The sequence below is a fragment of the Melospiza melodia genome, chromosome 1 (genome assembly GCF_035770615.1).
Source record: "Melospiza melodia melodia isolate bMelMel2 chromosome 1, bMelMel2.pri, whole genome shotgun sequence".
NCBI classification, from domain to species: Eukaryota; Metazoa; Chordata; class Aves; order Passeriformes; family Passerellidae; genus Melospiza; species Melospiza melodia.
This window is the reverse complement of record NC_086194.1, coordinates 70,421,259-70,492,906: the sequence shown is the minus strand read 5'-3', so window position 1 is coordinate 70,492,906 and position 71,648 is coordinate 70,421,259.

Genomic DNA, 71,648 nt, shown 5'->3' with positions numbered 1-71,648 from the left:
TCTGGCACAAGTGTCTCTTCCCTAACTGAATCCCTTTCATGGGAAAATTCCCAGCTCTAGAAAGATCTTCTGATACGCATGCTTAAGACTGACACTGGCTGAGCAAATTTCTCCCTATGTATATCTAAGACCAGTTAGGATCTTCACCCAAAGTGCTGTCAACATAGTCACAGAATGCCTATTGTTAAGAAGTGACAGCTTCCATCAGAATGGCAGCTATTGGTCCACAAAATGGATTAATGGATGGGAATTATCTACGTGGGTTAAAAACAAAAATAAAGAGTTGGTCTTTATTTATCAATTTCATGGCAATATTGATAAGGGAAGAAAAAGATCTAAGTCCTTGACTTTCTGGACTCGAGGAAAGATTTTAAAAATTCCTTGTAAAAATGTATGATCACAATCAGACTATTGAAACCATTTTAGTTGGGAACAAAGTTCCAAAATTGTCTAGATAGTGGCAAAGAAGCCAAGAAAATAGGAAAGAAACAAAAAGAGAGCAAAAGAGTCAGCTTCAGTGTACAAGCTCGTTCTAGAAGTAGTCTGCTGGGAAAAGGAACCCCCAGCTAAATTTCCAATGTATTCCTGCGCTTGATTCAGTAACTGGTCAATGTAAAAACCAATCCTTTTGTACAACTTCTTCCAGCAACAAAAACTCCAACAGGTTGACACTACCATCATGCCTGTTCCAGACATATTTAAAAGAGAAATGATGATTTTCTTGAAAACCTACTTACATAAAAGTTGCAAGATGGTGGAGGGATTCCCACATCCTCCTTCCTCCATCTGGCTTGAAAGTATATTTGATAAAATATGCAACAAAGCACATGATTTATAAGGGAGAGTCAAATGGATGATTTGGGAATCGATCTCTTGTTGATAGTAAACTTCATATCCACTCGGTGTGACCTTTTTAAAACAAAATGTGGAGCTGAGGCATGAATCTGCCACAACAATTGTAAAGCAAACATACACACTCCCCTTCATATGCCCCCCCCTCCACACACACCTAGGCACACACAGAGATCAGCATAGCAGATCATGAACACCTTGGAAAAGACTGAAATGCTAAATGCCTCTCTTGATGGGCAAAAGAGCTGGTGCAGTAATTCAAATGCCTGGTACAAAAATTCTGTTTAATATTTAGCTCCTATTTAAAACACAGCTTTTCATTTCATTCTATTTACAGAATATTTTCATTTCATTTGTTTCTTTAAAATTACTTAGTTCTCACCTGTTGTATGTCTAGGAATATTTTCTTCCAAAAATAGAAAAAAATAGATGATATCTTTTCAGCAGAAAACATTGGTTGATACAATTTTAAACCATCATGATATGGAAGAATTCTTCTGTCCCTCTCGAAGGTGGAAGAAGCATTTGGATCACAGATCATCTACAATGAAATACTTGACATGTTTAAGATGCTTTCAATCAATTTTGATTGTCAATTGCTTATTTGTTGTAAACAGTAATTTTTCAGTGAAGGGAAAGTGTGTGTGGTATATCTACATGATATGTTCAAAGGCAGTTCCTACTAATGGCCAGGCTGAATTCCAGTAAATAATGTCCCGAATGATATTTTGCCGCCTTCTTTGGCACTTCATGAAATCTTACCCCGATGAAGTGCTGAAACACAGAGATTTTCTCTTAGAGAGTGTCTCATGTTGTAACCTATCCCATGGATTTTATGCTGTAATTCTTATCTCTTTTAAAATTTACTATCTTCTGTACAGTTTTCATGAAACTTTCTGTTACAGTAGTGAATAGCACAGATAAATGTCATTTTGTACAACTTTGAATTTACCCCAAGAGCTGAGAGAAAACTTGATCCTATACTTCAATCCGAGTTTCTTCTATAGTCCAACTTTGTTTCTCTACCATCAAGCTTCTCCTTTGTTGCTGCTCCAAGCCCCGTCCAGGGTGACCTTGAATACTTTCAGGGATGGGACACCCACAACTTCTCTGGGCAACCTGTTCCAGTGTTCCAGCACTCCCACAGTAAAAAAGGCCTTCCTTTCATCTAATATGTGTAGGAAATCATAAATCTAGGCATAGAAGCTTGGAGTGCAAATTTGAAATTCTTTGGATTTGAAGCACATTTTATATGAATACTGACTTACAGATGACTAAAAGATGTTGATGGGCATTTGAGCTGACAAGTTTTGAAAAAGTGCACGGAAATTAAAATTGAAACCACTAAAATTAAAAACTCCTTGCCATTTTCTTTTTCCTCTCCTATTCAAAATTGCATATGTCAGATATCAGTGCTTCATGCAAACCTCTCAGATGCTCTCAGAGAAAAAGCTTTTCTTTCAGACTAAGTTGCGGTTGACGTAGAACACTAGCAGGAGTGAAAGATTTTCTGGGCATCGGGGCAGCCCGTTCTCCTTGGATTTGTGTGCAGAATGCATTTTATCCAAACTGGAAAATAGATCCCAGCTCTGTTCTATTCATCATCCTTACTTCATCAGGCCAGAAGATTCTGTGAAAAGTAGCCTGTGGACCTTGAAGACAGCGCATGTGAACCAGATGAGAGGTGATAGAGAAGTTGAGGGAGAGAAGAAAGAGCATGAGGCTGAAACCAGAAAGTATTTCTCCACGTGATCATGGAAGATTGCAGGAGCCACTTGGTACTATCAAACCAGCCCAACTTGGCACTTGTGCCACCTTGGGTCTGGGAGCCATGTTGCATATCGTGCATTTTAAGGAGCCAGCTGGCCACACCCAGCCATATGCCCCCAAACACAAACCAAGGCCCTTTTCTCTGGCAAACAAAACTCAGCTGCCCTGCTTCTGGATGGCAGATTGCAGGAACCACTTGGTACTATCAAACCAGCCCAACTTGGCACTGGTGCCACCATGGGTCTGGTCACCATCCTGCCTATTGTAGCTTTTCAGGAGCCAGCCGGTCACTCCCAGCCATAGGGCCCCAAACACAAACCTCGGCCCGTTTCCCTGGCAAACAAAAGTAAGCTGCCCCGCTTCTGCATGGCAGATTGCAGGAGCTACTTAGTACTATCAAATCAGCCCGACTTGGCACAGGTGCCACCTTGGATCTGGGAACCATCCTGTGTATTGTGGATTTTCAGGGGCCAGCCGGCCACTCTCAGCCATATGCCCCCAAAAACAAACCACGGACCTTTTCTCTGGCAAACAAAAATCAGCTGCCCCACTTCTGGATGGCAGATTGCAGGAGCCACTTGGGACTATCACACCAGCACAACATGGCACTGCTGCCACCTTGGATCTGGGAACAATCCTGCGTATCGTACATATTCAGGAACCAGCCGAACACTCCCAGCCACAGGCCCCCAAACACAAACAACGGCCCTTTTCTCTGGCAAACAAAACTCAACTGCCCCTCTTCTGGATGGCAAATTGCAGGACGCACTTGGTACTACAAAAAGAGCCCGACTTGGCAGTGGTGCCACCTTGGCTCTGGGAACCATCCTGCGTATCGAGCATTTTAAGGAGCCAGCCGGCAATTCCCAGCCGTATGCCCCAAAAAGAAACCATGGACCTTTTCTCTGGCAAAAAAAACTCAGCTGTCCCGCTTCTGGATGGCAGATTGCAGGAGTTACTTTGAACCATACAACCAGCCTTACTTGGCACTGGTGCCACCTTGGATCTGGGAACCATCCTGCCTATCGTTGATTTTCAGGGGCCAGCCGGCCACTCTCAGCCATAGGCCCCCAAACACAAACCACAGCCCTTTTCTCTAGCAAACAAAATTCAACTGCCCCGCTTCTGGATGGCAAATTGCAGGAGCCACTGGGTACTACAAAAACAGCCTGACTTGGCACTGGTGCCACCTTGCGTCTGGTTACCATGCGGCGTATCGTGCATTTTAAGGAGCCAGGTGGCCACTCCCAGCCATATGCCCCCAAACACAACCCACGGCCCTTTTCTCTGGCAAACAAAACTCAGCTGCCCCGCTTCTGGATGGCAGATTGCAGGAGACACTTGGTACTATCAAACCAGCCCGACTTGGCACTGGTGCCACCTTGGGTCTGGGAACCATCCTGCGTATTGTGGATTGTCAGGAGACAGCCGACCACTCTCGGCCACAGAGCCCAATCAAAAACAAAGGTCCGTTTCCCTGGCAAAAAAAACTCAGCTGCCCCGCTTCTGGATGGGAGATTGCAGGAGGCACTTGACACTGTCAAACGAGCCCCACTTGGCACTGGTGCCACCTTGGGTCTGGGAACCATGCTGCGTATCGTGGATTTTCAGGAGCCAGCCGGCCACTGCCAGCCACAGGCCCCCAAACACAAACCACAGCCTTTTTCTCTGGCAAACAAAACTCAGCTGCCCCGCTTCTGGATGGCAGATTGCAGGAGCCACTTGGTACTATCAAACCAGCCCGACTTGGCACTGGTGCCACCTTGGGTCTGGGAACCATCCTGCCTATCGTGGATTTTAAGGAGCCAGCCGGCTACTCCCAGCCACAGGCCCCCAACAAAAACCACGGCCCTTTTTTCTCGCAAACAAAACTTAGCTGCCTCACTTCTGGATGGCAGATTGCAGGAGCCACTTGGTGTAATCAAACCAGCCCGACTTGGCACTGGTGCCACCTTGGGTCTGGGAACCATCCTGCGTATCGTGGATTCTAAGGAGCCACCCGGCCACTCCCAGCCACAGGCCCCCAAACAAAATCAACGGCGCTGTTCCCTGGAAAACAAAACACGCCTGCCAACTTTTTGATGGAGTTTGCAGGAGCCACTTGGTACTATCAAACCAGCCCGACTTGGCACTGGTGCCACTTTGGGTCTGGGAAACATCCTGCGTATCGTGGATTCTTAGGAGCCAGCCGGCCACTCCTAGCCACAGGCCCCCAAACAAAAACCTAGGCCTATTTCTCTGGCAAACAAAAGTAAGCTGCCCTGCTTCTGGATGGCAGATTGCAGGAGACACTTGGTACTATCAAACCAGCCCAACTTGGCACTGGTGCCACCTTGGGTCTGGGAACCATCCTGCGTATCGTGGATTCTAAGGAGCCAGCTGGCCACTCCCAACCACAGGCCCCCAAACACAAACAACGGCGCTTTTCCCTGGAAAACAAAACTCGCCTGCCAACTTTTTGATGGCAGATTGCAGGAGCCACTTGGTACTATCAAATCAGCCCAACTTGGCACTGGTGCCACCATGGGTCTGGTCACCATCCTGCCTATCGTAGCTTTTCAGGAGCCAGCCGGTCACTCCCAGCCATAGGCCCCCAGACAAAAACCTCGGCCCGTTTCCCTGGCAAACAAAAGTAAGCTGCCCCGCTTCTGGATGGCAGATTGCAGGACGCACTTGGTACTATCAAACCAGACCAACTTGGAAATGGTGCCACCTTGGGTCTGGGAACCATCCTGCGTATCGTGGATTCTAAGGAGCCAGCGGGCCACTCCCAGCCACAGGCCCCCAAATACAAACAACGGCGCTTTTCCCTGGAAAACAAAACTCGCCTGCCAAATTTTTGATGGCAGATTGCAGGAGCCACTTGGTACTATCAAATCAGCCCAACTTGGCACTGGTGCCACCATGGATCTGGTCACCATCCTGCCTATCGTAGCTGTTCAGGTGCCAGCCGGTCACTCCCAGCCATAGGAACCAAGACACAAACCTCGGCCCGTTTCCCTGGCAAACAAAAGTAAGCTGCCCCGCTTCTGGATGGCAGATTGCAGGAGCCACTTTGCACCATCAAACTGGCCCGACTTGTCACTGGTGCCACCTCAGGTCTGGGAACCCTCCTGCGTATCGTGGATTCCAATTAGCAAGACGGCCACTCCCAGCCACAGGCCCCCAAACACAAACAACGGCACTTTTCCCTGGAAAACAAAACTCGCCTGCCAACTTTTTGATGGCAGATTGCAGGAGCCACTTGGTACTATCAAACCAGCCCAACTTGGCACTGCTGACACCATGGGTCTGGTCACCTTCCTGCCTATCGTAGCTTTTCAGGAGCCAGCCGGTCACTCCCAGCCATAGGCCCCCAGACACAAACCTCGGCCCGTTTCCCTGGCAAACAAAAGTAAGCTGCCCCGCTTCTGGATGGCAGATTTCAGGATCCACTTGTTATTATCAAACCAGCCCGACTTGGTACTGGTGCCACCTCTGGTCTGGGAACCATCCTGCGTATCGTGGATTCTAAGGAGCCAGCCGGCCACTCCCAGCCACAGGCCCCCAAAAAAAAACATCGGCGCTTTTCCCTGGAAAACAAAAGTCGCCTGCCAACATTTTGATGGCAGATTGCAGGAACCACTTGGTACTATCAAACCAGCCCAACTTGGCACTGGTGCCACCTTGGGTCTGGGAACCATCCGGCGTATCGTGTGTTTAAAGGAGCCAGCCGGCCACTCCAGCCACAGGCCCGCAGACACAAACAACGGCGCTTTTCCCTGGAAAACAAAGCTTGCCTGCTGACTTTTGATGGCAGATTGCAGGAGCCACTTTGTACTTTGAAATCAGCCGAACATGGCTCTGGTGCCACCATGGGTCTGGTCACCATCCTGCCTATCGTAGCTTTTCAGGAGCCAGCCGGTCACTCCCAGCCATAGGCCCCCAGACACAAAGCTCGGCCCGTTTCCCTGGCAAACAAAAGTAAGCTACCCCGCTTCTGGATGGCAGATTGCAGGACGCACTTGGTACTATCAAACCAGCCCAACTTATCACTGGTGCCACCTCAGGTCAGGGAACCATCCTGCGTATTGTGGATTCTAAGGAGCCAGCCGGCCACTCCCAGCCACATGCCCCCAAACACAAACAACGGCGCTTTTCCCTGGAAAACAAAACTCGCCTGCCAACTTTTTGATGGCAGATTGCAGGAGCCACTTGGTACTATCAAACCAGCCCAACTTGGCACTGGTGCCACCATGGGTCTGGTCACCATCCTGCCTATCGTAGCTTTTCAGGAGCCAGCCGGTCACTCCCTGCCATAGGCCCCCAAACACAAACCTCGGCCCGTTTCCCTGGCAAACAAAAGTAAGCTGCCCCGCTTCTGGATGGCAGATTGCAGGACGCACTTGGTACTATCAAACCAGCCCGACTTGGCACTGGTGCTACCTCAGGTCTGGGAACCATCCTGCGTATCGTGGAGTCTAAGGAGCCAGCCGGCCACTCCCAGCCTCAGGCCCCCAAACACAAACATCGGCGCTTTTCCCTGGAAAACAAAACTCGCCTGCCAACTTTTTGATGGCAGATTGCCGGAGCCACTTGGTACTATCAAACCAGCCCAACTTGGCACTGGTGCCACCATGGGTCTGGTCACCATCCTGCCTATCGTAGCTTTTCAGGAGCCAGCCGGTCACTCCCAGCCATAGACCCCAGACACAAACCTCGGCCCGTTTCCCTGGCAAAAAAAAGTAAGCTGCCCCGCTTCTGGATGGCAGATTGCAGGAGCCACTTTGCACCATCAAACTAGCCCGACTTGGCACTGGTGCCACCTCAGGTCTGGGAACCATCCTGCGTATCGTGGATTCTAAGGAGCCAGCCGGACACTCCCAGCCACAGGCCCTCAAACACAAACAGCGGCGCTTTTCCCTGGAAAACAAAACTCGCCTGCCAAATTTTGATGGCAGATTGCCGGAGCCACTTGGTACTATCAAACCAGCCCAACTTGACAGTGGTGCCACCATGGGTCTGGTCACCATCCTGCCTATCGTAGCTTTTCAGGAGCCAGCCGGTCACTCCAAGCCATAGGCCCCCAGACAAAACCTCGGCCATTTTCCCTGGCAAACAAAAGTAAGCCACCCCGCTTCTGCATGGCTGATTGCAGGAGCCACTTTGCAGCATCCAACTAGCCCGACTTGGCACTGGTGCCACGTCAGGTCTGGGAACCATCCTGCGTATCGTGGATTCCAATTATAAAGCCGGCCACTCCCAGCCACAGGCCCCCAAACACAAACAACGGCGCTTTCCCCTGGAAATCAAAACTCGCCTGCCAAATTTTTGATGGCAGATTGCAGGAGCCACTTGGTACTATCAAACCAGCCCAACTTGGCACTGGTGCCACCATGGGTCTGGTCACCATCCTGCCTATCGTAGCTTTTCAGGACCTAGACGGTCACTCGCAGCCATAGGCCCCCAGACACAAAGCTCGGCCCGTTTCCCTGGCAAACGAGTAAGCTGCCCCGCTTCTGGATGGCAGATTGCAGGAACCACTTGGTACTATCAAACCAGCCCAACTTGGCACTGGTGCCACCTCAGGTCTGGGAACCATCCTGCCTATCGTGGATTCTAAGGAGCCATCCGGCCACTCCCACCCACAGGCACCCAAACACAAACAACGGCGCTTTTCCCTGGAAAACAAAACTCGCCTGCCAACTTTTTGATGGCGGATTGCAGGAGCCACTTGGTACTATCAAACCAGTCCAACTTGGCACTGGTGCCACCATGGATATGGTCACCATCCTGCCTATCGTAGCTTTTCAGGACCTAGCAGGTCACTCCCAGCCATAGGCCCCCAGACACAAAGATCTGCCCGTTTCCCTGGCAAACAAAAGTAAGCTACCCCGCTTCTGGATGGCAGATTGCAGGATCCACTAGGTATTATCAAACCTGCCCGACTTGGCACTGGTGCCACCTCTGGTCTGGGAACCATGCTGCGTATCGTGGATTCTAATTAGCCAGCCGGCCACTCCCACCCACAGGCGCCCAAACACAAACAACGGCGCTTTCCCCTGGAAAACAAAACTCGCCTGCCAACTTTTTGATGGCAGATTGCAGGAGCCACTTGGTACTATCAAACCAGCCCAACTTGGCACTGGTGCCACCATGGGTCTGGTCACCATCCTGCCTATCGTAGCTTTTCAGGAGCCAGCCTGTCACTCCAAGCCATAGGCCCCCAGACAAAAACCTCGGCCCGTTTCCCTGGCAAACAAAAGTAAGCTGCCCCGCTTCTGGATGGAAGATTGCAGGAGCCACTTGGTACTATAAAACCAGCCCTACTTGGCACTGGTGCCACCTCTGGTCTGGGAACCATGCTGCGTATCGTGGATTCTAAGGAGCCAGCCGGCCACTCCCAGCCACAGGCCCCCAAACACAAACAACGGCGCTTTTCCCTGGAAAACAAAACTGGCCTGCCAATATTTTGATGGCAGATTGCAGGAGCCACTTGGTACTATCAAATCAGCCCAACATGCCACTGGTGCCACCATGGGTCTGGTCACCATCCTGCCTATCGTAGCTTTTCAGGAGCCAGCCGGTCACTCGCAGCCATAGGCCCCCAGACACAAAGTTCGGCCCGTTTCCCTGGCAAACAAAAGTAAGCTACCCCGCTTCTGGATGGCAGATTGCAGGAGCCACTTTGCACCATCAAACTAGCCCGACTTGGCACTGGTGCCACCTCAGGTCTGGGAATGAGCCTGGGTATGGTGGATTCTAAGGAGCCAGCCGGCCACTCCCAGCCACAGGCCCTCAAACACAAACAACGGCGCTTTCCCCTGGAAAACAAAACTCGCCTGCCAACTTTTTGATGGCAGATTGCAGGAGCCACTTGGTACTATCCAACCAGCCCAACTTGGCACTGGTGCCACCATGGGTCTGGTCACCATCCTGCCTATCGTAGCTTTTCAGGAGCCAGCCGGTCACTCCCAGCCATAGGCCCCCAGACACAAACCTCGGCCCGTTTCCCTGGCCAACAAATGTAAGCTGCCCCGCTTCTGGATGGCAGATTGCAGGAACCACTTGGTACTATCAAACCAGCCCAACTTGGCACTGGTGCCACCTTTGGTCTGGGAACCATGCTGAGTATCGTGGATTCTAAGGAGCCAGCAGGCCACTCCCAGCCACAGGCCCCCAAACACAAACAACGGCGCTTTTCCCTGGAAAACAAAACTCGCCTGCCAAGTTTTTGATGGCAGATTGCAGGAGCCACTTGGTACTATCAAACCAGCCCAACTTGGCACTGGTGCCGTCATGGGTCTGGTCACCATCCTGCCTATCGTAGCTTTTCACGAGCCAGCCGGTCACTTCCAGGCTTAGGCCCCCAGACACAATCCTCGGACCGTTTCCCTGGCAAACAAAAGTAAGCTGCCCCGCTTCTGGATGGCAGATTGCAGGAACCACTTGGTACTATCAAACCAGCCCAACTTGGCACTGGTGCCACCATGGGTCTGGGAACCATCCTGTGTATCGTGGATTCTAATTAGCCATCCGTCCACTCCAGGCGATAGGGCCCCAGGCACAAACAACGGCGCTTTTCCCTGGATAACAAACTCGCCTGCCAACTTTTTGATGGCAGATTGCAGGAGCCACTTGGTACTATCAAACCAGCCCAACTTGGCACTGGTGCCACCATGGGTCTGGTCACCATCCTGCCTATCGTAGCTTTTCAGGAGCCAGCCGGTCACTCCCAGCCATATGCCCCGAGACACAAACCTCGGCCCGTTTCCCTGGCAAACAAAAGTAAGCTACCCCACTTCTGGATGGCAGATTGCAGGACGCACTTGGTACTATCAAACCAGCCCAACTTGGCACTGGTGCCACGTCAAGTCTAGGAACCATCCTGCGTATCGTGGATTCTAAGGAGCCAGCCGGCCACTCCCAGCCATAGGCCCCCAAACAAAAACAACGGCGCTTTTCCCTGGTAAAGAAAACTTGCCTGCCAACTTTTTGATGGCAGATTGCAGGAGCCACTTGGTACTATCAAACCAGCCCAACTTGGCACTGGTGCCACCATGGGTCTGGTCACCATCCTGCCTATCGTAGCTTTTCAGGAGCCAGCCGGTCACTCCCAGCCATAGGCCCCCAGACACAAAGCTCGGCCCGTTTCCCTGGCAAACAAAAGTAAGCTGCCCCGATTCTGGATGGCAGATTGCAGGAGCCACTTGGTACTATCAAACCAGCCCGACTTGGCACTGGTGCCACCTCTGGTCTGGGAACCATCCTGCGTATCGTGGATTCTAAGGAGCCAGCCGACCACTCCCAGCCACAGGCCGCCAAACACAAACAACGGCGCTTTTCCCTGGAAAACAAAACTCGCCTGCCAACTTTTTGATGGCAGATTGCAGGAGCCACTTGCTACTATCAAACCAGCCCAACTTGGCACTGGTGCCGCCATGGGTCTGGTCACCATCCTGCCTATCGTAGCTTTTCACGAGCCAGCCGGTCACTCCCAGCCATAGGCCCCCAGACAAAAACCTCGGCCCGTTTCCCTGGCAAACAAAAGTAAGCTGCCCCGCTTCTGGATGGCAGATTGTAGGACGCACTTGTTACTATCTAACCCGCCCGACTTGGCACTGGTGCCACCACTGGTCTGGGAACCATCCTGCGTATCGTGGATTCTAAAGAGCCAGCCGGCCACTCCCAGCCACAGGCACCCAAACACAAACAACGGCGCTTTTCCCTGGAAAACAAAACTCGCCTGCCAACTTTTTGATGGCAGATTGCAGGAGCCACTTGGTACTATCAAACCAGTCCAACTTGGCACTGCTGCCACCATGGGTCTGGTCACCATCCTGCCTATCGTAGCTTTTCAGGAGCCAGCCGGTCACTCCCAGCCATAGGCCCCCAGACAAAAACCTCGGCCCGTTTCCCTGGCAAACAAAAGTAAGCTGCCCCGCTTCTGGATGGCAGATTGCAGGATCCACTTGGTACTATCAAACCAGACCAACTTGGCACTGGTGGCACCTCTTGTCTGGGAACCATGCTGCGTATCGTGGTTTCTAAGGAGCCAGCCGGCCACTCCCAACCATAGACCCCCAGACACAAACCTCGGCCCGTTTCCCTGGAAAACAAAAGTAAGCTACCCCGATTCTGGATGGCAGATTGCAGGAGCCACTTGGTACTATCAAATCAGCCCAACTTGGCACTGGTGCCACCATGGGTCTGGTAAACATCCTGCCTATCGTAGCTTTTCAGGAGCCAGCCGGCCACTCTCAGCCATATGCCCCCAAAAACAAACCACGGCCCTTTTCTCTGGCAAACAAAACTCAACTGCCCCTCTTCTGGATGGCAAATTTTAGGACGCACTTTGTACTACGAAAACCGCCCGACGTGGCACTGGTGCCACCTTGTGTCAGGGAACCATCCTGCATATCGAGCTTTTTAAGGAGCCAGCCGGCCACACCCAGCCATAAACCCCCAAAAACAAACCACGGACCATTTCTCTTGGAAACAAAAATCCGCTGCCCCGCGTCTGTATGGCAGATTGCAGGAGCCACTTTGCACCATCAAACCAGCCCGACTTGGCACTGGTGCCACCTTGGGTCTGGGAACAATCCTGCATATCGTGGATTCTAAGGAGCCAGCCGGCCACTCCCAGCCACAGGCCCCCAAACACAAACAACGGCGCTTTTCCCTGGAAAACAAAATTCGCCTGCCAAATTTTGATGGCAGATTGCAGGAGCCACTTGGTACTATCAAATCATCCCAACTTGGCACTGGTGCCACTCTGGGTCTGGGAACCATCCTGCCTATTGTAGCATTTCAGGAGCCAGCCGGTCACTCCCAGCCATAGGCCCCCAGACACAAACCTCGGACCGTTTCCCTGGCAAACAAAATTAAGCTGCCCTGATTCTGGATGGCAGATTGCAGGAGCCACTTGGTTGTGTCAAACCAGCCCGACTTGGCACTGGTGCCACCTTGGGTCTGGGAACCATCCTGCGTATCGTGGATTCTAAGCAGCCACCCGGCCACTCTGAGCCACAGGCCCCCAAACAAAAACTACGGCGCTTTTCCCTGGAAAACAAAACTCGCCTGCCAACTTTTTGATGGCAGATTGCAGGAGCCACTTGGTACTATCAAACCAGCCCAACATTGGCACTGGTGCCACCACTGGTCTGGGAACCATCCTGCCTATCGTAGCTTTTCAGGAGCCAGCCGGTCACTCCCAGCCATAGACCCCCAGACACAAACCTCGGCCCGTTTCCCTGGCAAACAAAAGTAAGCTGCCCCGCTTTTGGATGGCAGATTGCAGGAGCCACGTTGCACCATCAAACCAGCCCCACTTGGCACTGGTGCCACCTTGGGTCTGGGAACAAGTTGGGCTGGTTTGATAGTACCAAGTGGCTCCTGCAATCTGCCATCCAGAAGCGGGACAGCTTACTTTTGTTTCCCAGGGAAACGGGCCGAGGTATTTGTCTGGGGGCCTATGGCTGGGAGTGACCGGCTGACTACTGAAAAGCTACGATAGGCAGGATGGTTACCAGACTCATGGTGCCACCAGTGCCAAGTCGGGCTGGTTTGATAATACTAAATAGCTCCTGCAATCTGCCATCCAGACGCGGGGCAGCGGATTTTTGTTTGCTGGAGGAAAGTTCCGTGGTTTTTTTTTTGGGGGTATATGACTGGACGTGGCCGGCTGGCTCCATAAAAAGCTCTATACACAGGATTGTTCCCTGACCCAAGGTGGCATCAGTGCCAAGTCGGGCTGTTTTCGTAGTACGAAGTGCGTCCTGCAATTTGCCATCCAGAAGCAGGGCAGCCTACTTTTGTTTGCCAGGGAAACGTGCTGAGGTATTTGTCTGGGGGCCTATGGCTGGGAGTGAGCGGCTGGCTCCTGAAAAGCTACGATAGGCAGGATGGTGACCAGACCCATGGTGGCACCAGTGCCAAGTTGGGCTGGTTTGATAGTACCAAGTGGCTCCTGCAATCTGCCATCAAGAAGTTGGCAGGCGAGTTTTGTTTTCCAGGGAAAAGCGCCGTTGTTTTTGTTTAGAGGCCTGTGGCTGGGAGTGGCCGCCTGTCCTCGTAGAATCTACGTTACGCAGCATGGTTTCCAGACCAGAGGTGGCACCAGGGCCAAGTCGGGCTGGTTTGTAAGTACCAACTGCATCCTGCAATCTGCCATCCAAAAGCGGGGCAGCTTACTTTTGTTTGCCAGGGAAACGGGCCGAGGTTTGTGTCCGGGGGCCTATGGCAGGGAGTGACCGGCTGGCTCCTGAAAAGCTACGATAGGCAGGATGTTTACCAGACCCATGGTGGCACCAGTGCCAAGTTGGGCTGATTTGATAGTACCAAGTGGCTCCTGCAATCTGCCATCCAGAATCGGGGTAACTTACTTTTGTTTTCCAGGGAAACGGGCCGAGGTTTGTGTCTGGGGGTCTATGGCTGGGAGTGACCGGCTGGCTCCTGAAAAGCTACGATAGGCAGGATGGTTCCCAGACCAGAGGTGGCACCAGTGCCAAGTTGGGTGGTTTGATAGTACCAAGTGGCTCCTGCAATCTGCCATCAAAAAGTTGGCAGGCGAGTTTTGTTTTCCAGGGAAAAGCGCCGTTGTTTGTGTTTGGGGGCCTGTGGCTCAGAGAGGCCGGGTGGCTGCTTAGAATCCACGTTACGCAGGATGGTTCCCAGACCTGAGTTGGCACCAGTGCCAAGTTGGGCTGGTTTGATGGTGCAAAGTGGCTCCTGCAATCTGCCATCCAGAAGCGGGGCAGCTTACTTTTTTTTGCCAGGGAAACGGGCCGAAATATTTGTCTGGGGGCCTCTGGCTGGGGGTGGCTGGCTGGCTCCTGAAAAGCTACGATAGGCAGGATGGTGACCAGACCCATGGTGGCACCAGTGCCAAGTTGGGCTGGTTTGATAATACCAAGTGGCTCCTGCAATCTGCCATCAAAAGTTTGGCAGGCGAGTTTTGTTTTCCAGGGAAAAGCACCGTTGTGTGTGTTTTGGGGCCTGTGGCTGGGAGTGGCCAGCTTGCTAATTGGAATCCACGATACGCCGGATGGTTCCCAGACCTGAGGTGGCACCAGTGCCAAGTCGGGCTGGTTTGTTAGTACCAAGTGGTTCCTGCAATCTGCCATCCAGAAGCGGGGCAGCTGAATTTTGTTTGCCAGAGAAAAAGGCTGTTGTTTGTGTTTCGGGGCCTGTGGCTGGCAGTGCCCGGCTGGCTTCTGAAAATCCATGATACGCAGCATGGTTCCCAGACCTGAGGTGGCATCAGTGCCAAGTTGGGCTGGTTTGATAGTACCAAGTGGTTCCTGCAATCTGCCATCCAGAAGCGGGGCAGCTTACTTTTGTTTGCCAGGGAAACGGTCCGAGGTTTGTGTCTGGGGGCCTAAGCCTGGAAGTGACCGGCTGGCTCGTGAAAAGCTACGATAGGCAGGATGGTGACCAGACCCATGACGGCACCACTGCCAAGTTGGGCTGGTTTGATAGTACCAAGTGGCTCCTGCAATCTGCCATCAAAAAGTTGGCAGGCGAGTTTTGTTTTCCAGGGAAAAGCGCCGTTGTTTGTGTTTGGGGGCCTGTGGCTGGGAGTGGCCGGCTGGCTCCTTAGAATCCACGATACTCAGCATGGTTCCCAGACCAGAGGTGGCACGAGTGCCAAGTTGGGCTGGTTTGATAGTACCAAGTGGCTCCTGCAATCTGCCATCAAAAAGTTGGCAGGCAAGTTTTGTTTTCCAGGGAAAAGTGCCGTTGTTTTTGTTTGGGGGCCTATGGCTGGGAGTGGCCGGCTGGCTCCTTAGAATCCACGATACGCAGGATGGTTCCCAGACCTGAGGTGGCACCAGTGCCAAGTTGGGCTGGTTTGATACTCCCAAGTGCGTCCTGCAATCTGCCATCCAGAAGCGGGGTAGCTTACTTTTTTTTGCCAGGGAAACGGGCCGAGCTTTTTGTCTCGGGGTATATGGCTGGGGGTGACCGGCTGGCTCCTGAAAAGCTACGATAGGCAGGATGGTGACCAGACCCATGGTGGCACCAGTGCCAAGTTGGGCTGGTTTGATAGTACCAAGTGGCTCCTGCAATCTGCCATCAAAAATTTTGCAGGTGAGTTTTGTTTTCCAGGGAAAAGCGCCGTTGTTTGTGTTTGGGGGCCTGTGGCTGGGAGTGGCCGGCTGGCTGCTTAGAATCCACGATACGCAGGATGGTTCCCAGACCAGAGGTGACACCAGTGACAAGTCGGGCTGGTTTGATACTACCAAGTGCGTCCTGCAATCTGCCATCCAGAAGCGGGGTAGCTTACTTTTGTTTGCCAGGGAAACGGGCCGAGGTTTGTGTCTGGGGGCCTATGGCTGGGAGTGACCGGCTGGCTCCTGAAAAGCTACGATAGGCAGGATGGTGACCAGACCCATGGTGGCACCAGTGCCAAGTTGGGCTGGTTTGATAGTACCAAGTGGCTCCTGCAATCTGCCCTCAAAATTTGGCAGGCGAGTTTTGTTTTCCAGGGAAAAGCGCCGTTGTTTGTGTTTGGGTGCCTGTGGCAGGGAGTGGCCGGCTGGCTCCTTAGAATCCACGATACGCAGGATGGTTCCCAGACCTGACGTGGCACCAGTGCCAAGTCGGGCTGGTTTTATAGTACCAAGTGGTTCCTGCAATCTGCCATCCAGAAGCGGGGCAGCTTACTTTTGTTTGCCAGGGAAACGGGCCGAAATATTTGTCTGGGGGCCTCTGGCTGGGGGTGGCTGGCTGGCTCCTGAAAAGCTACGATAGGCAGGATGGTGACCATATCCATGGTGGCACCAGTGCCAAGTTGGGCTGGTTTGATAGTACCAAGTGGCTCCTGCAATCCGCCATCAAAAAGTTGGCAGGCGAGTTTTGTTTTCCAGGGAAAAGCGCCGTTGTCTGTGTTTGGGTGCCTGTGGCACGGAGTGGCCGGCTGGCTGCTTAGAATCCACGATACGCAGGATGGTTCCCAGACGTGAGGTGGCACCAGTGCCAAGTTGGGCTGGTTTGATACTACCAAGTGCGTCCTGCAATCTGCCATCCAGAAGCTGGGTAGCTTACTTTTTTTTGCCAGGGAAACGGGCCGAGGTTTTTGTCTCGGGGCCTGTGGCTGGGGGTGACCGGCTGGCTCCTGAAAAGCTACGATAGGCAGGATGGTGACCAGACCCATGGTGGCACCAGTGCCAAGTTGGGCTGATTTGATAGTACCAAGTGGCTCCTGCAATCTGCCATCAAAAATTTGGCAGGCGAGTTTTGTTTTCCAGGGAAAAGCGCCCTTGTTTGTGTTTGGGGGCCTGTGGATGGGAGTGGCCGGCTGGCTAATTAGAATCAACGATACGCAGGATGGTTCCCAGACCAGAGGTGGCACCAGTGACAAGTCGGTCTGGTTTGATACTACCAAGTGCGTCCTGCAATCTGCCATCCAGAAGCGGGGCAGCTTACTTTTGTTTGCTAGGGAAACGGGCCGAGGTTTGTGTCTGGGGGCCTATGGCTGGGAGTGACCGGCAGGCTCCTGAAAATCTACGATAGGCAGGATGGTGACCAGACCCATGGTGGCACCAGTGCCAAGTTGGGCTGGTTTGATAGTACCAAGTGGCTCCTGTAATCTGCCATCAAAAAGTTGGCAGGCGAGTTTTGTTTTCCAGGGAAAAGCGCCGTTGTTTTTGTTTGGGGGCCTGTGGCTGGGAGTGGCCGGCTGGCTCCTTAGAATCCACGATACGCAGGATGGTTCCCAGACCAGACGTTGCACCAGTGCCAAGTCGGGCTAGTTTGATGGTGCAAAGTGACTCCTGCAATCTGCCATCCAGAAGCGGGGTAGCTTAATTTTGTTTGCCAGGGAAACGGGCCGAGCTTTGTGTCTGGGGGCCTATGGCTGGGAGTGACCGGCTGGCTCCTGAAAAGCTATGATAGGCAGGATGGTGACCAGACCCAAGGTGGCACCAGTGCCAAGTTGGGCTGATTTGATAGTACCAAGTGGCTCCTGCAATCTGCCATCAAAAAGTTGGCAGGCGAGTTTGTTATCCAGGGAAAAGCGCCGTTGTTTTTGTTTGGGGGCCTGTGGCTGGGAGTGGCCGGCTGGCTCCTTAGAATCCACGATACGGAGGATGGTTCCCAGACCAGAGGTGGCACCAGTGCCAAGTTTTGCTGGTTTGATGGTGCTAAGTGGCTCCTGCAATCTGCCATCCACATGCGGGATAACTTAGTTTTGTTTGCCAGGGAAACGGGCCGAGGTTTGTGTCTGGGGGCCTATGGCTGGGAGTGACCGGCTGGCTCCTGAAAAGCTACGATAGGCAGGATGGTGACCAGACCCATGGTGGCACCAGTGCCAAGTTGGGCTGATTTGATAGTACCAAGTGGCTCCTGCAATCTGCCATCAAAAAGCTTGCAGGCGAGTTTTGTTTTCCAGGGAAAAGCGCCGTTGTTTGTATTTGGGGGCCTGTGGCTGGGAGTGGCCGCCTGGCGCCTTAGAATCTACGTTACGCAGCATGGTTCCCAGACCCAAAGTGGCACCAGTGTCAAGTTGGGCTGGTTTGATAGTACCAAGTGGCTCCTGCAATCTGCCATCCAGAAGCGGGGTAGCTTACTTTTGTTTGCCAGGGAAACGGGCAGAGCTTTCTGTCTGGGGGCCTATGGTTGGGAGTAACCGGCTGGCTCCTGAAAAGCTACGATAGGCAGGATGGTTCCCAGATCCAAGATGGCACCAGTGCCAAGTCGGGGTGGTTTGATGGTGCAAAGTGGCTCCTGCAATCTGCCATCCTGACGCGGGGCAGCGGATTTTTGTTTCCAAGAGAAATGGTCCGTGGTTTGTTTTTGGGGGTATATGGCTGGGCGTGGCCTGCTGGCTCCTTAAAAAGCTACGATAGGCAGGATGGTTCCCTGACCCAAGGTGGCACCAGTGCCAAGTCGGGCGGTTTTCGTAGTACAAAGTGCGTCCTAAAATTTGCCATCCAGAAGAGGGGCAGTTGAGTTTTGTTTACCAGAGAAAAGGGCCGTGGTTTGTTTTTGGGGGCATATGGCTGATAGTGGCCGTCTGGCCCCTGAAAATCCACGATGGGCAGGATGGTTCCCAGACCTGAGGTGGCACCAGTGCCAGGTCGGGCTGGTTTGATAGTACTAAATAGCACCTGCAATGTGCCATGCAGAAGCGGGGCAGCTTACTTTTGTTTGCCAGGGAAACGGGCCGAGGTTTGTGTCTGGGGGCCTATGGCTGGGAGTGACCGCCTGGCTCCTGAAAAGCTACGATAGGCAGGATGGTGACCAGACCCATGGTGGCACCAGTGCCAAGTTGGGCTGGTTTGATAGTACCAAGTGGCTCCTGCAATCTGCCATCAAAAAGTTGGCAGGCGAGTTTTGTTTTCCAGGGAAAAGCGCCGTTGTTTGTGTTTGGGGGACTGTGGCTGGGAGTGGCCGGCTGGCTCCTTAGAACACACGATACGCAGGATGGTTCCCAGACCCAAGGTGGCACCAGTGCCACGTCGGGCTGGTTTGATGGTGCCAAGTGGTTCCTGCAATCTGCCATCCTGAAGCGGGGTAGCTTACCTTTGTGTGCCAGGGAAACGGGCCGAGGTTTATGACTGGGGGCCTAGGGCTAGGAGTGACCGGCTGGCTCCTGAAAAGCTACGATAGGCAGGATGGTGACCAGACCCATGGTGGCACCAGTGCCAAGTTGGGCTGGTTTGATAGTACCAAGTGGCTCCTGCAATCTGCCATCAAAAAGTTGGCAGGCGAGTTTTGTTTTCCAGGGAAAAGCGCCGTTGTTTGTGTTTGGGGGACTGTGGGTGGGAGTGGCCGGCTGGCTCCTTAGAACACACGATACGCAGGATGGTTCCCAGACCCAAGGTGGCACTAGTGCCAAGTCGGGCTGGTTTGATAGCACCAAGTGGCTCCTGCAATCTGCCATCCAGAAGCGGGGAAGCTTACTTTTGTTTGCCAGGGAAACGGACCGAGGTTTTTTTCTGGGGGCCTATGGCTGGGAGTGACCGGCTGGCTCCTTAGAATCCACGATACGCAGCATGGTTCCCAGACCAGAGGTGGCACCAGTGCCAAGTCGGGCTGGTTTGATGGTGCAAAGTGGCTCCTGCAATCTGCCATCCAGAAGTGCGGTAGCTTACTTTTGTGTGCCAGGGAAACAGGCCGAGGTTTGTGTCTGGGGGCCTATGGCTGGGAGTGACCGGCTGGCTCCTGAAAAGCTACGATAGGCAGGATGGTGACCAGACCCATGGTGGCACCAGTGCCAAGTTGGGCTGGTTTGATAGTACCAAGTGGCTCCTGCAATCTGCCATCAAAATGTTGGCAGGCGAGTTTTGTTTTCCAGGGAAAAGCGCCGTTGTGTGTGTTTTGGGGCCTGTGGCTGGGAGTGGCCAGCTGGCTCCTTAGAATCCACGATACGCAGGATGGTTCCCAGACCCAAGGTGGCACCAGTGCCAAGTCGGGCTGGTTTGTTAGTACCAAGTGGTTCCTGCAATCTGCCATCCAGAAGCGGGGCAGCTGAATTTTGTTTGCCAGACAAAAAGGCTGTTGTTTGTGTTTCGGGGCCTGTGGCTGGCAGTGGCCGGCTGGCTCCTGAAAATCCATGATACACAGCATGGTTCCCAGACCCAAGGTGGCATCAGTGCCAAGTAGGGCTGGTTTTATAGTACCCAGTGGCTCCTGCAATCTCCCATCCAGAAGCGGGGCAGCTGAGTTTTGTTTGCCTGTGAAACGGGCCGTTGTTTTTAATTGGGGTCTGTGGCCGAGAGTGTTCGGCTGGCTCCTGACAACCTACAATACGCAGGATGGTTCCCAGACCCAAGGTGGCACCAGTGCCAAGTCGGGCTGGTTTGATAGTACCAAGTGGCTCCTGCAATCTGCCATCCAGAAGCGGTGCAGTTGAGTTTTGTTTGCCAGAGAAAAGGGCCGTGGGTTGTGTTTGGGGGCATATGGCTGGGAGTGGCCGGCTGTCTCATTAAAAAGATCGATACGCAGGATGGTTCCCAGACCCAAGGGGGCACCAGTGCCAAGTCGGGCTGTTTTTATAATACCAAGTGCGTCCTGCAATTTGCCATCCAGAAGAGGGGCAGTTGAGTTTTGTTTGCCAGAGAATAGCGCCGTTGTTTGTGTTTGGGGGCTTGTGGCTCGTAGTGGCCGACTGGCGCCTTAGAATCTGTGTTACGCAGCATGGTTCCCAGACCCAAGGTGGCACCAGTGCCAAGTTGGGCTGGTTTGATAGTACCAAGTGGCTCCTGCAATCTGCCATCCAGAAGCGGGGTAGCTTACTTTTGTTTGCCAGGGAAACGGGCCGAGGTTTGTGACTGGGGACCTATGGCTGGGAGTGACCGGCTGGCTCCTGGAAAGCTACGATAGGCAGGATGGTTACCAGACCCATGGTGGCACCAGTGCCAAGTTGGGCTGGTTTGATAGTACCAAGTGGGTCCTGCAATCTGCCATCAAAAAGTTGGCAGGCGAGTTTTGTTTTCCAGGGAAAAGCGATATTGTTTGTATTTGGGGGCCTGTGGCTGGGAGTGACCGGCTGGCTCCTTTGAACCCACGATACGCAGGATGGTTCCCAGACCCAAGGTGGCACCAGTGCCAAGTTTTGCTGGTTTGATACTACCAAGTGCGTCCTGCAATCTGCCATCCAGAAGCGGGGCAGCTTAATTTTGTTTGCCAGGGAAACGGGCCGTGGGTTTTGTTTGGGGGCATATAGCTGAGAGTGGCCGGCTGGCTCCTGAAAATCCACGCTAGGCAGCATGGTTCCCAGATGCAATGTGGCACCAGTGCCAAGTCGGGCTGGTTTGATGGTGCAAAGTGGCTCCTGCAATCTGCCATCCAGAAGCGAGGCAGCTGATTTTTGTTTGCCAGAGGAAAATTCCGTGGATTGTTTTTGGGGGCATATTGCTGGGAGTGGCCGGCTGGCTCCTTAAAATGCTCGATACGCATGATGGTTCCCAGGCCCAAGGTGTCACCACTACCAAGTCGGCCTGCGGTTTTAGTATCAAGTTCATCCTGCAATTTGCCATCCAGAAGAGGGGCAGTTGAGTTTTGTTTGCCAGAGAAACGGGCCGAGGTTTCTGTTTGGGGACATATGGCTGAGAGTGGCCGGCTGGCCCCTGAATATCCACGATACAGAGCATGGTTCCCAGATCCAAGGTGGCACCAGTGCCAAGTTGGGCTGGTTTGATAGTACCAAGTGTCTCCTGCAATCTGCCATCCAGAAGCAGGGCAGCTTACTTTTGTTTGCCAGAGAAATAGGCCTAGGTTTTTGTTTGGGGGCCTGTGGCTAGGAGTGGCCGGCTGGCTCCTAAGAATCCACGATACGCAGGATGTTTCCCAGACCCAAGGTGGCACCAGTGCCAAGTCGGGCTGGTTTGATAGTACCAAGTGGCTCCTGCAATCTGCCATCCAGAAGCGGGGCAGCTGAGTTTTGTTTGCCAGAGAAAAAGGCTGTGGTTTGTGTTTGGGGGCCTATGGCTGGCAGTGGCCGGCTGGCTCCTGAAAATCCACGATACGCAGCATGGTTCCCAGACCCAAGGTGGCACCAGTGCCAAGTGGGGCTCGTTTGACAGTGTCAAGTGCCTCCTGCAATCTCCCATCCAGAAGCGGGGCAGCTGAGTTTTTTTTGCCAGGGAAACGGACCTTTGTTTTTGATTGGGCTCTGTGGCCGAGAGTGGTTGGCTGTCTCCTGACAATCCACAATACGCAGGATGGTTCCCAGACCCAAGGTGGCACCAGTGCCAAGTCGGGCTGGTTTGATAGTACCAAGTGTCTCCTGCAATCTGCCATCCAGAAGCGGGGCAGCTGAGTTTTGTTTGCCAGAGAAAAGGGCCGTGGGTTGTGTTTGGGGGCATATGGCTGGGAGTGGCCACCTGGCTCCTTAAAATGCACGATACGCCGCATGGTTCCCAGATCCAAGGTGGCACCAGTGCCAAGTCAGGCTGTTTTTGTAGTACCCAGTGGCTCCTGCAATTTGCCATCCAGAAGCGGGGCAGTTGAATTTTGTTTGCTAGAGAAAAGGGCTGTGGTTTGTGTTTGGGGGCCTATGGCTGAGAGTGGCCGGCTGGCCCCTGAAAATCAACGATAGGCAGGATGGTTCCCAGATCCAAGGTGGCACCAGTGCCAAGTAAGGCTGGTTGTATGGTTCAAAGTAACTCCTGCAATCTGCCATCCAGAAGCGGGACAGCTGAGTTTTTTTTGCCAGAGAAAAGGTCCATGGTTTCTTTTTGGGGCATACGGCTGGGAATTGCCGGCTGGCTCCTTAAAATGCTCGATACGCAGGATGGTTCCCAGAGCCAAGGTGGCACCACTGCCAAGTCGGGCTCTTTTTGTAGTACCAAGTGCGTCCTGCAATTTGCCATCCAGAAGAGGGGCAGTTGAGTTTTGTTTGCCAGAGAAAAGGGCCGTTGTTTGTGTTTGGGGGCCTGTGGCTGGGAGTGTTCGGCTGGTTCCTGAATATGTACGATACGCAGGATTGTTCCCAGATCCAAGGTGGCAGCAGTGCCATGTTGTGCTGGTGTGATAGTCCCAAGTGGCTCCTGCAATCTGCCATCCAGAAGTGGGGCAGCTGATTTTTGTTTGCCAGAGAAAAGGTCCGTGGTTTGTTTTTGGGGGCATATGGCTGAGAGTGGCCGGCTGGCCCCTGAAAATCCACGATACACAGGATGGTTCCCAGATCCAAGGTGGCACCTGTGCCAAGTCGGGCTGATTTGATAGTACTAAGTAGCTCCTGCAATCTGCCATGCAGAAGCGGGGCAGCTTACTTTTGTTTGCCAGGGAAACGGGCCGAGGTTTGTGTTTGGGGGCCTATGGCTGAGAGTGACCGGCTGGCTCCTGAAAAGCTACAATAGGCAGGATGGTGACCAGACCCATGGTGGCACCAGTGCCAAGTTGGGCTGGTTTGATAGTACCAAGTGGTTCCTGCAATCTGCCATCCAGAAGCAGGGCAGCTGAGTTTTGTTTGCCAGAGAAAAGGGCCTTGGTTTGTGTTTGGGGGCATATGGCTGGGTGTGGCCAGCTGGCTCCTTAAAATGCACGATATGCAACATGGCTCCCAGACCCAAGGTGGCACAAGTGCCAAGTTGGGCTGGTTTGATAGTACCAAGTGGCTCCTGCAATCTTCCATGATCACGTGGAGAAATACTTTCTGGTTTCAGCCTCATGCTCTTTCTTCTCTCCCTCAACTTCTCTATCACCTCTCATCTGGTTCACATGCGCTGTCTTCAAGGTCCACAGGCTACTTTTCACAGAATCTTCTGGCCTGATGAAGTAAGGATGATGAATAGAACAGAGCTGGGATCTATTTTCCAGTTTGGATAAAATGCATTCTGCACACAAATCCAAGGAGAACGGGCTGCCCCGATGCCCAGAAAATCTTTCACTCCTGCTAGTGTTCTACGTCAACCGCAACTTAGTCTGAAAGAAAAGCTTTTTCTCTGAGAGCATCTGAGAGGTTTGCATGAAGCACTGATATCTGACATATGCAATTTTGAATAGGAGAGGAAAAAGAAAATGGCAAGGAGTTTTTAATTTTAGTGGTTTCAATTTTAATTTCCGTGCACTTTTTCAAAACTTGTCAGCTCAAATGCCCATCAACATCTTTTAGTCATCTGTAAGTCAGTATTCATATAAAATGTGCTTCAAATCCAAAGAATTTCAAATTTGCACTCCAAGCTTCTATGCCTAGATTTATGATTTCCTACACATATTAGATGAAAGGAAGGCCTTTTTTACTGTGGGAGTGCTGGAACACTGGAACAGGTTGCCCAGAGAAGTTGTGGGTGTCCCATCCCTGAAAGTATTCAAGGTCACCTTGGACGGGGCTTGGAGCAGCAACAAAGGAGAAGCTTGATGGTAGAGAAACAAAGTTGGACTATAGAAGAAACTCGGATTGAAGTATAGGATCAAGTTTTCTCTCAGCTCTTGGGGTAAATTCAAAGTTGTACAAAATGACATTTATCTGTGCTATTCACTACTGTAACAGAAAGTTTCATGAAAACTGTACAGAAGATAGTAAATTTTAAAAGAGATAAGAATTACAGCATAAAATCCATGGGATAGGTTACAACATGAGACACTCTCTAAGAGAAAATCTCTGTGTTTCAGCACTTCATCGGGGTAAGATTTCATGAAGTGCCAAAGAAGGCGGCAAAATATCATTCGGGACATTATTTACTGGAATTCAGCCTGGCCATTAGTAGGAACTGCCTTTGAACATATCATGTAGATATACCACACACACTTTCCCTTCACTGAAAAATTACTGTTTACAACAAATAAGCAATTGACGATCAAAATTGATTGAAAGCATCTTAAACATGTCAAGTATTTCATTGTAGATGATCTGTGATCCAAATGCTTCTTCCACCTTCGAGAGGGACAGAAGAATTCTTCCATATCATGATGGTTTAAAATTGTATCAACCAATGTTTTCTGCTGAAAAGATATCATCTATTTTTTTCTATTTTTGGAAGAAAATATTCCTAGACATACAACAGGTGAGAACTAAGTAATTTTAAAGAAACAAATGAAATGAAAATATTCTGTAAATAGAATGAAATGAAAAGCTGTGTTTTAAATAGGAGCTAAATATTAAACAGAATTTTTGTACCAGGCATTTGAATTACTGCACCAGCTCTTTTGCCCATCAAGAGAGGCATTTAGCATTTCAGTCTTTTCCAAGGTGTTCATGATCTGCTATGCTGATCTCTGTGTGTGCCTAGGTGTGTGTGGAGGGGGGGGCATATGAAGGGGAGTGTGTATGTTTGCTTTACAATTGTTGTGGCAGATTCATGCCTCAGCTCCACATTTTGTTTTAAAAAGGTCACACCGAGTGGATATGAAGTTTACTATCAACAAGAGATCGATTCCCAAATCATCCATTTGACTCTCCCTTATAAATCATGTGCTTTGTTGCATATTTTATCAAATATACTTTCAAGCCAGATGGAGGAAGGAGGATGTGGGAATCCCTCCACCATCTTGCAACTTTTATGTAAGTAGGTTTTCAAGAAAATCATCATTTCTCTTTTAAATATGTCTGGAACAGGCATGATGGTAGTGTCAACCTGTTGGAGTTTTTGTTGCTGGAAGAAGTTGTACAAAAGGATTGGTTTTTACATTGACCAGTTACTGAATCAAGCGCAGGAATACATTGGAAATTTAGCTGGGGGTTCCTTTTCCCAGCAGACTACTTCTAGAACGAGCTTGTACACTGAAGCTGACTCTTTTGCTCTCTTTTTGTTTCTTTCCTATTTTCTTGGCTTCTTTGCCACTATCTAGACAATTTTGGAACTTTGTTCCCAACTAAAATGGTTTCAATAGTCTGATTGTGATCATACATTTTTACAAGGAATTTTTAAAATCTTTCCTCGAGTCCAGAAAGTCAAGGACTTAGATCTTTTTCTTCCCTTATCAATATTGCCATGAAATTGATAAATAAAGACCAACTCTTTATTTTTGTTTTTAACCCACGTAGATAATTCCCATCCATTAATCCATTTTGTGGACCAATAGCTGCCATTCTGATGGAAGCTGTCACTTCTTAACAATAGGCATTCTGTGACTATGTTGACAGCACTTTGGGTGAAGATCCTAACTGGTCTTAGATATACATAGGGAGAAATTTGCTCAGCCAGTGTCAGTCTTAAGCATGCGTATCAGAAGATCTTTCTAGAGCTGGGAATTTTCCCATGAAAGGGATTCAGTTAGGGAAGAGACACTTGTGCCAGAGTTTTACATTCTTCTTGAACACTGCTTAAGGAACTTAGATGCCATGTCCATTTGGATCTCTGTCTGCACAGAACTTTGTCATGCCAGTGCTTTGAAATGCATCTTGAAGAGAATTCACTAGCACAGAATGAAAGAGAGTGGAAGGGGTTGGTGGGGCTAACCAGGCCCAACCCCCCTGCCTAAACCAGGATACCTAGAGCCTCTTGCCCAGGATTCTATCTGGGTGTACTTTTAATGTCTTCAAAGATCCAGGCTCCACAATCTTTCTGGGCAGTCTGTGCCGTGGTTCAGTCACCCTGACAGTAAAGAAACATTTACTGATGTTCAAAGGCAATCTCCTGTATTTCAGTGTGTGCCCACTGCCTCTTGTCTTTTCCCTCAGCATCACTGAAAAGACACTGATTCCCTCCCCTTTGCACTATTGCTTCCATATGTATGTGTGATGCCATGTAGAGGTATGTCAAAAACCTCCCTGAAGCCCAGGCAGATAATATTCCCTTCATCTACCAGTCAAGTTGATTCATCAGAGGAGTTTAAAGTGATGTTCAGCATGAAATTCCCCTGAAAAATCATGCTAACTACATTATTTGGTCATCTGTCATGTGCCTGGCAAGGATTTCCAGGAAGAGCTGCTTCATCAACTTCCTGGGGATAAAAAAGAGGCTGGCTGGTTTGTACTATGGCGAGTCCTCTTAATTGCCTTTTTTGAAGATGGGTGTCATTTGCTAACATCCACTCTTTAGCCTCTCTTGTCGTCTACATCTTAGCAAAACGCTTTTCCACTATGTCTGGCTAGGAAAAACTGTGCCAGCACAGAAAACATCTCCCATCGTGTTCTAGAAGTTGCACGGATGTCTGCCAAGTGTTTGGCAGGAAGAAAAGAAAAGTTGTCCAAAACAGCTTCCAATCGAATGTTCCTGTGATTGGAAAAGTCAGGAGAGTGCAAAGGTACTGTTTTCTATCAGTTGGCAAGGTGCGCACACAATCCCAGTGTTGTACAGCTTGCTTCTTCACCTTCCCGAAGCTGCCGCTCTCGCCGGCTGCCGGAGCCCAAGAAGCGGCTTCTTCGCGCAAAGACGATTGTGCCGCTCACAGGGCTCTCCTTAGCGCGGCTTCTGCCGAAAGACGCCCGGCAGCGGCTCTTACCTCCGGAGAGCATCCTACCTTCGTCTTTAGCTCCTCTTCTCATCTACACCTCGGCAAAAAGCTTCTCCACTATGTCTGGCTAGGAAAAACTGTGCCAGCACAGAAAACATCTCCCATCGTGTTCTAGAAGTTGCACGGATGTCTGCCAAGTGTTTGGCAGGAAGAAAAGAAAAGTTGTCCAAAACAGCTTCCAATCGAATGTTCCTGTGATTGGAAAAGTCAGGAGAGTGCAAAGGTACTGTTTTCTATCAGTTGGCAAGGTGCGCACACAATCCCAGTGTTGTACAGCTTGCTTCTTCACCTTCCCGAAGCTGCCGCTCTCGCCGGCTGCCGGAGCCCAAGAAGCGGCTTCTTCGCGCAAAGACGATTGTGCCGCTCACAGTGCTCTCCTTAGCGCGGCTTCTGCCGAAAGACGCCCGGCAGCGGCTCTTACCTCCGGAGAGCATCCTACCTTCGTCTTTCGCGTCTTTTGTAGTCTACATCTTAGCAAAACGCTTTTCCACTATGTCTGGCTAGGAAAAACTGTGCCAGCACAGAAAACATCTCCCATCGTGTTCTAGAAGTTGCACGGATGTCTGCCAAGTGTTTGGCAGGAAGAAAAGAAAAGTTGTCCAAAACAGCTTCCAATCGAATGTTCCTGTGATTGGAAAAGTCAGGAGAGTGCAAAGGTACTGTTTTGTATCAGTTGGCAAGGTGCGCACACAATCCCAGTGTTGTACAGCTTGCTTCTTCACCTTCCCGAAGCTGCCGCTCTCGCCGGCTGCCGGAGCCCAAGAAGCGGCTTCTTCGCGCAAAGACGATTGTGCCGCTCACAGTGCTCTCCTTAGCGCGGCTTCTGCCGAAAGACGCCCGGCAGCGGCTCTTACCTCCGGAGAGCATCCTACCTTCGTCTTTCGCGTCTTTTGTAGTCTACATCTTAGCAAAACGCTTTTCCACTATGTCTGGCTAGGAAAAACTGTGCCAGCACAGAAAACATCTCCCATCGTGTTCTAGAAGTTGCACGGATGTCTGCCAAGTGTTTGGCAGGAAGAAAAGAAAAGTTGTCCAAAACAGCTTCCAATCGAATGTTCCTGTGATTGGAAAAGTCAGGAGAGTGCAAAGGTACTGTTTTCTATCAGTTGGCAAGGTGCGCACACAATCCCAGTGTTGTACAGCTTGCTTCTTCACCTTCCCGAAGCTGCCGCTCTCGCCGGCTGCCGGAGCCCAAGAAGCGGCTTCTTCGCGCAAAGACGATTGTGCCGCTCACAGTGCTCTCCTTAGCGCGGCTTCTGCCGAAAGACGCCCGGCAGCGGCTCTTACCTCCGGAGAGCATCCTACCTTCGTCTTTCGCGTCTTTTGTAGTCTACATCTTAGCAAAACGCTTTTCCACTATGTCTGGCTAGGAAAAACTGTGCCAGCACAGAAAACATCTCCCATCGTGTTCTAGAAGTTGCACGGATGTCTGCCAAGTGTTTGGCAGGAAGAAAAGAAAAGTTGTCCAAAACAGCTTCCAATCGAATGTTCCTGTGATTGGAAAAGTCAGGAGAGTGCAAAGGTACTGTTTTCTATCAGTTGGCAAGGTGCGCACACAATCCCAGTGTTGTACAGCTTGCTTCTTCACCTTCCCGAAGCTGCCGCTCTCGCCGGCTGCCGGAGCCCAAGAAGCGGCTTCTTCGCGCAAAGACGATTGTGCCGCTCACAGTGCTCTCCTTAGCGCGGCTTCTGCCGAAAGACGCCCGGCAGCGGCTCTTACCTCCTGAGAGTGGCAGCTTCGGGAAGGTGAAGAAGCAAGCTGTACAACACTGGGATTGTGTGCGCACCTTGCCAACTGATAGAAAACAGTACCTTTGCACTCTCCTGACTTTTCCAATCACAGGAACATTCGATTGGAAGCTGTTTTGGACAACTTTTCTTTTCTTCCTGCCAAACACTTGGCAGACATCCGTGCAACTTCTAGAAAACGATGGGAGATGTTTTCTGTGCTGGCACGGGTTTTCCTAGCCAGACATAGTGGAAAAGCGTTTTGCTAAGATGTAGACTACAAAAGACGCGAAAGACGAAGGTAGGATGCTCTCCGGAGGTAAGAGCCGCTGCCGGGCGTCTTTCGGCAGAAGCCGCGCTAAGGAGAGCACTGTGAGCGGCACAATCGTCTTTGCGCGAAGAAGCCGCTTCTTGGGCTCCGGCAGCCGGCGAGAGCGGCAGCTTCGGGAAGGTGAAGAAGCAAGCTGTACAACACTGGGATTGTGTGCGCACCTTGCCAACTGATAGAAAACAGTACCTTTGCACTCTCCTGACTTTTCCAATCACAGGAACATTCGATTGGAAGCTGTTTTGGACAACTTTTCTTTTCTTCCTGCCAAACACTTGGCAGACATCCGTGCAACTTCTAGAACACGATGGGAGATGTTTTCTGTGCTGGCACAGTTTTTCCTAGCCAGACATAGTGGAAAAGCGTTTTGCTAAGATGTAGACTACAAAAGACGCGAAAGACGAAGGTAGGATGCTCTCCGGAGGTAAGAGCCGCTGCCGGGCGTCTTTCGGCAGAAGCCGCGCTAAGGAGAGCACTGTGAGCGGCACAATCGTCTTTGCGCGAAGAAGCCGCTTCTTGGGCTCCGGCAGCCGGCGAGAGCGGCAGCTTCGGGAAGGTGAAGAAGCAAGCTGTACAACACTGGGATTGTGTGCGCACCTTGCCAACTGATAGAAAACAGTACCTTTGCACTCTCCTGACTTTTCCAATCACAGGAACATTCGATTGGAAGCTGTTTTGGACAACTTTTCTTTTCTTCCTGCCAAACACTTGGCAGACATCCGTGCAACTTCTAGAACACGATGGGAGATGTTTTCTGTGCTGGCACAGTTTTTCCTAGCCAGACATAGTGGAAAAGCGTTTTGCTAAGATGTAGACTACAAAAGACGCGAAAGACGAAGGTAGGATGCTCTCCGGAGGTAAGAGCCGCTGCCGGGCGTCTTTCGGCAGAAGCCGCGCTAAGGAGAGCCCTGTGAGCGGCACAATCGTCTTTGCGCGAAGAAGCCGCTTCTTGGGCTCCGGCAGCCGGCGAGAGCGGCAGCTTCGGGAAGGTGAAGAAGCAAGCTGTACAACACTGGGATTGTGTGCGCACCTTGCCAACTGATAGAAAACAGTACCTTTGCACTCTCCTGACTTTTCCAATCACAGGAACATTCGATTGGAAGCTGTTTTGGACAACTTTTCTTTTCTTCCTGCCAAACACTTGGCAGACATCCGTGCAACTTCTAGAACACGATGGGAGATGTTTTCTGTGCTGGCACAGTTTTTCCTAGCCAGACATAGTGGAAAAGCGTTTTGCTAAGATGTAGACTACAAAAGACGAGAAAGACGAAGGTAGGATGCTCTCCGGAGGTAAGAGCCGCTGCCGGGCGTCTTTCGGCAGAAGCCGCGCTAAGGAGAGCCCTGTGAGCGGCACAATCGTCTTTGCGCGAAGAAGCCGCTTCTTGGGCTCCGGCAGCCGGCGAGAGCGGCAGCTTCGGGAAGGTGAAGAAGCAAGCTGTACAACACTGGGATTGTGTGCGCACCTTGCCAACTGATAGAAAACAGTACCTTTGCACTCTCCTGACTTTTCCAATCACAGGAACATTCGATTGGAAGCTGTTTTGGACAACTTTTCTTTTCTTCCTGCCAAACACTTGGCAGACATCCGTGCAACTTCTAGAACACGATGGGAGATGTTTTCTGTGCTGGCACAGTTTTTCCTAGCCAGACATAGTGGAAAAGCGTTTTGCTAAGATGTAGACGACAAGAGAGGCTAAAGAGTGGATGTTAGCAAATGACACCCATCTTCAAAAAAGGCAATTAAGAGGACTCGCCATAGTACAAACCAGCCAGCCTCTTTTTTATCCCCAGGAAGTTGATGAAGCAGCTCTTCCTGGAAATCCTTGCCAGGCACATGACAGATGACCAAATAATGTAGTTAGCATGATTTTTCAGGGGAATTTCATGCTGAACATCACTTTAAACTCCTCTGATGAATCAACTTGACTGGTAGATGAAGGGAATATTATCTGCCTGGGCTTCAGGGAGGTTTTTGACATACCTCTACATGGCATCACACATACATATGGAAGCAATAGTGCAAAGGGGAGGGAATCAGTGTCTTTTCAGTGATGCTGAGGGAAAAGACAAGAGGCAGTGGGCACACACTGAAATACAGGAGATTGCCTTTGAACATCAGTAAATGTTTCTTTACTGTCAGGGTGACTGAACCACGGCACAGACTGCCCAGAAAGATTGTGGAGCCTGGATCTTTGAAGACATTAAAAGTACACCCAGATAGAATCCTGGGCAAGAGGCTCTAGGTATCCTGGTTTAGGCAGGGGGGTTGGGCCTGGTTAGCCCCACCAACCCCTTCCACTCTCTTTCATTCTGTGCTAGTGAATTCTCTTCAAGATGCATTTCAAAGCACTGGCATGACAAAGTTCTGTGCATACAGAGATCCAAATGGACATGGCATCTAAGTTCCTTAAGCAGTGTTCAAGAAGAATGTAAAACTCTGGCACAAGTGTCTCTTCCCTAACTGAATCCCTTTCATGGGAAAATTCCCAGCTCTAGAAAGATCTTCTGATACGCATGCTTAAGACTGACACTGGCTGAGCAAATTTCTCCCTATGTATATCTAAGACCAGTTAGGATCTTCACCCAAAGTGCTGTCAACATAGTCACAGAATGCCTGTTGTTAAGAAGTGACAGCTTCCATCAGAATGGCAGCTATTGGTCCACAAAATGGATTAATGGATGGGAATTATCTACGTGGGTTAAAAACAAAAATAAAGAGTTGGTCTTTATTTATCAATTTCATGGCAATATTGATAAGGGAAGAAAAAGATCTAAGTCCTTGACTTTCTGGACTCGAGGAAAGATTTTAAAAATTCCTTGTAAAAATGTATGATCACAATCAGACTATTGAAACCATTTTAGTTGGGAACAAAGTTCCAAAATTGTCTAGATAGTGGCAAAGAAGCCAAGAAAATAGGAAAGAAACAAAAAGAGAGCAAAAGAGTCAGCTTCAGTGTACAAGCTCGTTCTAGAAGTAGTCTGCTGGGAAAAGGAACCCCCAGCTAAATTTCCAATGTATTCCTGCGCTTGATTCAGTAACTGGTCAATGTAAAAACCAATCCTTTTGTACAACTTCTTCCAGCAACAAAAACTCCAACAGGTTGACACTACCATCATGCCTGTTCCAGACATATTTAAAAGAGAAATGATGATTTTCTTGAAAACCTACTTACATAAAAGTTGCAAGATGGTGGAGGGATTCCCACATCCTCCTTCCTCCATCTGGCTTGAAAGTATATTTGATAAAATATGCAACAAAGCACATGATTTATAAGGGAGAGTCAAATGGATGATTTGGGAATCGATCTCTTGTTGATAGTAAACTTCATATCCACTCGGTGTGACCTTTTTAAAACAAAATGTGGAGCTGAGGCATGAATCTGCCACAACAATTGTAAAGCAAACATACACACTCCCCTTCATATGCCCCCCCCTCCACACACACCTAGGCACACACAGAGATCAGCATAGCAGATCATGAACACCTTGGAAAAGACTGAAATGCTAAATGCCTCTCTTGATGGGCAAAAGAGCTGGTGCAGTAATTCAAATGCCTGGTACAAAAATTCTGTTTAATATTTAGCTCCTATTTAAAACACAGCTTTTCATTTCATTCTATTTACAGAATATTTTCATTTCATTTGTTTCTTTAAAATTACTTAGTTCTCACCTGTTGTATGTCTAGGAATATTTTCTTCCAAAAATAGAAAAAAATAGATGATATCTTTTCAGCAGAAAACATTGGTTGATACAATTTTAAACCATCATGATATGGAAGAATTCTTCTGTCCCTCTCGAAGGTGGAAGAAGCATTTGGATCACAGATCATCTACAATGAAATACTTGACATGTTTAAGATGCTTTCAATCAATTTTGATCGTCAATTGCTTATTTGTTGTAAACAGTAATTTTTCAGTGAAGGGAAAGTGTGTGTGGTATATCTACATGATATGTTCAAAGGCAGTTCCTACTAATGGCCAGGCTGAATTCCAGTAAATAATGTCCCGAATGATATTTTGCCGCCTTCTTTGGCACTTCATGAAATCTTACCCCGATGAAGTGCTGAAACACAGAGATTTTCTCTTAGAGAGTGTCTCATGTTGTAACCTATCCCATGGATTTTATGCTGTAATTCTTATCTCTTTTAAAATTTACTATCTTCTGTACAGTTTTCATGAAACTTTCTGTTACAGTAGTGAATAGCACAGATAAATGTCATTTTGTACAACTTTGAATTTACCCCAAGAGCTGAGAGAAAACTTGATCCTATACTTCAATCCGAGTTTCTTCTATAGTCCAACTTTGTTTCTCTACCATCAAGCTTCTCCTTTGTTGCTGCTCCAAGCCCCGTCCAGGGTGACCTTGAATACTTTCAGGGATGGGACACCCACAACTTCTCTGGGCAACCTGTTCCAGTGTTCCAGCACTCCCACAGTAAAAAAGGCCTTCCTTTCATCTAATATGTGTAGGAAATCATAAATCTAGGCATAGAAGCTTGGAGTGCAAATTTGAAATTCTTTGGATTTGAAGCACATTTTATATGAATACTGACTTACAGATGACTAAAAGATGTTGATGGGCATTTGAGCTGACAAGTTTTGAAAAAGTGCACGGAAATTAAAATTGAAACCACTAAAATTAAAAACTCCTTGCCATTTTCTTTTTCCTCTCCTATTCAAAATTGCATATGTCAGATATCAGTGCTTCATGCAAACCTCTCAGATGCTCTCAGAGAAAAAGCTTTTCTTTCAGACTAAGTTGCGGTTGACGTAGAACACTAGCAGGAGTGAAAGATTTTCTGGGCATCGGGGCAGCCCGTTCTCCTTGGATTTGTGTGCAGAATGCATTTTATCCAAACTGGAAAATAGATCCCAGCTCTGTTCTATTCATCATCCTTACTTCATCAGGCCAGAAGATTCTGTGAAAAGTAGCCTGTGGACCTTGAAGACAGCGCATGTGAACCAGATGAGAGGTGATAGAGAAGTTGAGGGAGAGAAGAAAGAGCATGAGGCTGAAACCAGAAAGTATTTCTCCACGTGATCATGGAAGATTGCAGGAGCCACTTGGTACTATCAAACCAGCCCAACTTGGCACTTGTGCCACCTTGGGTCTGGGAGCCATGTTGCATATCGTGCATTTTAAGGAGCCAGCTGGCCACACCCAGCCATATGCCCCCAAACACAAACCAAGGCCCTTTTCTCTGGCAAACAAAACTCAGCTGCCCTGCTTCTGGATGGCAGATTGCAGGAACCACTTGGTACTATCAAACCAGCCCAACTTGGCACTGGTGCCACCATGGGTCTGGTCACCATCCTGCCTATTGTAGCTTTTCAGGAGCCAGCCGGTCACTCTCAGCCATAGGCCCCCAAACACAAACCTCGGCCCGTTTCCCTGGCAAACAAAAGTAAGCTGCCCCGCTTCTGGATGGCAGATTGCAGGAGCTACTTAGTACTATCAAATCAGCCCGACTTGGCACAGGTGCCACCTTGGATCTGGGAACCATCCTGTGTATCGTGGATTTTCAGGGGCCAGCCGGCCACTCTCAGCCATATGCCCCCAAAAACAAACCACGGACCTTTTCTCTGGCAAACAAAAATCAGCTGCCCCACTTCTGGATGGCAGATTGCAGGAGCCACTTGGGACTATCACACCAGCACAACATGGCACTGCTGCCACCTTGGATCTGGGAACAATCCTGCGTATCGTACATATTCAGGAACCAGCCGAACACTCCCAGCCACAGGCCCCCAAACACAAACAACGGCCCTTTTCTCTGGCAAACAAAACTCAACTGCCCCTCTTCTGGATGGCAAATTGCAGGACGCACTTGGTACTACAAAAAGAGCCCGACTTGGCAGTGGTGCCACCTTGGCTCTGGGAACCATCCTGTGTATCGAGCATTTTAAGGAGCCAGCCGGCAATTCCCAGCCGTATGCCCCAAAAAGAAACCATGGACCTTTTCTCTGGCAAAAAAAACTCAGCTGTCCCGCTTCTGGATGGCAGATTGCAGGAGTTACTTTGAACCATACAACCAGCCTTACTTGGCACTGGTGCCACCTTGGATCTGGGAACCATCCTGCCTATCGTTGATTTTCAGGGGCCAGCCGGCCACTCTCAGCCATAGGCCCCCAAACACAAACCACAGCCCTTTTCTCTAGCAAACAAAATTCAACTGCCCCGCTTCTGGATGGCAAATTGCAGGAGCCACTGGGTACTACAAAAACAGCCTGACTTGGCACTGGTGCCACCTTGCGCCTGGTTACCATGCGGCGTATCGTGCATTTTAAGGAGCCAGGTGGCCACTCCCAGCCATATGCCCCCAAACACAACCCACGGCCCTTTTCTCTGGCAAACAAAACTCAGCTGCCCCGCTTCTGGATGGCAGATTGCAGGAGACACTTGGTACTATCAAACCAGCCCGACTTGGCACTGGTGCCACCTTGGGTCTGGGAACCATCCTGCGTATTGTGGATTGTCAGGAGACAGCCGACCACTCTCGGCCACAGAGCCCAATCAAAAACAAAGGTCCGTTTCCCTGGCAAAAAAAACTCAGCTGCCCCGCTTCTGGATGGGAGATTGCAGGAGGCACTTGACACTGTCAAACGAGCCCCACTTGGCACTGGTGCCACCTTGGGTCTGGGAACCATGCTGCGTATCGTGGATTTTCAGGAGCCAGCCGGCCACTGCCAGCCACAGGCCCCCAAACACAAACCACAGCCTTTTTCTCTGGCAAACAAAACTCAGCTGCCCCGCTTCTGGATGGCAGATTGCAGGAGCCACTTGGTACTATCAAACCAGCCCGACTTGGCACTGGTGCCACCTTGGGTCTGGGAACCATCCTGCCTATCGTGGATTTTAAGGAGCCAGCCGGCTACTCCCAGCCACAGGCCCCCAACAAAAACCACGGCCCTTTTTTCTCGCAAACAAAACTTAGCTGCCTCACTTCTGGATGGCAGATTGCAGGAGCCACTTGGTGTAATCAAACCAGCCCGACTTGGCACTGGTGCCACCTTGGGTCTGGGAACCATCCTGCGTATCGTGGATTCTAAGGAGCCACCCGGCCACTCTGAGCCACAGGCCCCCAAACAAAATCAACGGCGCTGTTCCCTGGAAAACAAAACACGCCTGCCAACTTTTTGATGGAGTTTGCAGGAGCCACTTGGTACTATCAAACCAGCCCGAGTTGGCACTGGTGCCACCTTGGGTCTGGGAAACATCCTGCGTATCGTGGATTCTTAGGAGCCAGCCGGCCACTCCTAGCCACAGGCCCCCAAACAAAAACCTAGGCCTATTTCTCTGGCAAACAAAAGTAAGCTGCCCTGCTTCTGGATGGCAGATTGCAGGAGACACTTGGTACTATCAAACCAGCCCAACTTGGCACTGGTGCCACCTTGGGTCTGGGAACCATCCTGCGTATCGTGGATTCTAAGGAGCCAGCTGGCCACTCCCAGCCACAGGCCCCCAAACACAAACAACGGCGCTTTTCCCTGGAAAACAAAACTCGCCTGCCAACTTTTTGATGGCAGATTGCAGGAGCCACTTTGCACCATCAAACCAGCCCGACTTGGCACTGGTGCCACCTCTGGTCTGGGAACCATGCTGCGTATCGTGGATTCTAAGGAGCCAGCCGGTCACTCCCAGCCATAGGCCCCCAGAAAAAAACCTCGGTCCGTTTCCCTGGCAAACAAAAGTAAGCTTCCCCGCTTCTGGATGGCAGATTGCAGGAGCCACTTGGTGCTATCAAACCAGCCCGACTTGGCACTAGTGCCACCTTGGGTCTGGGAACCATCCTGCGTATCGTGTGTTCTAAGGAGCCAGCCGGCCACTCCCACCCACAGTCCCCCAAACACAAACAACGGCGCTTTTCCCTGGAAAACAAAACTCGCCTGCCAACTTTTTGATGGCAGATTGCAGGAGCCACTTGGTACTATCAAACCAGCCCAACTTGGCACTGGTGCCACCATGGGTCTGGTCACCATCCTGCCTATCGTAGCTTTTCAGGAGCCAGCCGGTCACTCCTAGCCCTAGGCCCCCAGTCATAAACCTCGGCCCGTTTCCCTGGCACACAAAGGTAAGCTACCCCGCTTCAGGATGGCAGATTGCAGGAACCACTTGGCACCATCAAACCAGCCCGACGTGGCACTGGTGCCACCTTGGGTCTGGGAACCATCCTGCGTATCGTGTGTTCTAAGGAGCCAGCCGGCCACTCCCACCCACAGTCCCCCAAACACAAACAACGGCGCTTTTCCCTGGAAAACAAAACTCGCCTGCCAACTTTTTGATGGCAGATTGCAGGAGCCACTTGGTACTATCAAACCAGCCTAACTTGGCACTGGTGCCACCATGGGTCTGGTCACCATCCTGCCTATCGTAGCTTTTCAGGAGCCAGCCGGTCACTCCCAGCCATAGGCCCCCAGACACAAACCTCGGCCCGTTTCCCTGGCAAACAAAAGTAAGCTGCCCCGCTTCTGCATGGCAGATTGCAGGTGCTATTTAGTACTATCAAACCAGCCCGACCTGGCACTGGTGCCACCTCAGGTCTGGGAACCATCCTGCCCATCGTGGATTTTCAGGGGCCAGACGGCCACTATCAGCCATATGCCCCCAAAAACAAACCACGGCCCTTTTCTCTGGTAAACAAAACTCAACTGCCCCTCTTCTGGATGGCAAATTTTAGGACGCACTTTGTACTACGAAAACCGCCCGACTTGGCACTGGTGCCACCTTGGGTCAGGGAACCATCCTGCCTATCGTAGCTTTTTAAGGAGCCAGCCGGTCACTCCCAGCCATAGGCCCCAGAAAAAAACCTCGGTCCGTTTCCCTGGCAAACAAAAGTAAGCTTCCCCGCTTCTGGATGGCAGATTGCAGGAGCCACTTGGTGCTATCAAACCAGCCCGACTTGGCACTAGTGCCACCTTGGGTCTGGGAACCATCCTGCGTATCGTGTGTTCTAAGGAGCCAGCCGGCCACTCCCACCCACAGTCCCCCAAACACAAACAACGGCGCTTTTCCCTGGAAAACAAAACTCGCCTGCCAACTTTTTGATGGCAGATTGCAGGAGCCACTTGGTACTATCAAACCAGCCCAACTTGGCACTGGTGCCACCATGGGTCTGGTCACCATCCTGCCTATCGTAGCTTTTCAGGAGCCAGCCGGTCACTCCTAGCCCTAGGCCCCCAGTCATAAACCTCGGCCCGTTTCCCTGGCAAACAAAATTAAGCTACCCCGCTTCAGGATGGCAGATTGCAGGAACCACTTGGCACCATCAAACCAGCCCGACGTGGCACTGGTGCCACCTTGGGTCTGGGAACCATCCTGCGTATCGTGTGTTCTAAGGAGCCAGCCGGCCACTCCCACCCACAGTCCCCCAAACACAAACAACGGCGCTTTTCCCTGGAAAACAAAACTCGCCTGCCAACTTTTTGATGGCAGATTGCAGGAGCCACTTGGTACTATCAAACCAGCCCAACTTGGCACTGGTGCCACCATGGGTCTGGTCACCATCCTGCCTATCGTAGCTTTTCAGGAGCCAGGCGGTCACTCCCAGCCATAGGCCCCCAGACACAAACCTCGGCCCGTTTCCCTGGCAAACAAAAGTAAGCTGCCCCGCTTCTGCATGGCAGATTGCAGGTGCTATTTAGTACTATCAAACCAGCCCGACCTGGCACTGGTGCCACCTCAGGTCTGGGAACCATCCTGCCCATCGTGGATTTTCAGGGGCCAGACGGCCACTATCAGCCATATGCCCCCAAAAACAAACCACGGCCCTTTTCTCTGGTAAACAAAACTCAACTGCCCCTCTTCTGGATGGCAAATTTTAGGACGCACTTTGTACTACGAAAACCGCCCGACTTGGCACTGGTGCCACCTTGGGTCAGGGAACCATCCTGCCTATCGTAGCTTTTTAAGGAGCCAGCAGGCCACGTCCAGCCATATACCCCCAAAAAGAAACCACGGACCATTTCTCTTGGAAACAAAAATCCGCTGCCCCGCGTCAGGATGGCAGATTGCAGGAGCCACTTTGCACCATCAAACCACCCCGACTTGGCACTGGTGCCATCTTGGATCTGGGAACCATCCTGCCTATCGTAGCTTTTCAGGAGCCAGCCGGTTACTCCCAACCATAGGCCCCCAGACAGAAAGCTCTGCCCGTTTCCCTGGCAAACAAAAGTAAGCTACCCCGCTTCTGGATGGCAGATTGCAGGAGCCACTTGGTACTATCAAACCAGCCCAACTTGACACTGGTGCCACTTTGGGTCTGGGAACCATGCTGCGTAACGTAGATTCTAAGGCGCCAGGCGGCCACTCCCAGCCACAGGCCCCCAAATACAAACAACGGCGCTTTTCCCTGGAAAACAAAACTCGCCTGCAAGCTTTTTGATGGCAGATTGCAGGAGCCACTTGGTACTATCAAACCAGCCCAACTTGGCACTGGTGCCACCATGGGTCTGGTCACCATCCTGCCTATCGTAGCTTTTCAGGAGCCAGCCGGTCACTCCCAGCCATAGGCCCCCAGACACAAACCTCGGCCCGTTTCCCTGGCAAACAAAACTAAGTTATCCTGCATGTGGATGGCAGATTGCAGGAGCCACTTTGCACCATCAAACCAGCAAAACTTGGCACTGGTGCCACCTCTGGTCTGGGAACCATCCTCCGTATCGTGGATTCTAAGGAGCCAGCCGGCCACTCCCAGCCACAGGCCCCCAAACAAAAACAACGGCGCTTTTCCCTGGATAACAAACTCGCCTGCCAACTTTTTGATGGCAGATTGCAGGAGTCACTTGGTACTATCAAACCAGCCCAACTTGGCACTGGTGCCACCATGGGTCTGGTCACCATAATGCCTATCGTAGCTTTTCAGGAGCCAACCGGTCACTCCCAGCCATAGGCCCTGAGACACAAACCTCGGCCCGTTTCCCTGGAAAACAAAAGTAAGCTGCCCCGCTTCTGGATGGCAGATTGCAGGACGCACTTGGTACTATCAAACCAGCCCAACTTGGCACTGGTGCCACCTCTGGTCTGGGAACCATGCTGCGTATCGTGGATTCTAAGGAGCCAGCCGGCCACTCCCAGCCACAGGCCCCAAAACACAAACAACGGCGCTTTTCCCTGGAAAACAAAACTCGCCTGCCAACTTTTTGATGGCAGATTGCAGGAGCCACTTGGTACTATCAAATCAGCCCAACTTGGCACTGGTGCCACCTTGGGTCTGGTCACCATCCTGCCTATCATAGCTTTTCAGGAGCCAGCCGGTCACTCCCAGCCATAGGCCCCCAGACACAAAGCTCGGCCCGTTTCCCTGGCAAACAAAATTAAGCTACCCCGCTTCTGGATGGCAGATTGCAGGAGTCACTTTGCACCATCAAACTAGCCCGACTTGGCACTGGTGCAACGTCTGGTCTGGGAACCATCCTGCGTATCGTGGATTCTAAGGAGCCAGCCGGCCACTCCCAGCCACAGGCCCCCAAACAAAAACAACGGCGCTTTTCCCTGGAAAACAAAACTCGCCTGCCAACTTTTTGATGGCAGATTACAGGAGCCACTTGGTACTATCAAACCAGCACAACTTGGCACTGGTGCCACCATGGGTCTGGTCACCATCCTGCCTATCGTAGATTTTCAGGAGCCTGCCGGTCACTCCCAGCCATAGGCCCCCAGACACAAACCTCGGCCCGTTTCCCTAGCAAACAAAAGTAAGCTGCCCCGCTTCTGGATGGCAGATTGCAGGACGCACTTGGTAGTATCAAACCAGACCGACTTGTCACTGGTGCCACCTCTGGTCTGGGAACCATCCTGCGTATCGTTGATTCTAATTAGCCAGCCGGCCACTCCCATCCACAGGCCCCCAAACACAAACAAGGGCGCTTTTCCCTGGAAAACAAAACTCGCCTGCCAAATTTTTGATGGCAGATTGCAGGAGCCACTTGGTACTATCAAATCAGCCCAACTTGGCACTGGTGCCACCATGGGTCTGGTCACCATCCTGCCTATCGTAGCTTTTCAGGAGCCAGCCGGTCACCCCCAGCCACAGGCCCCGAGACAAAAACCTCGGCCCGTTTCCCTGGCAAAAAAAAGTAAGCTACCCCGCTTCTGGATGGCAGATTGCAGGACGCACTTGGTAGTATCAAACCAGCCCAACTTGGCACTGGTGCCACCTCACGTCTGGGAACCATCCTGCGTATCGTGGATTCTAAGCAGCCAGCCGGCCACTCCCAGCCACAGGCACCCAAACACAAACAACGGCGCTTTTCCCTGGAAAACAAAACTCGCCTGCCAACTTTTTGATGGCGGATTGCAGGAGCCACTTGGTACTATCAAACCAGCCCAACTTGGCACTGGTGCCACCATGGATATGGTCACCATCCTGCCTATCGTAGCTTTTCAGGACCTAGCAGGTCACTCCCAGCCATAGGCGCCCAGACACAAAGCTCGGCCCGTTTCCCTGGCAAACAAAAGTAAGCTGCCCCGCTTCTGGATGGCAGATTGCAGGAACCACTTGGTACTATAAAACCAGCCCGACTTGGCACTGGTGCCACGTCAGGTCTGGGAACCATCCTGCGTATCGTGGATTCTAAGGAGCCAGCCGGCCACTCCCTGCCACAGGCACCCAAACACAAACAACGGCGCTTTTCCCTGGAAAACAAAACTCGTCTGCCAAATTTTGAGGGCAGATTGCAGGAGCCACTTGGTACTATCAAACCAGCCCAACTTGGCACTGGTGCCACCATGGTTCTGGTCACCATCCTGCCTATCGTAGCTTTTCAGGAGCCAGCCGGTCACTCCCAGCCATAGGCCCCCAGACACAAACCTCGGCCCGTTTCCCTGGCAAACAAAAGTAAGCTACCCCGCTTCTGGATGGCAGATTGCAGGACGCACTTGGTAGTATCAAACCAGCCCGACTTGTCACTGGTGTCACCTCTGGTCTGGGAACCATCCTGCGTATCGTGGATTCTAAGCAGCCAGCCGGCCACTCCCAGCCACAGGCCCCCAAACACAAACAACGGCGCTTTTCCCTGGAAAACAAAACTCACCTGCCAAATTTTTGATGGCAGATTGCAGGAGCCACTTGGTACTATCAAACGAGCCCAACTTGGCACTGGTGCCACCATGGGTCTGGTCACCATCCTGCCTATCGTAGCTTTTCAGGAGCCAGCCGGTCACCCCCAGCCATATACCCCGAGACAAAAAGCTCGGCCCGTTTCCCTGGCAAAAAAAAGTAAGCTACCCCGCTTCTGGATGGCAGATTGCAGGACGCACTTGGGAGTATCAAACCAGCCCAACTTGGCACTGGTGCCACCTTGGGTCTGGGAACCATCCTGCGTATCGTGGATTCTAAGGAGCCAGCCGGCCACTCCCTGCCACAGGCCCTCAAACACAAACAACGGCGCTTTTCCCTGGAAAACAAAACTCGCCTGCCAACTTTTTGATGGCGGATTGCAGGAGCCACTTGGTACTATCAAACCAGCCCAACTTGGCACTGGTGCCACCATGGATGTGGTCACCATCCTGCCTATCGTAGCTTTTCAGTACCTAGCAGGTCACTCCCAGCCATAGGCCCCCAGACACAAATCTCGGCCCGTTTCCCTGGCAAACAAAATTAAGCTGCCCCGCTTCTGGATGGCATATTGCACGAACCACTTGGTACTATAAAACCAGCCCGACTTGGCACTGGTGCCACCTCTGGTCTGGGAACCATCCTGCGTATCGTGGATTCTAAGGAGCCAGCCGGTCACTCCCAGCCACAGGCCCCCAAACACAAACAACAGCGCTTTTCCCTGGAAAACAAAACTCGCCTGCCAACATTTTGATGGCAGATTGCAGGAGCCACTTGGTACTATCAAATCAGCCCAACTTGCCACTGCTGCCACCTTGGGTCTGGTCACCATCCTGCCTATCGTAGCTTTTCAGGAGCCACATGGTCACTCCCAGCCATAGGCCCCCAGAGAAAAACCTCGGCCCTTTTCCCTGGCAAAGAAAAGTAAGCTACCCCGCTTCTGGATGGCAGATTGCAGGAGCCACTTTGCACCATCAAACTGGCCCGACTTGTCACTGGTGCCACCTCAAGTCTGGGAACCATCCTGCGTATCGTGGATTCCAATTAGCAAGCTGGCCACTCCCACCCAAAGCCCACAAACACAAACAACGGCGCTTTTCCCTGGAAAACAAAACTCGCCTGCCAAATTTTTGATGGCAGATTGCAGGAGCCACTTGGTACTATCAAACCACCCAACTTGGCACTGGTGCCACCTCTGGTCTGGGAACCATCCTGCCTATCGTAGCTTTTCAGGAGCCAGCCGGTCACTCCCAGCCATAGACCCCCAGACACAAACCTCGGCCCGTTTCCCTGGAAAACAAAAGTAAGTTACCCCGATTCTGGATGGCAGATTGCAGGAGCCACTTGGTACTATCAAATCAGCCCAACTTGGCACTGGTGCCACCATGGGTCTGGTAAACATCCTGCCTATCGTAGCTTTTCAGGAGCCAGCCGGTCACTCCCTGCCATAGGCCCCCGGACACAAACCTCGGCCCGTTTCCCTGGCAAACAAAAGTAAGCTGCCCCGCTTTTGGATGGCAGATTGCAGGATGCAGTTGGTACTTACAAACCAGCCCGACTTGGCCCTGGTGCCACCTCTGGTCTGGGAACCATGCTGCGTAACGTAGATTCTACGAGGACAGGCGGCCACTCCCAGCCACAGGCCTCTAAACAAAAACAACGGCGCTTTTCCCTGGAAAACAAAACTCGCCTGCCAACTTCTTGATGGCAGATTGCAGGAGCCACTTGGTACTATCAAACCAGCCCAACTTGGCACTGGTGCCACCATGGGTCTGGTCACCATCCTGCCTATCGTAGCTTTTCAGGAGCCAGCCGCTCACTCCCAGCCATAGGCCCCCAGACAAATACCTCAGCACGTTTCCCTGGCAAACAAAAGTAGGCTGCCCTGCTTCTGGATGGCAAATTGCAGGACGCACTTCGTACTACGAAAACAGCCCGACTTGGCACTGATGCCACCTTGGGTCAGGGAACAATCCTGTGTATAGAGCTTTTTATGGAGCCAGCCGGCCACGTCCAGTCATATACCCCCAAAAAAAAAACCACGGAACTTTCCTCCAGCAAACAAAAATCCGCTGCCCCGCGTCTGGATGGCAGATTGCAGGAGCTATTTAGTATTATCAAACCAGCCCGACTTGGCACTGGTGGCACCATGAGTCTGGTAACCATCCTGCCTATCGTAGCTTTTCAGTAGTCAGCCGGTCACTCCCAGCCATAGGCCCCCAGACAAATACCTCGGCCCGTTTCCCTGGGAAACAAAAGTAAGCTGTCCCGCTTCTGGATGGCAGATTGCAGGAGCCACTTGGTACTATCAAACCAGCCCAACTTGTTCCCAGACCCAAGGTGGCACCAGTGCCAAGTGGGGCTGGTTTGATGGTGCAACGTGGCTCCTGCAATCTGCCATCCAAAAGCGGGGCAGCTTACTTTTGTTTGCCAGGGAAACGGGCCGAGGTTTGTGTCTGGGGGTCTATGGCTGGGAGTGACCGGCTGGCTCCTGAAAAGCTACGATAGGCAGGATGGTGACCAGACCAGTGGTGGCACCAGTGCCAATGTTGGGCTGGTTTGATAGTACCAAGTGGCTCCTGCAATCTGCCATCAAAAAGTTGGCAGGCGAGTTTTGTTTTCCAGGGAAAAGCGCCGTAGTTTTTGTTTGGGGGCCTGTGGCTCAGAGTGGCCGGGTGGCTGCTTAGAATCCACGATACGCAGGATGGTTCCCAGACCCAAGGTGGCACCAGTGCCAAGTCGGGCTGGTTTGACACAACCAAGTGGCTCCTGCAATCTGCCATCCAGAATCAGGGCAGCTTAATTTTGTTTGCCAGGGAAACGGTCCGAGGTTTGTGTCTGGGGGCCTATGGCTGGGAGTGACCGGCTGGCTCCTGAAATGCTACAATAGGCAGGATGGTTCCCAGACCCAGAGTGGCACCAGTGCCAAGTTGGGATGATTTGATAGTACCAAGTGGCTCCTGCAATCTGCCATCAAAATTTGGCAGGCGAATTTTGTTTTCCAGGGAAAAGCGCCGTTGTTTGTGTTTGGGGGCCTGTGGCTGGGAGTGGCCGGCTGGCTCCTTAGAATCCACGATATGCAGGATTGTTCCCAGACCCAAGGTGGCACCAGTGCCAAGTCGGGCTGGTTTGATGGTGCAAAGTGGCTCCTGCAATCTGCCATACAGACGCGGGGCAGCGGATTTTTGTTTCCAAGAGAAATGGTCCGTGGTTTGTTTTTGGGGGTTTATGGCTGGGTGTGGCCGGCTGGCTCCTTAAAAAGCTCGATATGCAGGATGGTTCCCTGACACAAGGTGGCACCAGTGCCACGTCGGGCGGTTTTCGTAGTACAAAGTGCGTCCTAAAATTTGCCATCCAGAAGAGGGGCAGTTGAGTTTTGTTTGCCAGAGAAAAGGGCCGTGGTTTGTTTTTGGGGGCATATGGCTGAGAGTGGCCGGCTGGCTCCTGAAAAGCTACGATAGGCAGGATGTTTACCAGACCCATGGTGGCACCAGTGCCAAGTTGGGCTGATTTGATAGTACCAAGTGGCTCCTGCAATCTGCCATCCAGAATCGGGGTAGCTTACTTTTGTTTTCCAGGGAAACGGGCCGAGGTTTGTGTCTGGGGGTCTATGGTTGGGAGTGGCCGGCTGGCTCCTTAGAAACCACGATACGCAGCATGGTTCCCAGACCAGAGGTGCCACCAGTGCCAAGTTGGTCTGGTTTGATAGTACCAAGTGGATCCTGCAATCTGCCATCCAGAAGCGGGGCAGCTTACTTTTGTTTGCCAGGGAAACGGGCCGAGGTTTTTGTCTGGGGGCCTGTGGCTGGGAGTGACCGGCTGGCTCCTGAAAAGCTACGATAGGCAGGATGGTGACCAGACCCATGGTGGCAGCAGTGCCAAGTTGGGCTGGTTTGATAGTACCAAGTGGCTCCTGCAATCTGCCATCAAAAAGTTGGCAGGCGAGTTTTGTTTTCCAGGGAAAAGCGCCGTTGTTTGTGTTTGGGTGCCTGTGGCTGGGAGTGGCCGGCTGGCTCTTTAGAATCCACGATACGCAGGATGGTTCCCAGACCAGTGGTGGCACCAGTGCCAAGTCGGGCGGGTTAGATAGTAACAAGTGCGTCCTACAATCTGCCATCCAGAAGCGGGGCAGCTTACTTTTGTTTGCCAGGGAAACGGGCCGAGGTTTTTGTCTGGGGGCCTATGGCTGGGAGTGACCGGCTGGCTCGTGAAAAGCTACGATAGGCAGGATGGTGACCAGACCCATGGCGGCACCAGTGCCAAGTTGGGCTGGTTTGATAGTAGCAAGTGGCTCCTGCAATCTGCCATCAAAAAGTTGGCAGGCGAGTTTTGTTTTCCAGGGAAAAGCGCCGTTGTTTGTGTTTGGCGGCCTGTGGCTGGGAGTGGTCGGCTGGCTCCTTAGAATCCACGATACGCAGGATGGTTCCCAGACCAGAGGTGGCACCAGTGCCAAGTCGGGCTGGTTTGATAGTACCAAGTGGCTCCTGCAATCTGCCATCCAGAATCGGGGCAGCTTACTTTTGTTTGCCAGGGAAACGGGCCGAGCTTTGTGTCTGGGGGCCTATGGCTGGGAGTGACCGGCTGGCTCCTGAAAAGCTACGATAGGCAGGATGGTGACCAGACCCATGGTGGCACCAGTGCCAAGTTGGGCTGGTTTGATAGTACCAAGTGGCTCCTGCAATCTGCCATCAAAAAGTTGGCAGGCAAGTTTTCTTTACCAGGGAAAAGCGCCGTTGTTTTTGTTTGGGGGCCTATGGCTGGGAGTGGCCGGCTGGCTCCTTAGAATCCACGATACGCAGGATGGTTCCTAGACTTGACGTGGCACCAGTGCCAAGTTGGGCTGGTTTGATAGTACCAAGTGCGTCCTGCAATCTGCCATCCAGAAGTGGGGTAGCTTACTTTTGTTTGCCAGGGAAACGGGCCGAGGTTTGTGTCTCGGGGCATATGGCTGGGAGTGACCGGCTGGCTCCTGAAAAGCTACGATAGGCAGGATGGTGACCAGACCCATGGTGGCACCAGTGCCAAGTTGGGCTGGTTTGATAGTACCAAGTGGCTCCTGCAATCTGCCATCAAAAAGTTGGCAGGCGAGTTTGTTATCCAGGGAAAAGCGCCGTTGTTTGTGCCTGGGGCCCTATCGCCTGGAGTGGACGGATGGCTAATTAGAATCCACGATACACAGGATGGTTCCCAGACCCATGGTGGCACCAGTGCCAAGTTGGGCTGGTTTGATAGTACCAAGTGGTTCCTGCAATCTGCCATCCAGAAGCGGGGCAGCTTACTTTTGTTTGCCAGGGAAACGGTCCGAGGATTGTGTCTGGGGGCCTAAGCCTGGAAGTGACCGGCTGGCTCGTGAAAAGCTACGATAGGCAGGATGGTGACCAGACCCATGACGGCACCAGTGCCAAGTTGGGCTGGTTTGATAGTACCAAGTGGCTCCTGCAATCTGCCATCAAAAACTTGGCAGGCGAGTTTTGTTTTCCAGGGAAAAGCGCCGTTGTTTGTGTTTGGGGGCCTGTGGCTGGGAGTGGCCTGCTGGCTCCTTAGAATCCACGATACTCAGCATGGTTCCCAGACCAAAGGTGGCACCAGTGCCAAGTTGGGCTGGTTTGATAGTACCAAGTGGTTCCTGGAATCTGCCATCCAGAAGCGGGGCAGCTTACATTTGTTGGCCAGGGAAACGGGCCGAGGTTTGTGTCTGGGGGCCTATGGCTGGGAGTGACCGGCTGGCTCCTGAAAAGCTACGATAGGCAGGATGGTGACCAGACCCATGGTGGCACCAGTGCCAAGTTGGGCTGGTTGGATAGTACCAAGTGGCTCCTGCAATCTGCCATCAAAAAGTTGGCAGGCGAGTTTTGTTTTCCAGGGGAAAGCGCCGTTGTTTGTGTTTGAGGGCCTGTGGCTGGGAGTGGCCGGTTGGCTCCTTAGAATCCACCATACCCAGGCTCATTCCCAGACCTGAGGTGGCACCAGTGCCAAGTCGGGCTAGTTTGATGGTGCAAAGTGGCTCCTGCAATCTGCCATCCAGAAGCGGGGTAGCTTACTTTTGTTTGCCAGGGAAACGGGCCGAACTTTGTGTCTGGGGGCCTATGGCTGGGAGTGACCGGCTGGCTCCTGAAAAGCTACGATAGGCAGGATGGTGACCAGACCCATGGTGGCACCAGTGGCATGTTGGGCTGATTTGATAGTACCAAGTGGCTCCTGCAATCTGCCATCAAAATATTGGCAGGCCAGTTTTGTTTTCCAGGGAAAAGCGCCGTTGTTTGTGTTTGGGGGCCTGTGGCTGGGAGTGGCCGGCTGGCTCCTTAGAATCCACGATACGCAGCATGGTTCCCAGACCAGAGGTGGCACCAGTGCCAAGTAGGGCTGGTTTTATAGTACCAAGTGGCTCCTGCAATCTTCCATCCAGAAGCGGGGCAGCTTACTTTTGTTTGCCAGGGAAACGGGCCGAGGTTTTTGTCTGGGGGCCTATGGCTTGGAGTGACAGGCTGGCTCCTGAAAAGCTACGATAGGCAGGATGGTGACCAGACCCATGGTGGCACCAGTGCCAAGTTGGGCTGGTTTGATAGTACCAAGTGGCTCCTGCAATCTGCCATCAAAAAGTTGGCAGGCGAGTTTTGTTTTCCAGGGGAAAGCGCCGTTGTTTGTGTTTGGGCGCCTGTGGGTGGGAGTGGCCGGCTGGCTAATTAGAATCCACGATACGCAGCATGGTTCCCAGACCAGAGGTGGCACCAGTGCCAAGTCGGGCAGGTTTGATAATACCTAGTGGATCCTGCAATCTGCCATCCAGAAGCGGGGTAGCTTACTTTTGTTTGCCAGGGAAACGGGCAGATCTTTGTGTCTGGGGGCCTATGGCTGGGAGTGACCTGCTAGGTCCTGAAAAGCTACGATAGGCAGGATGGTGACCATATCCATGGTGGCACCAGTGCCAAGTTGGACTGGTTTGATAGTACCAAGTGGCTCCTGCAATCCGCCATCAAAAAGTTGGCAGGCGAGTTTTGTTTTCCAGGGAAAAGCGCCGTTGTTTGTGTTTGGGTGCCTGTGGGTGGGAGTGGCCGGATGGCTCCTTAGAATCCACGATAGGCAGGATGGTTCCCAGACCTGAGGTGGCACCAGTGCCAAGTTGGGCTGGTTTGATAGTACCAAGTGGTTCCTGCAATCTGCCATCCAGAAGCGGGGCAGCTTACTCGTTTGCCAGGGAAACGGGCCGAGCTTTGTGTCTGGGGGCCTATGGCTGCGAGTGACCGTCTAGGTCCTGAAAAGCTACGATAGGCAGGATGGTGACCAGACCCATGGTGGCACCAGTGCCAAGTTGGGCTGGTTTGATAGTACCAAGTGGCTCCTGCAATCTGCCATCAAAAATTTGGCAGGCGAGTTTTGATTTCCAGGGGAAAGCGCCGTTGTTTGTGTTTGGGGGCCTGTGGCTGGGAGTGGCCGGCTTTATAATTGGAATCCACGATACGCAGGATGGTTCCCAGACCTGACGTGGCACCAGTGCCAAGTCGGGCTAGTTGGATGCTGCAAAGTGGCTCCTGCAATCAGCCATGCAGAAGCGGGGTGGCTTACTTTTGTTTGCCAGGGAAAATGGCCGAGGTTTTGTCTGGGGGCCTATGGCTTGGAGTGACCTGCTGGCTCCTGAAAAGCTACGATAGGCAGGATGGTGACCAGACCCATGGTGGCACCACTGTCAAGTTGGGCTGGTTTGATAGTACCAAGTGGCTCCGGCAATCTGCCATCAAAATTTGGCAGGCGAGTTTTGTTTTCCAGGGAAAAGCGCCGCTGTTTGTGTTTGAGGGCCTGTGGCTGGGAGTGTCCGGCTGGCTCCTTAGAATCCACGATACGCAGGATGGTTCCCAGACCTGAGGTGGCACCAGTGCCAAGTCGGGCTAGTTTGATGGTGCAAAGTGGCTCCTGCAATCTGCCATCCAGAAGCGGGGCAGCTTACTTTTTTTTGCCAGGGAAACGGGCCGAGGTTTGTGTCTGGGGTCTATGGCTGGGAGTGACCGGCTGGCTCCTGAAAAGCTACGATAGGCAGGATGGTGACCAGACCCATGGTGGCACCAGTGCCAAGTTGGGCTGGTTTGATAGTACCAAGTGGCTCCGGCAATCTGCCATCAAAAAGTTGGCAGGCGAGTTTTGTTTTCCAGGGAAAAGCGCCGATGTTTGTGTTTGGGGGCCTGAGGCTGGGAGTGGCCGGCTGGCTCCTTAGACTCCACGATACGCAGGATGGTTCCCAGACCTGAGGTAGCACCAGTGCCAAGTCGGGCTGGTTTGATAGTACCAAGTGCGTCCTGCAATCTGCCATCCAGAAGCGGGGCAGCTTACTTTTGTTTGCCAGGGAAACGGGCCGAGGTTTGTGTTTGGGGGCCTATGGCAGGGAGTGACCGGCTGGCTCCTGAAAAGCTACGATAGGCAGGATGGTGACCAGACCCATGGTGGCACCAGTGCCAAGTTGGGCTGGTTTGATAGTACCAAGTGGCTCCTGCAATCTGCCATCAAAAAGTTGGCAGGCGAGTTTTGTTTTCCAGGGAAAAGCGCCGTTGTTTGTGTTTGGGGGCCTGTGGCTGGGAGTGGCCGGCGGGCTCCTTAGAATCCACAATACGCAGGATGGTTCCCTGACCTGAGGTGGCACCAGTGATAAGTTGGGCTGGTTTGATAGTACCAAGTGCGTCCTGCAATCTGCCATCCAGAAGCGGGGTAGCTTACTTTTGTTTGCCAGGGAAACGGGCCGAGCTTTGTGTCTGGGGGCCTATGGCTGGGAGTGACCGGCTGGCTCCTGAAAAGCTACGATAGGCAGGATGGTGACCAGACCCATGGTGGCACCAGAGCCATGTTCGGCTGATTTCAAAGTACAAAGTGGCTCCTGCAATCTGCCATCAAAAGTCAGCAGGCAAGCTTTGTTTTCCAGGGAAAAGCGCCGTTGTTTGTGTCTGCGGGCCTGTGGCTGGAGTGGCCGGCTGGCTCCTTTAAACACACGATACGCCGGATGGTTCCCAGACCCAAGGTGGCACCAGTGCCAAGTTGGGCTGGTTTGATAGTACCAAGTGGTTCCTGCAATCTGCCATCAAAATGTTGGCAGGCGACTTTTGTTTTCCAGGGAAAAGCGCCGATGTTTTTTTTTGGGGGCCTGTGGCTGGGAGTGGCCGGCTGGCTCCTTAGAATCCACGATACGCAGGATGGTTCCCAGACCAGAGGTGGCACCAGTACCAAGTCGGGCTGGTTTGATAATAACAAGTGGATCCTGAAATCTGCCATCCAGAAGCGGGGCAGCTTACTTTTGTTTGCCAGGGAAACGGGCCGAGGTTTGTGTCTGGGGGCCTATGGCTGGGAGTGACCGGCTGGCTCCTGAAAAGCTACGATAGGCAGGAAGGTGACCAGACCCATGGTGTCAGCAGTGCCAAGTTGGGCTGGTTTGATAGTACCAAGTGGCTCCTGCAATCTGCCATCAAAAAGTTGGCAGGCGAGTTTTGTTTTCCAGGGAAAAGCGCCGTTGTTTGTGTTTGGGGGCCTGTGGCTGGGAGTGGCCGTCTTGCTAATTGGAATCCACGATACGCAGGAGGGTTCCCAGACCTGAGGTGGCACCAGTGACAAGTCGGGCCAGTTTGATGGTGCAAAGTGGCTCCTGCAATCTGCCATCCAGAAGCGGGGCAGCTTACTTTTGTTTGCCAGGGAAACGGGCCGAGGTTTGTGTCTTGGTTCCTATGGCTGGGAGTGACCGGCTGGCACCTGAACAGCTACGATAGGCAGGATGGTGACCAGATCCATGGTGGCACCAGTGCCAAGTTGGGCTGATTTGATAGTACCAAGTGGCTCCTGCAATCTGCCATCAAAAAGTTGGCAGGCGAGTTTTGTTTTCCAGGGAAAAGCGCCGTTGTTTGTATTTGGGGGCCTGTGGCTGGGAGTGGCCCGCTGGCTCCTTAGAATCCACGATACGCAGGATGGTTCCCAGACCCAAGGTGGCACCATTTCCAAGTTGGGCTGGTTTGATAGTACCAAGTGCGTCCTGCAATCTGCCATCCAGAAGCGGGGCAGCTTACTTTTGTTTGCCAGGGAAACGGGCCGAGGTTTTTGTCTGGGGGCCTATGGCTGGGAGTGACCGGCTGGCTCCTGAAAAGCTACGATAGGCAGGATGGTGACCAGACCCATGGTGGCACCAGTGCCAAGTTGGGCTGATTTGATAGTACCAAGTGGCTCCTGCAATCTGCCATCAAAAAGTTGGCAGGCGAGTTTTGTTTTCCAGGGAAAAGCGCCGTTGTTTGTGTTTGGGGGCCTGTGGTTGGGAGTGGCCAGCTGGCTCCTTAGAATCCACGATACGCAGGATGGTTCCCAGACCCAAGGTGGCACCAGTGCCAAGTTGGGCTGGTTTGATAGTACCAAGTGTCTCCTGCAATCTGCCATCCAGAAGCAGGGCAGCTTACTTTTGTTTGCCAGAGAAATAGGCCTAGGTTTTTGTTTGGGGGCCTGTGGCTAGGAGTGGCCGGCTGGCTCCTAAGAATCCACGATACGCAGGATGTTTCCCAGACCCAAAGTGGCACCAGTGCCAAGTCGGGCTGGTTTGATAGTACCAAGTGGCTCCTGCAAACTCCATCAAAAAGTTGGCAGGCGTGTTTTGTTTTCCAGGGAACAGCGCCGTTGATTTTGTTTGGGGGCCTGTGGCTGGGAGTGGCCGGCTGGCTCCTTAGAATCCACGATACGCAGGATGGTTCCCAGACCCAAGGTGGCACCAGTGCCAAGTCGGGCTGGTTTGATTACACCAAGTGGCTCCTGCAATCTGCCATCCAGAAGTGAGGCAGCTAAGTTTTGTTTGCGAGAAAAAAGGGCCGTGGTTTTTGTTGGGGGCCTGTGGCTGGGAGTAGCCGGCTGGCTCCTTAAAATCCACGATAGGCAGGATGGTTCCCAGACCCAAGGTGGCACCAGTGCCAAGTCGGGCTGGTTTGATAGTACCAAGTGGCTCCTGCAATCTGCCATCCAGAAGCGGGGCAGCTGAGTTTTGTTTGCCAGAGAAAAAGGCTGTGGTTTGTGTTTGGGGGCCTGTGGCTGGCAGTGGCCGGCTGGCTCCTGAAAATCCACGATACGCAGCATGGTTCCCAGACCCAAGGTGGCACCAGTGCCAAGTGGGGCTCGTTTGACAGTGTCAAGTGCCTCCTGCAATCTCCCATCCAGAAGCGGGGCAGCTGAGTTTTTTTTGCCAGGGAAACGGACCTTTGTTTTTGATTGGGCTCTGTGGCCGAGAGTGGTCGGCTGTCTCCTGACAATCCACAATACGCAGGATGGTTCCCAGACCCAAGGTGGCACCAGTGCCAAGTCGGGCTGGTTTGATAGTACCAAGTGTCTCCTGCAATCTGCCATCCAGAAGCGGGGCAGCTGAGTTTTGTTTGCCAGAGAAAAGGGCCGTGGGTTGTGTTTGGGGGCATATGGCTGGGAGTGGCCACCTGGCTCCTTAAAATGCACGATACGCCGCATGGTAACCAGACGCAAGGTGGCACCAGTGCCAAGTCAGGCTGTTTTTGTAGTACCCAGTGGCTCCTGCAATTTGCCATCCAGAAGCGGGGCAGTTGAATTTTGTTTGCTAGAGAAAAGGGCTGTGGTTTGTGTTTGGGGGCCTATGGCTGAGAGTGGCCGGCTGGCCCCTGAAAATCAACGATAGGCAGGATGGTTCCCAGATCCAAGGTGGCACCAGTGCCAAGTAAGGCTGGTTGTATGGTTCAAAGTAACTCCTGCAATCTGCCATCCAGAAGCGGGACAGCTGAGTTTTTTTTGCCAGAGAAAAGGTCCATGGTTTCTTTTTGGGGCATACGGCTGGGAATTGCCGGCTGGCTCCTTAAAATGCTCGATACGCAGGATGGTTCCCAGAGCCAAGGTGGCACCACTGCCAAGTCGGGCTCTTTTTGTAGTACCAAGTGCGTCCTGCAATTTGCCATCCAGAAGAGGGGCAGTTGAGTTTTGTTTGCCAGAGAAAAGGGCCGTTGTTTGTGTTTGGGGGCCTGTGGCTGGGAGTGTTCGGCTGGTTCCTGAATATGTACGATACGCAGGATTGTTCCCAGATCCAAGGTGGCAGCAGTGCCATGTTGTGCTGGTGTGATAGTCCCAAGTGGCTCCTGCAATCTGCCATCCAGAAGTGGGGCAGCTGATTTTTGTTTGCCAGAGAAAAGGTCCGTGGTTTGTTTTTGGGGGCATATGGCTGAGAGTGGCCGGCTGGCCCCTGAAAATCCACAATACACAGGATGGTTCCCAGATCCAAGGTGGCACCTGTGCCAAGTCGGGCTGATTTGATAGTACTAAGTAGCTCCTGCAATCTGCCATGCAGAAGCGGGGCAGCTTACTTTTGTTTGCCAGGGAAACGGGCCGAGGTTTGTGTTTGGGGCCCTATGGCTGGGAGTGACCGGCTGGCTCCTGAAAAGCTACAATAGGCAGGATGGTGACCAGACCCATGGTGGCACCAGTGCCAAGTTGGGCTGGTTTGATAGTACCAAGTGGTTCCTGCAATCTGCCATCCAGAAGCAGGGCAGCTGAGTTTTGTTTGCCAGAGAAAAGGGCCTTGGTTTGTGTTTGGGGGCATATGGCTGGGTGTGGCCAGCTGGCTCCTTAAAATGCACGATATGCAACATGGCTCCCAGACCCAAGGTGGCACAAGTGCCAAGTTGGGCTGGTTTGATAGTACCAAGTGGCTCCTGCAATCTTCCATGATCACGTGGAGAAATACTTTCTGGTTTCAGCCTCATGCTCTTTCTTCTCTCCCTCAACTTCTCTATCACCTCTCATCTGGTTCACATGCGCTGTCTTCAAGGTCCACAGGCTACTTTTCACAGAATCTTCTGGCCTGATGAAGTAAGGATGATGAATAGAACAGAGCTGGGATCTATTTTCCAGTTTGGATAAAATGCATTCTGCACACAAATCCAAGGAGAACGGGCTGCCCCGATGCCCAGAAAATCTTTCACTCCTGCTAGTGTTCTACGTCAACCGCAACTTAGTCTGAAAGAAAAGCTTTTTCTCTGAGAGCATCTGAGAGGTTTGCATGAAGCACTGATATCTGACATATGCAATTTTGAATAGGAGAGGAAAAAGAAAATGGCAAGGAGTTTTTAATTTTAGTGGTTTCAATTTTAATTTCCGTGCACTTTTTCAAAACTTGTCAGCTCAAATGCCCATCAACATCTTTTAGTCATCTGTAAGTCAGTATTCATATAAAATGTGCTTCAAATCCAAAGAATTTCAAATTTGCACTCCAAGCTTCTATGCCTAGATTTATGATTTCCTACACATATTAGATGAAAGGAAGGCCTTTTTTACTGTGGGAGTGCTGGAACACTGGAACAGGTTGCCCAGAGAAGTTGTGGGTGTCCCATCCCTGAAAGTATTCAAGGTCACCCTGGACGGGGCTTGGAGCAGCAACAAAGGAGAAGCTTGATGGTAGAGAAACAAAGTTGGACTATAGAAGAAACTCGGATTGAAGTATAGGATCAAGTTTTCTCTCAGCTCTTGGGGTAAATTCAAAGTTGTACAAAATGACATTTATCTGTGCTATTCACTACTGTAACAGAAAGTTTCATGAAAACTGTACAGAAGATAGTAAATTTTAAAAGAGATAAGAATTACAGCATAAAATCCATGGGATAGGTTACAACATGAGACACTCTCTAAGAGAAAATCTCTGTGTTTCAGCACTTCATCGGGGTAAGATTTCATGAAGTGCCAAAGAAGGCGGCAAAATATCATTCGGGACATTATTTACTGGAATTCAGCCTGGCCATTAGTAGGAACTGCCTTTGAACATATCATGTAGATATACCACACACACTTTCCCTTCACTGAAAAATTACTGTTTACAACAAATAAGCAATTGACAATCAAAATTGATTGAAAGCATCTTAAACATGTCAAGTATTTCATTGTAGATGATCTGTGATCCAAATGCTTCTTCCACCTTCGAGAGGGACAGAAGAATTCTTCCATATCATGATGGTTTAAAATTGTATCAACCAATGTTTTCTGCTGAAAAGATATCATCTATTTTTTTCTATTTTTGGAAGAAAATATTCCTAGACATACAACAGGTGAGAACTAAGTAATTTTAAAGAAACAAATGAAATGAAAATATTCTGTAAATAGAATGAAATGAAAAGCTGTGTTTTAAATAGGAGCTAAATATTAAACAGAATTTTTGTACCAGGCATTTGAATTACTGCACCAGCTCTTTTGCCCATCAAGAGAGGCATTTAGCATTTCAGTCTTTTCCAAGGTGTTCATGATCTGCTATGCTGATCTCTGTGTGTGCCTAGGTGTGTGTGGAGGGGGGGGCATATGAAGGGGAGTGTGTATGTTTGCTTTACAATTGTTGTGGCAGATTCATGCCTCAGCTCCACATTTTGTTTTAAAAAGGTCACACCGAGTGGATATGAAGTTTACTATCAACAAGAGATCGATTCCCAAATCATCCATTTGACTCTCCCTTATAAATCATGTGCTTTGTTGCATATTTTATCAAATATACTTTCAAGCCAGATGGAGGAAGGAGGATGTGGGAATCCCTCCACCATCTTGCAACTTTTATGTAAGTAGGTTTTCAAGAAAATCATCATTTCTCTTTTAAATATGTCTGGAACAGGCATGATGGTAGTGTCAACCTGTTGGAGTTTTTGTTGCTGGAAGAAGTTGTACAAAAGGATTGGTTTTTACATTGACCAGTTACTGAATCAAGCGCAGGAATACATTGGAAATTTAGCTGGGGGTTCCTTTTCCCAGCAGACTACTTCTAGAACGAGCTTGTACACTGAAGCTGACTCTTTTGCTCTCTTTTTGTTTCCTTCCTATTTTCTTGGCTTCTTTGCCACTATCTAGACAATTTTGGAACTTTGTTCCCAACTAAAATGGTTTCAATAGTCTGATTGTGATCATACATTTTTACAAGGAATTTTTAAAATCTTTCCTCGAGTCCAGAAAGTCAAGGACTTAGATCTTTTTCTTCCCTTATCAATATTGCCATGAAATTGATAAATAAAGACCAACTCTTTATTTTTGTTTTTAACCCACGTAGATAATTCCCATCCATTAATCCATTTTGTGGACCAATAGCTGCCATTCTGATGGAAGCTGTCACTTCTTAACAATAGGCATTCTGTGACTATGTTGACAGCACTTTGGGTGAAGATCCTAACTGGTCTTAGATATACATAGGGAGAAATTTGCTCAGCCAGTGTCAGTCTTAAGCATGCGTATCAGAAGATCTTTCTAGAGCTGGGAATTTTCCCATGAAAGGGATTCAGTTAGGGAAGAGACACTTGTGCCAGAGTTTTACATTCTTCTTGAACACTGCTTAAGGAACTTAGATGCCATGTCCATTTGGATCTCTGTCTGCACAGAACTTTGTCATGCCAGTGCTTTGAAATGCATCTTGAAGAGAATTCACTAGCACAGAATGAAAGAGAGTGGAAGGGGTTGGTGGGGCTAACCAGGCCCAACCCCCCTGCCTAAACCAGGATACCTAGAGCCTCTTGCCCAGGATTCTATCTGGGTGTACTTTTAATGTCTTCAAAGATCCAGGCTCCACAATCTTTCTGGGCAGTCTGTGCCGTGGTTCAGTCACCCTGACAGTAAAGAAACATTTACTGATGTTCAAAGGCAATCTCCTGTATTTCAGTGTGTGCCCACTGCCTCTTGTCTTTTCCCTCAGCATCACTGAAAAGACACTGATTCCCTCCCCTTTGCACTATTGCTTCCATATGTATGTGTGATGCCATGTAGAGGTATGTCAAAAACCTCCCTGAAGCCCAGGCAGAAAATATTCCCTTCATCTACCAGTCAAGTTGATTCATCAGAGGAGTTTAAAGTGATGTTCAGCATGAAATTCCCCTGAAAAATCATGCTAACTACATTATTTGGTCATCTGTCATGTGCCTGGCAAGGATTTCCAGGAAGAGCTGCTTCATCAACTTCCTGGGGATAAAAAAGAGGCTGGCTGGTTTGTACTATGGCGAGTCCTCTTAATTGCCTTTTTTGAAGATGGGTGTCATTTGCTAACATCCACTCTTTAGCCTCTCTTGTCGTCTACATCTTAGCAAAACGCTTTTCCACTATGTCTGGCTAGGAAAAACTGTGCCAGCACAGAAAACATCTCCCATCGTGTTCTAGAAGTTGCACGGATGTCTGCCAAGTGTTTGGCAGGAAGAAAAGAAAAGTTGTCCAAAACAGCTTCCAATCGAATGTTCCTGTGATTGGAAAAGTCAGGAGAGTGCAAAGTACTGTTTTCTATCAGTTGGCAAGGTGCGCACACAATCCCAGTGTTGTACAGCTTGCTTCTTCACCTTCCCGAAGCTGCCGCTCTCGCCTGCTGCCGGAGCCCAAGAAGCGGCTTCTTCGCGCAAAGACGATTGTGCCGCTCACAGTGCTCTCCTTAGCGCGGCTTCTGCCGAAAGACGCCCGGCAGCGGCTCTTACCTCCGGAGAGCATCCTACCTTCGTCTTTAGCTCCTCTTCTCATCTACACCTCGGCAAAAAGCTTTTCCACTATGTCTGGCTAGGAAAAACTGTGCCAGCACAGAAAACATCTCCCATCGTGTTCTAGACGTTGCACGGATGTCTGCCAAGTGTTTGGCAGGAAGAAAAGAAAAGTTGTCCAAAACAGCTTCCAATCGAATGTTCCTGTGATTGGAAAAGTCAGGAGAGTGCAAAGGTACTGTTTTCTATCAGTTGGCAAGGTGCGCACACAATCCCAGTGTTGTACAGCTTGCTTCTTCACCTTACCGAAGCTGCCGCTCTCGCCGGCTGCCGGAGCCCAAGAAGCGGCTTCTTCGCGCAAAGACGATTGTGCCTCTCACAGGGCTCTCCTTAGCGCGGCTTCTGCCGAAAGACGCCCGGCAGCGGCTCTTACCTCCGGAGAGCATCCTACCTTCGTCTTTAGCTCCTCTTCTCATCTACACCTCGGCAAAAAGCTTTTCCACTATGTCTGGCTAGGAAAAACTGTGCCAGTACAGAAAACATCTCCCATCGTGTTCTAGATGTAGCACGGATGTCTGCCAAGTGTTTGGCAGGAAGAAAAGAAAAGTTGTCCAAAACAGCTTCCAATCGAATGTTCCTGTGATTGGAAAAGTCAGGAGAGTGCAAAGGTACTGTTTTCTATCAGTTGGCAAGGTGCGCACACAATCCCAGTGTTGTACAGCTTGCTTCTTCACCTTCCCGAAGCTGCCGCTCTCGCCGGCTGCCGGAGCCCAAGAAGCGGCTTCTTCGCGCAAAGACGATTGTGCCGCTCACAGTGCTCTCCTTAGCGCGGCTTCTGCCGAAAGACGCCCGGCAGCGGCTCTTACCTCCGGAGAGCATCCTACCTTCGTCTTTAGCTCCTCTTCTCATCTACACCTCGGCAAAAAGCTTTTCCACTATGTCTGGCTAGGAAAAACTGTGCCAGCACAGAAAACATCTCCCATCGTGTTCTAGAAGTTGCACGGATGTCTGCCAAGTGTTTGGCAGGAAGAAAAGAAAAGTTGTCCAAAACAGCTTCCAATCGAATGTTCCTGTGATTGGAAAAGTCAGGAGAGTGCAAAGGTACTGTTTTCTATCAGTTGGCAAGGTGCGCACACAATCCCAGTGTTGTACAGCTTGCTTCTTCACCTTCCCGAAGCTGCCGCTCTCGCCGGCTGCCGGAGCCGAAGAAGCGGCTTCTTCGCGCAAAGACGATTGTGCCGCTCACAGGGCTCTCCTTAGCGCGGCTTCTGCCGAAAGACGCCCGGCAGCGGCTCTTACCTCCGGAGAGCATCCTACCTTCGTCTTTCGCGTCTTTTGTAGTCTACATCTTAGCAAAACGCTTTTCCACTATGTCTGGCTAGGAAAAACTGTGCCAGCACAGAAAACATCTCCCATCGTGTTCTAGAAGTTGCACGGATGTCTGCCAAGTGTTTGGCAGGAAGAAAAGAAAAGTTGTCCAAAACAGCTTCCAATCGAATGTTCCTGTGATTGGAAAAGTCAGGAGAGTGCAAAGGTACTGTTTTCTATCAGTTGGCAAGGTGCGCACACAATCCCAGTGTTGTACAGCTTGCTTCTTCACCTTCCCGAAGCTGCCGCTCTCGCCGGCTGCTGGAGCCCAAGAAGCGGCTTCTTCGCGCAAAGACGGTTGTGCCGCTCACAGGGCTCTCCTTAGCGCGGCTTCTGCCGAAAGACGCCCGGCAGCGGCTCTTACCTCCGGAGAGCATCCTACCTTCGTCTTTCGCGTCTTTTGTAGTCTACATCTTAGCAAAACGCTTTTCCACTATGTCTGGCTAGGAAAAACTGTGCCAGCACAGAAAACATCTCCCATCGTGTTCTAGAAGTTGCACGGATGTCTGCCAAGTGTTTGGCAGGAAGAAAAGAAAAGTTGTCCAAAACGCTTCCAAACAAATGTTCCTGTGATTGGAAAAGTCAGGAGAGTGCAAAGGTACTGTTTTCTATCAGTTGGCAAGGTGCGCACACAATCCCAGTGTTGTACAGCTTGCTTCTTCACCTTCCCGAAGCTGCCGCTCTCGCCGGCTGCCGGAGCCGAAGAAGCGGCTTCTTCGCGCAAAGACGATTGTGCCGCTCACAGTGCTCTCCTTAGCGCGGCTTCTGCCGAAAGACGCCCGGCAGCGGCTCTTACCTCCTGAGAGTGGCAGCTTCGGGAAGGTGAAGAAGCAAGCTGTACAACACTGGGATTGTGTGCGCACCTTGCCAACTGATAGAAAACAGTACCTTTGCACTCCTGACTTTTCCAATCACATGAACATTCGATTGGAAGCTGTTTTGGACAACTTTTCTTTTCTTCCTCCCAAACACTTGGCAGACATCCGTGCAACTTCTAGAAAACGATGGGAGATGTTTTCTGTGCTGGCACGGTTTTTCCTAGCCAGACATAGTGGAAAAGCGTTTTGCTAAGATGTAGACTACAAAAGACGCGAAAGACGAAGGTAGGATGCTCTCCGGAGGTAAGAGCCGCTGCCGGGCGTCTTTCGGCAGAAGCCGCGCTAAGGAGAGCCCTGTGAGCGGCACAATCGTCTTTGCGCGAAGAAGCCGCTTCTTGGGCTCCGGCAGCCGGCGAGAGCGGCAGCTTCGGGAAGGTGAAGAAGCAAGCTGTACAACACTGGGATTGTGTGCGCACCTTGCCAACTGATAGAAAACAGTACCTTTGCACTCTCCTGACTTTTCCAATCACAGGAACATTCGATTGGAAGCTGTTTTGGACAACTTTTCTTTTCTTCCTGCCAAACACTTGGCAGACATCCGTGCAACTTCTAGAACACGATGGGAGATGTTTTCTGTGCTGGCACAGTTTTTCCTAGCCAGACATAGTGGAAAAGCTTTTTGCCGAGGTGTAGATGAGAAGAGGAGCTAAAGACGAAGGTAGGATGCTCTCCGGAGGTAAGAGCCGCTGCCGGGCGTCTTTCGGCAGAAGCCGCGCTAAGGAGAGCCCTGTGAGCGGCACAATCGTCTTTGCGCGAAGAAGCCGCTTCTTGGGCTCCGGCAGCCGGCGAGAGCGGCAGCTTCGGGAAGGTGAAGAAGCAAGCTGTACAACACTGGGATTGTGTGCGCACCTTGCCAACTGATAGAAAACAGTACCTTTGCACTCTCCTGACTTTTCCAATCACAGGAACATTCGATTGGAAGCTGTTTTGGACAACTTTTCTTTTCTTCCTGCCAAACACTTGGCAGACATCCGTGCAACTTCTAGAACACGATGGGAGATGTTTTCTGTGCTGGCACAGTTTTTCCTAGCCAGACATAGTGGAAAAGCGTTTTGCTAAGATGTAGACGACAAGAGAGGCTAAAGAGTGGATGTTAGCAAATGACACCCATCTTCAAAAAAGGCAATTAAGAGGACTCGCCATAGTACAAACCAGCCAGCCTCTTTTTTATCCCCAGGAAGTTGATGAAGCAGCTCTTCCTGGAAATCCTTGCCAGGCACATGACAGATGACCAAATAATGTAGTTAGCATGATTTTTCAGGGGAATTTCATGCTGAACATCACTTTAAACTCCTCTGATGAATCAACTTGACTGGTAGATGAAGGGAATATTATCTGCCTGGGCTTCAGGGAGGTTTTTGACATACCTCTACATGGCATCACACATACATATGGAAGCAATAGTGCAAAGGGGAGGGAATCAGTGTCTTTTCAGTGATGCTGAGGGAAAAGACAAGAGGCAGTGGGCACACACTGAAATACAGGAGATTGCCTTTGAACATCAGTAAATGTTTCTTTACTGTCAGGGTGACTGAACCACGGCACAGACTGCCCAGAAAGATTGTGGAGCCTGGATCTTTGAAGACATTAAAAGTACACCCAGATAGAATCCTGGGCAAGAGGCTCTAGGTATCCTGGTTTAGGCAGGGGGGTTGGGCCTGGTTAGCCCCACCAACCCCTTCCACTCTCTTTCATTCTGTGCTAGTGAATTCTCTTCAAGATGCATTTCAAAGCGCTGGCATGACAAAGTTCTGTGCAGACAGAGATCCAAATGGACATGGCATCTAAGTTCCTTAAGCAGTGTTCAAGAAGAATGTAAAACTCTGGCACAAGTGTCTCTTCCCTAACTGAATCCCTTTCATGGGAAAATTCCCAGCTCTAGAAAGATCTTCTGATACGCATGCTTAAGACTGACACTGGCTGAGCAAATTTCTCCCTATGTATATCTAAGACCAGTTAGGATCTTCACCCAAAGTGCTGTCAACATAGTCACAGAATGCCTATTGTTAAGAAGTGACAGCTTCCATCAGAATGGCAGCTATTGGTCCACAAAATGGATTAATGGATGGGAATTATCTACGTGGGTTAAAAACAAAAATAAAGAGTTGGTCTTTATTTATCAATTTCATGGCAATATTGATAAGGGAAGAAAAAGATCTAAGTCCTTGACTTTCTGGACTCGAGGAAAGATTTTAAAAATTCCTTGTAAAAATGTATGATCACAATCAGACTATTGAAACCATTTTAGTTGGGAACAAAGTTCCAAAATTGTCTAGATAGTGGCAAAGAAGCCAAGAAAATAGGAAAGAAACAAAAAGAGAGCAAAAGAGTCAGCTTCAGTGTACAAGCTCGTTCTAGAAGTAGTCTGCTGGGAAAAGGAACCCCCAGCTAAATTTCCAATGTATTCCTGCGCTTGATTCAGTAACTGGTCAATGTAAAAACCAATCCTTTTGTACAACTTCTTCCAGCAACAAAAACTCCAACAGGTTGACACTACCATCATGCCTGTTCCAGACATATTTAAAAGAGAAATGATGATTTTCTTGAAAACCTACTTACATAAAAGTTGCAAGATGGTGGAGGGATTCCCACATCCTCCTTCCTCCATCTGGCTTGAAAGTATATTTGATAAAATATGCAACAAAGCACATGATTTATAAGGGAGAGTCAAATGGATGATTTGGGAATCGATCTCTTGTTGATAGTAAATTTCATATCCACTCGGTGTGACCTTTTTAAAACAAAATGTGGAGCTGAGGCATGAATCTGCCACAACAATTGTAAAGCAAACATACACACTCCCCTTCATATGCCCCCCCCTCCACACACACCTAGGCACACACAGAGATCAGCATAGCAGATCATGAACACCTTGGAAAAGACTGAAATGCTAAATGCCTCTCTTGATGGGCAAAAGAGCTGGTGCAGTAATTCAAATGCCTGGTACAAAAATTCTGTTTAATATTTAGCTCCTATTTAAAACACAGCTTTTCATTTCATTCTATTTACAGAATATTTTCATTTCATTTGTTTCTTTAAAATTACTTAGTTCTCACCTGTTGTATGTCTAGGAATATTTTCTTCCAAAAATAGAAAAAAATAGATGATATCTTTTCAGCAGAAAACATTGGTTGATACAATTTTAAACCATCATGATATGGAAGAATTCTTCTGTCCCTCTCGAAGGTGGAAGAAGCATTTGGATCACAGATCATCTACAATGAAATACTTGACATGTTTAAGATGCTTTCAATCAATTTTGATCGTCAATTGCTTATTTGTTGTAAACAGTAATTTTTCAGTGAAGGGAAAGCGTGTGTGGTATATCTACATGATATGTTCAAAGGCAGTTCCTACTAATGGCCAGGCTGAATTCCAGTAAATAATGTCCCGAATGATATTTTGCCGCCTTCTTTGGCACTTCATGAAATCTTACCCCGATGAAGTGCTGAAACACAGAGATTTTCTCTTAGAGAGTGTCTCATGTTGTAACCTATCCCATGGATTTTATGCTGTAATTCTTATCTCTTTTAAAATTTACTATCTTCTGTACAGTTTTCATGAAACTTTCTGTTACAGTAGTGAATAGCACAGATAAATGTCATTTTGTACAACTTTGAATTTACCCCAAGAGCTGAGAGAAAACTTGATCCTATACTTCAATCCGAGTTTCTTCTATAGTCCAACTTTGTTTCTCTACCATCAAGCTTCTCCTTTGTTGCTGCTCCAAGCCCCGTCCAGGGTGACCTTGAATACTTTCAGGGATGGGACACCCACAACTTCTCTGGGCAACCTGTTCCAGTGTTCCAGCACTCCCACAGTAAAAAAGGCCTTCCTTTCATCTAATATGTGTAGGAAATCATAAATCTAGGCATAGAAGCTTGGAGTGCAAATTTGAAATTCTTTGGATTTGAAGCACATTTTATATGAATACTGACTTACAGATGACTAAAAGATGTTGATGGGCATTTGAGCTGACAAGTTTTGAAAAAGTGCACGGAAATTAAAATTGAAACCACTAAAATTAAAAACTCCTTGCCATTTTCTTTTTCCTCTCCTATTCAAAATTGCATATGTCAGATATCAGTGCTTCATGCAAACCTCTCAGATGCTCTCAGAGAAAAAGCTTTTCTTTCAGACTAAGTTGCGGTTGACGTAGAACACTAGCAGGAGTGAAAGATTTTCTGGGCATCGGGGCAGCCCGTTCTCCTTGGATTTGTGTGCAGAATGCATTTTATCCAAACTGGAAAATAGATCCCAGCTCTGTTCTATTCATCATTCTTACTTCATCAGGCCAGAAGATTCTGTGAAAAGTAGCCTGTGGACCTTGAAGACAGCGCATGTGAACCAGATGAGAGGTGATAGAGAAGTTGAGGGAGAGAAGAAAGAGCAAGAGGCTGAAACCAGAAAGTATTTCTCCACGTGATCATGGAAGATTGCAGGAGCCACTTGGTACTATCAAACCAGCCCAACTTGGCACTGGTGCCGCCATGGGTCTGGTCACCATCCTGCCTATCGTAGCTTTTCAGGAGCCAGCCGGTCACTCCCAGCCATAGGCCCCCAGACAAAAACCTCGGCCCGTTTCCCTGGCAAACAAAAGTAAGCTGCCCCGCTTCTGGATGGCAGATTGCAGGATCCACTTGGTACTATCAAACCAGCCCGACTTGGCACTGGTGCCACGACAAGTCTGGGAACCATCCTGCGTATCGTGGATTCTAAGGAGCCAGCCGGCCACTCCCAGCCACAGGCCCCCAAACACAAACAACGGCGCTTTTCCCTGGAAAACAAAACTCGCCTACCAACGTTTTGATGGCAGATTGCAGGAGCCACTTGGTACTATCAAATCAGCCCAACTTGGCACTGGTGCCACCATGGGTCTGGTCACCATCCTTCCTATCGTAACTTTTCAGGAGCCAGCCGGTCACTCCCAGCCATAGGCCCCCAGACACAAAGCTCGGCCCGTTTCCCTGGCAAAGAAAATTAAGCTGCCCCGCTTCTGGATGGCAGATTGCAGGAGCCACTTGGTACTATCAAACCAGCCCGACTTGGCACTGGTGCCACCTCTGGTCTGGGAACCATCCTGCGTATCGTGGATTCTAAGGAGCCAGTCGGCCACTCCCAGCCACAGGCCCCCAAACACAAACAACGGCCCGTTTCCGTGGCAAACAAAAGTAAGCTGCCCCGCTTCTGGATGGCAGATTGCAGGAGCCACTTGGTACTATCAAACCAGCCCGACTTGGCACTGGTGCCACCTCTGGTCTGGGAACCATCCTGCGTATCGTGGTTTCTAAGGAGCCAGCCGGCCACTCCCAACCACAGGCCCCCAAACACAATCAACGGCGCTTTTCCCTGGAAAACAAAACTCGCCTGCCAACTTCTTGATGGCAGATTGCAGGAGCCACTTGGTACTATCAAACCAGCCCAACTTGGCACTGGTGCCACCATGGGTCTGGTCACCATCCTGCCTATCGTAGCTTTCAGGAGCCAGCCGGTCACTGCCTGCCATAGGCCCCGAGACACAAACCTCGGCCCGTTTCCCTGGCAAACAAAAGTAAGCTGCCCCGCTTCTGGATGGCAGATTGCAGGAGCCACTTGGTACTATCAAATCAGCCCAACTTGGCACTGGTGCCACCATGGGTCTGGTAAACATCCTGCCTATCGTAGCTTTTCAGGAGCCAGCCGGCCACTCTCAGCCATATGCCCCCAAAAACAAACCACGGCCCTTTTCTCTGGCAAACAAAACTCAACTGCCCCTCTTCTGGATGGCAAATTTTAGGACGCACTTTGTACTACGAAAACCGCCCGACGTGGCACTGGTGCCACCTTGTGTCAGGGAACCATCCTGCATATCGAGCTTTTTAAGGAGCCAGCCGGCCACGCCCAGCCATAAACCCCCAAAAACAAACCACGGACCATTTCTCTTGGAAACAAAAATCCGCTGCCCCGCGTCTGTATGGCAGATTGCAGGAGCCACTTTGCACCATCAAACCAGCCCGACTTGGCACTGGTGCCACCTTGGGTCTGGGAACAATCCTGCATATCGTGGATTCTAAGGAGCCAGCCGGCCACTCCCAGCCACAGGCCCCCAAACACAAACAACGGCGCTTTTCCCTGGAAAACAAAATTCGCCTGCCAAATTTGGATGGCAGATTGCAGGAGCCACTTGGTACTATCAAATCATCCCAACTTGGCACTGGTGCCACTCTGGGTCTGGGAACCATCCTGCCTATTGTAGCATTTCAGGAGCCAGCCGGTCACTCCCAGCCATAGGCCCCCAGACACAAACCTCGGACCGTTTCCCTGGCAAACAAAATTAAGCTGCCCCGATTCTGGATGGCAGATTGCAGGAGCCACTTGGTTGTGTCAAACCAGCCCGACTTGGCACTGGTGCCACCTTGGGTCTGGGAACCATCCTGCGTATCGTGGATTCTAAGCAGCCACCCGGCCACTCTGAGCCACAGGCCCCCAAACAAAAACTACGGCGCTTTTCCCTGGAAAACAAAACTCGCCTGCCAACTTTTTGATGGCAGATTGCAGGAGCCACTTGGTACTATCAAACCAGCCCAACATTGGCACTGGTGCCACCTCTGGTCTGGGAACCATCCTGCCTATCGTAGCTTTTCAGGAGCCAGCCGGTCACTCCCAGCCATAGACCCCCAGACACAAACCTCGGCCCGTTTCCCTGGCAAACAAAAGTAAGCTGCCCCGCTTTTGGATGGCAGATTGCAGGAGCCACGTTGCACCATCAAACCAGCCCCACTTGGCACTGGTGCCACCTTGGGTCTGGGAACAAGTTGGGCTGGTTTGATAGTACCAAGTGGCTCCTGCAATCTGCCATCCAGAAGCGGGACAGCTTACTTTTGTTTCCCAGGGAAACGGGCCGAGGTATTTGTCTGGGGGCCTATGGCTGGGAGTGACCGGCTGACTACTGAAAAGCTACGATAGGCAGGATGGTTACCAGACTCATGGTGCCACCAGTGCCAAGTCGGGCTGGTTTGATAATACTAAATAGCTCCTGCAATCTGCCATCCAGACGCGGGGCAGCGGATTTTTGTTTGCTGGAGAAAAGTTCCGTGGTTTTTTTTTTGGGGGTATATGACTGGACGTGGCCGGCTGGCTCCTTAAAAAGCTCTATACACAGGATTGTTCCCTGACCCAAGGTGGCATCAGTGCCAAGTCGGGCTGTTTTCGTAGTACCAAGTGCGTCCTGCAATTTGCCATCCAGAAGCGGGGCAGCCTACTTTTGTTTGCCAGGGAAACGTGCCGAGGTATTTGTCTGGGGGCCTATGGCTGGGAGTGAGCGGCTGGCTCCTGAAAAGCTACGATAGGCAGGATGGTGACCAGACCCATGGTGGCACCAGTGCCAAGTTGGGCTGGTTTGATAGTACCAAGTGGCTCCTGCAATCTGCCATCCAGAAGTTGGCAGGTGAGTTTTGTTTTCCAGGGAAAAGCGCCGTTGTTTTTGTTTAGAGGCCTGTGGCTGGGAGTGGCCGCCTGTCCTCGTAGAATCTACGTTACGCAGCATGGTTCCCAGACCAGAGGTGGCACCAGGGCCAAGTCGGGCTGGTTTGTAAGTACCAACTGCATCCTGCAATCTGCCATCCAAAAGCGGGGCAGCTTACTTTTGTTTGCCAGGGAAACGGGCCGAGGTTTGTGTCCGGGGGCCTATGGCAGGGAGTGACCGGCTGGCTCCTGAAAAGCTACGATAGGCAGGATGTTTACCAGACCCATGGTGGCACCAGTGCCAAGTTGGGCTGATTTGATAGTACCAAGTGGCTCCTGCAATCTGCCATCCAGAATCGGGGTAACTTACTTTTGTTTTCCAGGGAAACGGGCCGAGGTTTGTGTCTGGGGGTCTATGGCTGGGAGTGACCGGCTGGCTCCTGAAAAGCTACGATAGGCAGGATGGTTCCCAGACCAGAGGTGGCACCAGTGCCAAGTTGGGCTGGTTTGATAGTACCAAGTGGCTCCTGCAATCTGCCATCAAAAAGTTGGCAGGCGAGTTTTGTTTTCCAGGGAAAAGCGCCGTTGTTTGTGTTTGGGGGCCTGTGGCTCAGAGTGGCCGGGTGGCTGCTTAGAATCCACGTTACGCAGGATGGTTCCCAGACCCAAGGTGGCACCAGTGCCAAGTCGGGCTGGTTTGACACAACCAAGTGGCTCCTGCAATCTGCCATCCAGAATCGGGGCAGCTTAATTTTGTTTGCCAGGGAAACGGTCCGAGGTTTGTGTCTGGGGGCCTATGGCTGGGAGTGACCGGCTGGCTCCTGAAATGCTACAATAGGCAGGATGGTTCCCAGACCCATAGTGGCACCAGTGCCAAGTCGGGCTGGTTTGATAGTACTAAGTAGCTCCTGCAATCTGCCATGCAGAAGCGGGGCAGCTTACTTTTGTTTGCCAGGGAAACGGGCCGAGGTTTGTGTCTGGGGGCCTATGGCTGGGAGTGACCGGCTGGCTCCTGAAAAGCTACGATAGGCAGGATGTTGACCAGACCCATGGTGGCACCAGTGCCAAGTTGGGCTGGTTTGATAGTACCAAGTGGCTCCTGCAATCTGCCATCAAAAAGTTGGCAGGCGAGTTTTGTTTTCCAGGGAAAAGCGCCGTTGTTTGTGTTTGGGTGCCTGTGGCTGGGAGTGGCCAGCTGGCTCCTTAGAACCCACGATACGCAGCATGGTTCCCAGACCTGAGTTGGCACCAGTGCCAAGTTGGGCTGGTTTGATGGTACCAAGTGGCTCCTGCAATCTGCCATCCAGAAGCAGGGCAGCTTACTTTTGTTTGCCAGGGAAACGGGCCGAAATATTTGTCTGGGGGCCTCTGGCTGGGGGTGGCTGGCTGGCTCCTGAAAAGCTACGATAGGCAGGATGGTGACCAGACCCATGGTGGCACCAGTGCCAAGTTGGGCTGGTTTGATAATACCAAGTGGCTCCTGCAATCTGCCATCAAAAGTTTGGCAGGCGAGTTTTGTTTTCCAGGGAAAAGCACCGTTGTGTGTGTTTTGGGGCCTGTGGCTGGGAGTGGCCAGCTGGCTCCTTAGAATCCACGATACGCAGGATGGTTCCCAGACCCAAGGTGGCATCAGTGCCAAGTCGGGCTGGTTTGTTAGTACCAAGTGGTTCCTGCAATCTGCCATCCAGAAGCGGGGCAGCTGAATTTTGTTTGCCAGAGAAAAAGGCTGTTTTTTGTGTTTCGGGGCCTGTGGCTGGCAGTGGCCGGCTGGCTCCTGAAAATCCATGATACGCAGCATGGTTCCCAGACCCAAGGTGGCATCAGTGCCAAGTAGGGCTGGTTTCATAGTACCCAGTGGCTCCTGCAATCTCCCATCCAGAAGCGGGGCAGCTGAGTTTTGTTTGCCTGTGAAACGGGCCGTTGTTTTTAATTGGGGTCTGTGGCCGAGAGTGTTCGGCTGGCTCCTGACAACCCACAATACGCAGGATGGTTCCCAGACCCAAGGTGGCACCAGTGCCAAGTTGGGCTGGTTTGATAGTACCAAGTGGCTCCTGCAATCTGCCATCCAGAAGCGGTGCAGTTGAGTTTTGTTTGCCAGAGAAAAGGGCCGTGGGTTGTGTTTGGGGGCATATGGCTGGGAGTGGCCGGCTGTCTCATTAAAAAGTTCGATACGCAGGATGGTTCCCAGACCCAAGAGGGCACCAGTGCCAAGTCGGGCTGTTTTTATAGTACCAAGTGCGTCCTGCAATTTGCCATCCAGAAGAGGGGCAGTTGAGTTTTGTTTGCCAGAGAATAGCGCCGTTGTTTGTGTTTGGGGGCTTGTGGCTCGTAGTGGCCGACTGGCGCCTTAGAATCTGTGTTACGCAGCATGGTTCCCAGACCCAAGGTGGCACCAGTGCCAAGTTGGGCTGGTTTGATAGTACCAAGTGGCTCCTGCAATCTGCCATCCAGAAGCGGGGTAGCTTACTTTTGTTTGCCAGGGAAACGGGCCGAGGTTTGTGACTGGGGACCTATGGCTGGGAGTGACCGGCTGGCTCCTGGAAAGCTACGATAGGCAGGATGGTTACCAGACCCATGGTGGCACCAGTGCCAAGTTGGGCTGGTTTGATAGTACCAAGTGGCTCCTGCAATCTGCCATCAAAAAGTTGGCAGGCGAGTTTTGTTTTCCAGGGAAAAGCGACATTGTTTGTATTTGGGGGCCTGTGGCTGGGAGTGACCGGCTGGCTCCTTTGAACCCACGATACGCAGGATGGTTCCCAGACCCAAGGTGGCACCAGTGCCAAGTTTTGCTGGTTTGATAGTACCAAGTGCGTCCTGCAATCTGCCATCCAGAAGCGGGGCAGCTTAATTTTGTTTGCCAGGGAAACGGGCCGTGGGTTTTGTTTGGGGGCATATAGCTGAGAGTGGCCGGCTGGCTCCTGAAAATCCACGCTAGGCAGCATGGTTCCCAGATGCAATGTGGCACC